At 43.2% G+C, this 72089-nt stretch overlaps 1 protein-coding gene, 9 non-coding genes and 2 pseudogenes across 12 annotated transcripts in view; 10 read left to right on the top strand and 2 right to left on the bottom strand.

Moving 5' to 3' along the window:
* Window positions 1-34764: 34764 nt before the first annotated feature.
* On the bottom strand, window positions 34765-34836 carry trnal-caa (transfer RNA leucine (anticodon CAA)). The gene has a single exon. It is a non-coding gene; the product is annotated as a tRNA-Leu (tRNA).
* Window positions 34837-39258: 4422 nt separating this feature from the next.
* LOC115539106 (5S ribosomal RNA) lies at window positions 39259-39377 on the top strand. The gene has a single exon (XR_003975681.1). It is a non-coding gene; the product is annotated as a 5S ribosomal RNA (ribosomal RNA).
* Window positions 39378-39797: 420 nt separating this feature from the next.
* On the top strand, window positions 39798-39916 carry LOC115539097 (uncharacterized; annotated as a pseudogene).
* Window positions 39917-40351: 435 nt separating this feature from the next.
* On the top strand, window positions 40352-40470 carry LOC115539095 (5S ribosomal RNA). Its single transcript, XR_003975676.1, has one exon. It is a non-coding gene; the product is annotated as a 5S ribosomal RNA (ribosomal RNA).
* Window positions 40471-40891: 421 nt separating this feature from the next.
* LOC115539093 (5S ribosomal RNA) lies at window positions 40892-41010 on the top strand. Its single transcript, XR_003975674.1, has one exon. It is a non-coding gene; the product is annotated as a 5S ribosomal RNA (ribosomal RNA).
* A 963-nt stretch (window positions 41011-41973) lies between these two features.
* On the top strand, window positions 41974-42092 carry LOC115539108 (5S ribosomal RNA). Its single transcript, XR_003975683.1, has one exon. It is a non-coding gene; the product is annotated as a 5S ribosomal RNA (ribosomal RNA).
* A 421-nt stretch (window positions 42093-42513) lies between these two features.
* On the top strand, window positions 42514-42632 carry LOC115539101 (5S ribosomal RNA). The gene has a single exon (XR_003975679.1). It is a non-coding gene; the product is annotated as a 5S ribosomal RNA (ribosomal RNA).
* Window positions 42633-43053: 421 nt separating this feature from the next.
* On the top strand, window positions 43054-43172 carry LOC115539094 (5S ribosomal RNA). Its single transcript, XR_003975675.1, has one exon. It is a non-coding gene; the product is annotated as a 5S ribosomal RNA (ribosomal RNA).
* Window positions 43173-43593: 421 nt separating this feature from the next.
* LOC115539098 (uncharacterized) lies at window positions 43594-43712 on the top strand (annotated as a pseudogene).
* An 8128-nt stretch (window positions 43713-51840) lies between these two features.
* LOC115539107 (5S ribosomal RNA) lies at window positions 51841-51959 on the top strand. The gene has a single exon (XR_003975682.1). It is a non-coding gene; the product is annotated as a 5S ribosomal RNA (ribosomal RNA).
* Window positions 51960-52380: 421 nt separating this feature from the next.
* Window positions 52381-52499, top strand: LOC115539096 (5S ribosomal RNA). Its single transcript, XR_003975677.1, has one exon. It is a non-coding gene; the product is annotated as a 5S ribosomal RNA (ribosomal RNA).
* Window positions 52500-71480: 18981 nt separating this feature from the next.
* Window positions 71481-72089, bottom strand: part of LOC115539084 (uncharacterized) — a 7818-nt gene continuing 7209 nt past the window's right edge. For all 3 annotated transcript variants that reach the window (XR_003975672.1, XM_030350284.1, XM_030350283.1), the window contains one exon: window positions 71481-71679. Coding sequence is in view for 2 of the 3 variants with exons in the window: in XM_030350284.1 (XP_030206144.1) it covers window positions 71569-71679 (111 nt within the window). In the remaining variant the exon portion in view is untranslated. The remainder of the gene's footprint in view (window positions 71680-72089) is intronic.

The following is a 72089-nucleotide window of genomic DNA, read 5'->3' as shown; positions in this document are numbered from 1 at the left end:
ATGTATTCGTCATTTATGTGTTTAACACTTTATATTTTGTGATCTTTGCTTATGGTTATGTCGTGACAGTCCTCTATGATTTTGTGACAGTACTCTTAAATTTATACCAATATGGACAGTGTAAAAGGTCTTAAAGGTCCCATGACATGAAAATCTCACTTTAGGAGGTTTTATAACATAAATATGAGTTCCCCTAGCCTGCCTATGGTCCCCCAATTGCTAAAACTTGCGTTTGGTGTAAAACGAGCACTAGCTGTTCTGCTCGCGATTTGGAATGTCTGTATTGTTGACGTCATCAGGAATCTCAGCTCCGCCCCTTACTCTGCCTGGCCCGCCCAGAGACGTTGGCCCGCCAATGAGACTCGACCGTGCGAGCGCCACATGTGTGTGTGTTTGTGTGAATACACACACTGTAACGCAAGTGTTTCTCGTCGGTTCTTTGACGTGTTTTGTATTTCCACAACGAGACTGTTGTGGGGGTTATCTGAGCCATGGTTGAGAAGGAATTGGGGGAAAGGAACTTTGGCTTTGACTGGCTGAAGTACATGAACTGCGACATGCCGCCGGTTGCCGCGAGGCACCATCGCCCGGCAGCCGGCAGCAGGCAGCGCCCGGTTCAGTCGACTTCAGGTTGATGTGAAAGTGGAAGAACCAGAGACGTCGCAGAACCCGACAAAGTCGTTTGTGATTCATTATATCGTCTGGAGGCGCACACCGCTTTTGGCCGTGATAATATGTATTAAATGATATAGATTTCTATATATGATATGATATTATTTAGATATAGAGCTCCAGGACTGTAACGCAAGTGTTGTACACTTCCTTGTTATTTGGATAACCGTTCTGTCGGACTCTCGTCTCTGGTATTTCTACAACGAGACTCGTATTGGGGGTTATCTCAGCCAAGGTTGAGAATGAATTGGGGGGAAGGAACTTTGGCTTTGACTCCCTCAAGAACATCAACCACGACATGGAGGAGAAAGGGATTGTTGGCGGCGAATGTCTGCAGCTTGAGACCCGCTGAGGGACCACCGCCAGAGGCGGAGGTGCCTAAGCGCTGCCCGGCAACGTTCCCTTTCTCCTCCTTGTCGTGGTTCAGTCTACTTCACATTGATGAGGACGTTGAAGAACCAGGAACGTCGGAGAACCCAACGCGGTCGTTTGAGATTCATAATATCGACTCACACATCTTTTGGCGGTTATAATATATATTATATGATATAGATATCTATGTAGGCTATATGATAATATTTTGATATAGAGCTCCAGGACTCCCGTGTGTCCTAGAATATTTACAGAACACGGCTAAAGGCTGTGTGCGCCTCGCCATTGATACATCCACTGTAAACAGAGCGAATGGTACCGTGGCTGCAAGCTGCTCAGGGCCACACCCCCACCCTCCTCCTTGACCCGCCTCGCTCCTCCTCATTTGCATTATAGCTACAGACACCAAAACAGCGCATTTGGGGGAAGCTCAATGTGCGACTGGCTCGGAGTGGCTGTAACTCTGCACCACGGCTGAATTTCGGGAACGTCTTTGAATACTGTGTTAGTTGCCCACTAATACCTATATTAAAGAATACATAAAATAGCATGTCATGGGACCTTTAAAATAATACACATAAATATCAGGAGCCTCAAACATAAAATTGATTTATTGAGGCCATGGGTTGAACAACACAAACCGAATATAATTACATTATCAGAAACCTGGCTCAATGACAAGATATCGAACAATGAAATCAAATGAACAAACTATGTCCTATACAGAGCAGATAGAGCTACAAGGGCCGGAGGCGTTATCACATATGTCTCATCCAATCTTGCCTCCGAGCTGGTTGTGCCCACAGTTGAGCCGGTCCACTTTGAAGGTATTTTTGTGAAAATCATCCTACATGAGAGCAAATACTTAACCATTGGAAACATTTATAGACCCCCTTCAGCTCCTGCTGAATCCTTCAAGTGTATTATATCTACTATTAACTCCATCAAGGACAAAAATTAGCTGACACTTCTTGGAGATTTTAATAAGAACTGGGCAGACAGATCTTCCTATACAGCTAAAAATACTATTAGGAATTTGAACCTAACACAGCTAATTAGTGAGCCCACTCGGGTCACACCTACAAGTCAATCTTTGCTTGACTGGATTCTGGTCTCACATCCGAACAGATACATTAAATCTGGGATAATGTCCGACTGCTTCAGTGACCATTGTACCATCTTTTGCATCTGGAAAATAAAGTTACCTAAGCTCCCTCCGAAGCTAATCCAAATTAGACAATACAAGAAAATCAATGTTGATGCATTCATTAACGATCTTATTTCAATTAACTGGGACCGGTACCAAATCATATCAAATGTTCACGATGCATGGGCATTCTTACACTCAGAATTCACAAAAATGATTGATAAACATGCCCCTTTCAAAATTATTAAAGTTAAGGGCAGCCATCTTCCGTGGATCTCAGCTGATCTCATTAGCACCTTCAAGCAGAGAGACAAAGCCTGGGCTGTGTATCGCAGCACAAGAGATCCTGCTGACTGGGAGAAATACAGATTGCTAAGAAATAAAATCAAAATCTTGACCAGAAACTCTAAATCAAATTATTACAATGAATCACTTACCAATGATTATAAAAATACTAACGCACCAGATAAAACCGCTCATCATACTCAGTTAAAAGTCAACGACACAATTTTACATAATCCTCTTCTTGTAGCTCAAGCTTTCAATCAACATTTCTCCTCAGTCTGTACTCCCACAGCTGATTCCTATGTCATTAACAATACACCACCATGCCACAGCACATTCTCCTTCAGGAGAATTACACCGGTTGAAGTCCTGAACACAATTAATAACCTCAAAGTATGCAGTGGTCCCGGCTTAGATGGCGTAGAAGCCAAATTTCTTAAACTTGCTCAACACATTCTCATGTACCCTGTTTGTGACCTTTTTAATTTATCACTATCAACCCATGACATCCCCTCCATATGGAAATGGTCACGAATCACTCCACTCGACAAAGCAGGTAATCAACTTGACCCCAATAACTACAGACCAATTTCAATCATTTGCTCAATAGCTAAAGTATTCGAAAAATTAGTATTTAACCAACTGTCTAATTATCTGTCCTGTCACCTGCTCAATCTGGTTTTCGTCCAAATCACTCCACAACTACCGCTTTACTGAAACTCACCTACACTGACAATGACAACAATGACATACACTCTGCATCTACTAATCGTAAACTGACCGGTGCAATCTTTATTGACCTTACCAGGGCTTTTGACCTTGTCGACCACTACCTTCTACTCGATAAATTATATTCCATTGGTATTTCACGAAACGCTTTACTCTGGTTTAATTCATATCTGCACAATAGAAAACATTGTGTTGTCATTCAGGGCACAACTTCTGACCTTGCATTTCAGGAACGTGGTGTGCCACAAGGCTCAACACTAGGACCACTTCTGTTTTCTATATTTATTAATGATCTTCCTTCCATTTTCTCTGGTTGCAACGTTCAACTCTATGCTGATGACACAGTCATATACACGTCACAAACTAACCTATTACAAACTCAGTCAACATTGCAATTTAACCTCAATTATCTCGAATCATGGCTCAGAGAAAATAAATTACTTATCAACAAAACAAAAACAAATACAATGCTCTTTGGGACCAATCAGAATGTCAAAGCACAAACTAACAGTCAATCCTTCAATATTTCTTGCCTCGATGGTACACTACTGCATAGAGTTGAACAAACAAAATATCTTGGTCTCTGGCTTGATTCAACTTTATCATTCAAATGCCATATAGATAACATAGCCCGGAAAATTAACTTCAGCACTGGTATTCTCTACCGAAATAGAAACTGTTTTACATTTACAGTACGAAAGAGACTAGTTCAACAACTCATACTACCAATACTTGATTATCCTCATCGTCCTCATCGTCATCCGCTTATCCGGGGTCGGGTCGCGGGGGGAGCAGCTCAAGCAGGGGGCCCCAGACTTCCCTTTCCCGGGCCACATTGACCAGCTCTGACGGGGGGGATCCCGAGGCGTTCCCAGGCCAGTGTTGAGATATAATCTCTCCACCTAGTCCTGGGTCTTCCCCGAGGTCTCCTCCCCACTGGACGTGCCTGAAACATCTCCCAAGGAAGGCGCCCAGTGGGCATCCTTACCAGATGCCCGAACCACCTCAACTGACTCCTTTCTAAGTAAAGGAGCAGCGGCTCTAATCCGAGTTCCTCACGGATGGCTGAGCTTCTCACCCTATCCCTAAGGGAGACGCATGCCACCCTTCTGAGAAAACTCATCTCGGCCGCTTGCACCCGCGATCTCGTCCTTTCGGTCATCACCCAGCCCTCATGACCATAGGTGAGGATAGGAACGAAGATCGACCGGTAGATCGAGAGCTTTGCCTTGCGGCTCAGCTCTCTTTTCGTTACAACGGTGCGGTAAAGCGAACTTGATTATGCAGATGTAATTTATCAGACCGCCCCTAAAACACACCTTCTTCCGCTCAATTCAGTTTACAATCAATTATGCAGATTTGTCCTCGACTGTCCATACATGACTCACCACTGCACCCTTTATGAAACTCTCAATTTACCATCTCCCACCTCAAGAAGACACCAGCACTGGCTACAATTCATATTCAAATGCATTTACTTCAATTATCCACAGTACTTAAAACAACTTTTGGTACCATACACATCATCACATCAACTCAGGCATTGTTCACAAATCTACTTCAGTACACCTACATCATCTGGCAAAAAAGCATTTATATCCAAAGCTCCCTGTGACTGGAACAATCTACCAATCCATATTCGCTCCATAACATCATTCAACCTGTTTAAAACTGCACTATCCTCCCATCTAGAGACCACCTGTTCATGTTTTTAATAACCATAATTTTAACAGATTTATGACACAATGATATATGTGCTATGTCCATGCGTTTTGTTTTGTTTTGTTTTGTTTTGTTTTGTTTGTCTTGTCTTGCTGAATTGTACGATAAAAAGTCCATATTGTAGTTTATAGGACCCCCTTGAAAACGAGATGATTCATCTCAAGGGATTGTTCCTAATAAAGAATTTCCAAGAAGGGTTTTAAGGTCAATCCGGTGTTGGACAGGGAGCCAGTGTAGTTGGACGAGAATGGAGGTGATGTGGTCGGGGGATTTAGTGCTGGTAATGATGATGTTTAACATTCTTTAACCTGAGACCCCCACTATTACCCTACATATCCGGATCAAACCATTTAACCTGATACCCCACAACAACCCTACATACTGGGTCAAACCATTTAACCCCAAAGAGGAAAGATTGTCTCCACATGGAAGTTTTAAATAAATAAATCTCACATTATGTAAATTTTTCTGAACAGAACCAATAATAATCTCCTACTGCTCTTCAAAATGTGTATTTCTTCTCTGTTTTCAAGATAAGAGTCTCTTACCACTCAACAGTGTGTCGGCCAGTTCCTCCTGGTTCATCTCCATCAGGCAGAGCTTTGTGATGTCCACCACTCCCTGCATGGCGCGCCTCCTCTGCTCCTCCTTCTTACCATCCACCTCCTTCTCCTCCACTCTCTGACCCTCTGAGCGTTGTGGGTAATCTGAGAAGAGATCCCTCCAGAGCTTCTTCAGCTCCTTGTCTAGGAAAGCGTGTGCATTCTCCTCAGCCCTCTGGAACAGAACAAACATCAAGGAGAACTTTCCTCTGAACTAACTGAGGACATCAGCTGCATCTTTCCTGGATTCACGTCCCGCAGGGCAAGATATTCTTTCTAATGTTCATGGAGAGCTGAAGTCAAACGTTTTGGTGGACATTTACACACCTTGATCAGCTCTGTTTGATGCTGCTGTACAGACTGAGTAACCTGGTAACTGGTAACCTTTGACCTCTTCTGGTGTCTGTGGGGAACACACACACACACACACACACACACACACACACACACACACACACACACACACACACACACACACACACACACACACGTACACACACACACACACACACAAGATATTTCCCCAGACTTATAGACAGTAGATCAGTAGAGTCTGATAACAACCAACTGGTCTGTTTTCAACGTCTGTTTGAAACTCTTACCTCTCCTCTCTGGAGGGATGTCCATCTTTAAAGCCCCATGGTATATCCATAGAGCGGTCACTCTTCATGGAAACACAGCTGGGTCCAGGGGAGTCTGCTCTCTGCTGCTTCTCTGGGCTTCAACACACACACAAACACACAAACAGCTTTTACTCAGACTAATGATGGAGTCATGATGCATCACTGCTGAGCTCTGAGATGGACAACAGTCACAGACAGAGAGATCTTCTTCTTACCTCTTAGCTTTGCTCCGGCGGCCATGTTCCCCAGACAGAGCGTTCTTAGAGGTAGGGCCCCTCTCCTCTATCTTCTCATCCATAGTAGACTGGAGACCTGGACACAAACACAACTCATCCATCACTTCAATTGCCTTTTAAACTTTAGCTGTTTATTGAGAGAGAAGATCATGTGACTGCGTCACACTAAAGCATTACGGACGTCAAAGACCATCAATATGAACCCCACAACATAACCACACTGCCCTCACTACAGTACAGATGTGTACAGCAGACGACAGATGAATAATTAAAGACCTTGGAGACTGAAACTGTGCTTCAACTACAACACAAAAAAGATATACAATACACTTAAAAAATGCATTGCGGTACAATTAAAAGTAAAGAACGTTAGAATAATTTCTCCACTGGAACAAAGTCTGAATTCACTTGTCACTTTACTGAACCACAGATTCCCTATAAATCTACTGGTGAAGCTCAACACATCGATAGTCAATACAAAAAAAATATTTAACTTTTTGGCAGCACATTCACATATCAGCACATTGAAAGGACTTCTGTCACGTCCTTATTTTATTTTGGAGTAGCATCAAGACAAACAAATCTCTTGAATATTGAACGCAGTGTTCAATTTACCACACGGCTCAGAAAAGCAGTGAAACATGAACTAATGTGGTATTCTCTACAGTAAACTCTGTCTTTAATTGATAAGCGATAGAAGTGTCTCCTCCATAACAAATACAGTTACATGCTTAATGATGCAATCATACACTTATCCACTCTCAACACCAGGAGCGTCGCTAGCAATTGAAAACATCCGGGGCTGAAGCCCAGAAGTTAGAGTCCTTTTAAAAGGGGGGTTTCGGGGTTTCTCCCCCGAGGAAATTGTCACGTTGTTTGAGAAATGTTAAGCTTGCTGGTAGTTCTACCAGGAGGACTCAAATCACGCGCGGCTGGCCGCCAATCACCAATCACCAGCTACCAATCACCTGCCTACACCTGCTCTATAAAGAGTAGTCTAACATATGTCTTTGCTGCTCAAGTCTTCGTTCGACGCATGCTGCTGCTTTACTGTGCTTCTGATTATCTCGCATATCTCGTCGCTTAGTTGCTACGTCGGTTAATACACACCAAGAGGTCATAACTTTGGATTCGTGCTGGTCGGCCTACTACTTCTGGTCCGGGCAAGTGAGCGCAGAAAGCCGTTAATTTCGGTCCCCGGTATCCTCAACAACACCACCAAGAAGTTCCCAACACGGACATCCGCCTGGTTCTACAAACCCTCGCCGAGTTGGTGCAAAGCATTTGGCGCCAGGATGGACGCCGTCGAAACACCATGCGGAACTCCCGGACGGGTCCAGGCCCCCAACCCGCTGTCGTCAGTCGCCACGGCGCCTTTCTACTTCCAGCAACCATCAGGCTCGGCTTCCTCCGCTTCACAGGCTACGCACCTGGCACGTGCCCTGCTACCATGGCTATTGCAGTCCCCGCGTTAGCCCCCGCAGCGTATTCTCTCTCACAGCTCTACCAGTCCAGCTTCAGGATGCGGCTCACTCGGTCGGGTTAGGGGGTTTCTTCCAAGGGCAATGGTTTGCTGAGATGGCCAGTCGAAGCTGGCACGTTTGCCCTCGGGTCGAGTCGTCTGCGCTGTTCGAGCTTTACCCTATCGTAGCAGCTAGCGTTCTGTGGGGCCAAGCATGGTGGTGTAAACGTATAACCATGTTTTGCGATAACAAAGCAGCGTAAAAACGGCTGGGAAGGTGGTCTTCCACAGCATACGGATTTTACATCCGGTTGAATTCGGTGAGTTCGTTGCACACGTCGGTGTGGTACAACACAGAACTCTACGTTCGCAATCAAAGGTTCATAATTATCTTTATACCGTGTACTAAAAAAATTTGTAAGTTTTCTCTTCATAACGCCACCTCAAGCGTTTTATTAGCCGTTTTCTGTTATTACTTTTTGCTGGAGAAGGAGGGGTGGGCAGCTGAAAGGAGTCGTAGCGAGACATGTTGTTTCGGCCTGGCATTCGAGAGGGCCTAGTGCACTGTTCGGTTAACTTCTTGTGTCTGAGGTTTTTCACTTTAACATGAATGAAGTTGATGGGTTTTAGGCACTGTGGTAACTGAATATCACTAAGGTTTTTATTGACGAAGGGACTTTTAGATTGGTTCAGCTGCTGCTCACTAACTCTCACGTTCCTCTGCTCGCGATGCGATTCACATATCGATCAATTTATTCAAAAGATCCAAAGACGAAGAACAGGTACATTATGGTATAATTTTATATTATTATTATTTATAGTCTTATTGTTAATAGCTTCAGTCGCGTTGGTATTTAATTTTTCATTTGCTCGTTTAGCTATGTATGACAGTTAACAATGTTGGTGTATTACAATTATTTACGCGTGTAGGCCACTCCAACTCTCGATATTTCAAATAGATTAGTGTGCTCTCTCAGAGCTGGGAGATTTCATCCTTATTTTAACATATTACTCGAGACGGTGTTTCTCACAGCGTTCTCGGGTTCATGCGTTCTCGGGTTCATGCGTTCATGCGTCCATGCATACATGTCTCCTACTCAGACTTTTCCCCTACACGGGGTATTTAATTTTTCATTTGCTTGTTTAGCTATGTATGACAGTTAACAATTTTGGTGTATTACAATTATTTATGTGTGTTGGCCACTCCAACTCACACTCGATATTTTGAATAGATTAGTGTGCTCTCTCAGAGCTGGGAGATTTCATCCTTATTTTAACATGTTACTCGAGACGGTGTTTCTCACAGCGTTCTACGGGTTCACGCGTTCTACGGGTTCACGCGTTCTACGGGTTCACGCGTTCTACGGGTTTACGCGTTCTACTTGTTTACGGGTTTATGCGTTCTTGCGTTCATGCGCAAATGCGTACACGTCTCCTACTCAGACTTTTTCCCCTACACGGGGCCTGACTTTCGCCGATGTCACCTTCTCTTTCTTGCAAGGCATTTTTCCATCTAAAAGCGATAGCCTAGGAGCAGCTGTTACTATTATCATTTCAAGAATCAACAACTCGCTGTCCTTACGCTTCCATGTTCCTTTATCTCAAGCTTCGGCAATGCACGTCCCCGAATCACCTGTTTATTTGCGGCCTGCCAATGCCTCAAGGGTGGTTCAGAGTCCATCTCGCGACGGAGGTAGAAGGGTGCGGCCTACTATCTCCCCTCTACACTCAGTGGCGCCACCATGGGGTGGCGAGGGGTGGCTACTGCCACCCCAAAATTATTCTTTGCCACCCCATTTGCCACCCCTTAGACAATTTTTATTATGCATATTTATTTAAAATATATAATGTAGTCTAGATTATATTATAATGTAGTCCCCCCCCCCCCCCCCCCCCCCGGCCAACAATCGCTGCCCGGGATGTTTATAGATTTGCTGTGGCCCCCATTGGCCACCCCTGGAATAATCTTCTGGAGGCGCCACTGTCTACACTGGCCACTCCTCCCGGATTGGAGCGGCAACCACAGCCGCTGAACAAGGGTTGCCGGTCGCGTCTATCAAACGGCTGGGAAGGCGGTCTTCCACAGCTTACGACTCCTACATCCGGTTGAATTCATGGTTCTTCCTCCAAGCGCACACGATGCTCTAACGTCGGTTAAGGCAGGTTTTTCACGTTTGCTACTACAGCTGTTTTTGGCGGCCTGTTTCCATTCTAGTTTTAGTCTTGGTGTCAAGGTGTCATTTTTGTTTTTATTAGTTTAGTCGCGTTCATACTCTTTCCAGTGATATCGAAATTCCGTTTAGGTATTATCAAAGATACAAGTGCGTAGATTTGTTAAATAAGGTAAACGGTCGAAAATTGATGTCGTTATGTCTCAACAGTCGAAGTTCCAGTTGGACAAAATAACGTATTACAGTTTATCGCCTAGTTTAGGTCAACGGAAATGGAGACATTTTAGCAGTCTTATTTTGTAAAACACTTTCAGTCTCGTTTGTATTCGCCAACAACATTGCACTACGTATTTAATTATAGTTATTGTCATATGACCAGCATTGTTCTCCTCACGCGATAAAGGTTCGTTTGACGACATTTAGTCATAATTTTCGGTGTCAAAAGCAACACTATTTGCAACTACTGGTGGTGGTGGTGGTGGTTATCAGGTACTAAACTCATAAAGCAAAATTTGGCTATATAACTCAAGGTTAACCTGCAGCAACCCCGGCAAGTTTGACCACGTCGGTGGATCATCTAGAAAACACTCTTGAGTTCGGTGTCACGTTGGTGGCATATCATGGAAAAAATAAAACTCAAGGTTCGCAGCGGCGACCCCGGTGAGTGCGTTGGCCAAAGCGCAGCGGTAACAACTCGGGCACTCGTAACTATGACCACGTCGGTGGCACGTTATCTATTACTCATGGTTGACTGCAGTAACCCCCGGTGAGTGCGTTGACCATGTCAACGCACAATTGGGGCACAACTCAGGCACTCGTGAGTTTGTTGCACACGTCGGTGCGGTACAACACAGTACTCAACGTCCTACATCCGGTCGAGTTCAAGGTTCTTTCTTCAAGCGCACACGATGCTCTCTAACGTCGGTTAAGACAGGTTTTACACGTTTGCAACCATAGCTGTTTTTGGCGGCCTGTTCCTTTCTAGTGTTAGTCTAGTCTTGTGTCAAGCTGTCATTTTAGTTTTTATTAGTTTTAGTTGCATTCATACTCTTTCCAGTGTTATCGTAATTCCATTTAGATATTATCGAAGTTACAAGTGCGTAGTTTTGTTAAATAAGGTAACCGGTTGAAAATTGATGTTATGTCTGGAACAGTTGAAGTTCCAGTTGAACAAAATAACGTTATAAGTCTTTATCGCCTAGTTTAGGTCAACGAAAATGAAGAGACATTTTAGCAGTCTTATTTTCGTAAAACACTTTTTAGTCTTGTTTTATTCGCCAACTATATTGTACTATGCTTTTAATCACAGCTATTGTCACACGCCCAGCATCCACGTTGCGTCCAGTCTCGTTTTTCTCACGCGATAAAGGCTTGTTGATGACGACTCTTAGTCATAATTTTCATTGCCAAAAGCAACACTCATCTGGCGGCCTGTTTCCATTCCAGGGTTATTCTAGTCTTAGTGTCTAGCTGTTATTTTAGTCTATTCGTTTTAGTTACGTCTATATTCTTTCTAGTGTTATCGAAATATATTGCACTATGTATTTAACTACAGTTATTGTCACACGCCCAGCATGCACGTTGCGTCCTGTTTGTTGTTTGTTTGTTGTTTGTTTGTTTGTTTGTTTGTTTTTCTTTCTCGCGCGATAAAGGTTCGTGATGACGATATTTTGTCATTATTTTCGTTGCTAAAAGCGACATTATTTGCAACTACTGGTGGTGGTGGTTATCAGGTACTAAATTCATAAAGCAAAATTCGGTTTCATAACTCAGGTTAACCTGCAGCAACCCCGGCGAGTGTGACCACGTCGGTGGATCATCTAGAAAACACTCTTGAGTTCGCTGTCACGTCAGTGGCGTAAAATAGGAAATAAAACTCAAGGTTGCAGCGGCAACCCCGGTGAGTGCGTGACCACGTCGGTGGCACATCAAGGGCACTCGTGAGTATGACCACGTCGGTGGCACGTTATCTAGTACTCATGGTTTGACTGCAGTAACCCCGGTGAGTGCGTTGCTCACGTCGGTGGGAACAACTCAAGCACTCGTGAGTTCGTTGCGCACGTCGGTGCGGTACAACACGGAACTCTACGTTCGTTGCAGCAAATCCGGTGAGTGCGTTGCCCACGTCGGTGGGAACAACTCAAGCACTCGTGAGTTCGTTGCGCACGTCGGTGCGGTACAACTCAGAACTCCACGTTCGCTGCAGCAACCCTGGTAGTGCGTTGACCACGTCGGTGGGCACTACTCAGGTACATGAAATTTAATTACCACGTCGGTGGCATAATATCAAAAGCTCAAGTGCAGGGCACTCGGAGTTCATTGACCACGTCAGTGTTTAACACGTAAGTTCACAATATTTGCTGCAGCAACACCGGTGAGTGCGTGACCACGTCGGTGGCACAGCAAGGGCACTCGTGATTTCGTTGACCACGTCGGTGTTCAACACGGAACTTCACAATATTTGCTGCAGCAACACCGGTGAGTGCGTGACCACGTCGGTGGCACATCAAGGGCACTCGTGAGTTCGTTGACCACATCGGTGGTTCAACGCGAAAGCACTCAGGTCACGCAGCGACCCCGGAGAGTGAATCGACCACGGCAGTTGGTACAGCACGAAAGCACTCGTGGCTCGCTGCGTAACAGCTGCAGAGTGCTCTAAATTTTAATTGATCTCGCTGAGGTATTTTAAGTCGATTGCTTTTACGTGATTCATCGATCTCGCTGACGGTTTTAAGCTTATCGTTTTACGTTATGTATGATTGACTCTTAATATGTTGTATATTGGGTATGCCTTTTATCTTCCAGAAGCAGTATAGATCCTTGTCCACTTCTTCTACGCGGGTATGTATGGTCTCATTACCCCCTTTCGCTATTCTATTTTTGGGGTCGGCTCCGCCCCTGCCAGTCCCGGCAGGACATGCCGAGTTCTCTCCTACTTCTGGCAAAGGCCTACGTCCTCTCTTTTGGGGAAGGCTCCGCCCCTGCTAGTCCTGGCAGGATACGCCGAGTCCGCACGTCACCCTGGATCAGTGACGAGGCTCATGCCAAAGATTTACCATGCAAAATATTCCCATGTCGTTAATTAAATAAATCCTGTTCATACTTATCGGTGATCGAGTCTTTATGGGAGAAATGTTAAGCTTGCTGGTAGTTCTACCAGGAGGACTCAAATCACGCGCGGCTGGCCGCCAATCACCAATCACCAGCTACCAATCACCTGCCTACACCTGCTCTATAAAGAGTAGTCTAACATATGTCTTTGCTGCTCAGGTCTTCGTTCGACGCACCTCCATCCACCCCACCACCACCAGGTCGGCCTCAGTCTACTTGTCCAGGGGAAGGCTCCGCCCCTGCTAGTCCTGGCAGGATACGCCGAGTCCGCACGTCACCCTGGATCAGTGACGAGGCTCATGCCAAAGATTTACCATGCAAAATATTCCCATGTCGTTAATTAAATAAATCCTGTTCATACTTATCGGTGATCGAGTCTTTATGGGAGAAGTAAAATAAAAAGACAAATTGTCATGTCTGACTCACGTCAGGGCAGGCCTACTGAATAGGTTAATGTTCACGTTAAGGGTAGGAAAGTGCACCATATACAGCAGCCATAATGAGACATTAGAAAAGCTTGTAGCCAAATAAACACTCATGCGCCTACCCGATGTCAAGTGGACCGGGTTGAATTCACTGCAGGTCTCCTGAATCTGTGCAAACTAGAGCAGCACTAAACAGCAATATCGACATGATGGGCTTTGCATATAGAATCAAATTTGATTTTCACTGGCTACAATATTGCATCTGTCAGTTGTCAAATTTGCTGAACAAAATGTTAAACTTCAATAATTGTTCATAGTCAACTTATATAGTGCATTTATTTAAGCTCTCAACAGCATAACCATACAGCTTCGCCACATTGGCGGGAAAACACGGCACACGCAAAGTACATCCATGGAATCAGCCGTTCAAAACCAGTCTGCAAGAATCGTATGACAACTGGATGGCAGGGGATGCAGACAAGGAATACACCGCAGGGGAGAACATGAGAGCCCCAGCTCGCCGCATAGTAGCCTGGGTGCGTTCAGCGTGGAACAAGCTGGATACGGAGTGGGTGAAAAATTATGTTTGTGTGTGTGTGTCGCAGGGACGTCCTTAGGGGGGGGTAAATTAGGATGATTCCAGGGGCGCAGCACTGACAGGGGCGCCCCAGAGGACACTGGTGGTATTATTAAAAGTATATGCAAAAAAAAAAAGAAAAAAGTTCTATTTTTCGGATTAAATCATCAAATTCAGGTGGTTTGTTTCCTTGTTTTGTTGTGGTTTGTTTCTCCATTTTTACGAAATCATTAGAAAGTCTTCACCCTATTATCACCCCTCTCATTTGTCATTATTTGGTACAGCCCAAGTCTTACGCTACTGCAGAGCAAAGTAGCAGCCAGGCAGATCGTTGTGAAGCAAGTGCAGACTGCTAGTGTCTTAAACTAGCAGTCTGAAGTCAGTTTGTGTGTATCCCGGTCGGTGAAATGAAGAAGTCAGGTTGTCAGGGGATGAAAGAGAGGAAAGAGCTCAAAGCGGTCGACAGTTCGTCATCCAGTCTTTTACCAAGAAAGGTATATTCCTTCCTCGACACTTTCCCAACAACCTGATAACAAGCCTAGCCTAGCAGCTAGCGCTACTGTAGCTAAAATAATTACAGCCTGCACTGGATGATAAAACTGAAAAGATTGTTTGCATTACCATTCACATGATATCCAATAGCCTACCTATCTACAAAAAGCCTACATTATTTTTACAAGTCGAGCGGACTATTTAATATCTCCCGTATGCAGGCGTTGCCAAGCAACGTGGCCTTCATAGGGTCAACGTCTTTCCTAGGTGTAAATTAACACTTTTTAACCTACACCCTCCAGCCAATCAGAATCGAGTATTCACCCAGACCATGGTATAAATGGAGATAATACGATGATTAACATTCCATACTGCTTGCCAGCATGATAATAACGTTTATGTAAACAGATTTTGAATATTTTGATTGGCTGCATTACAATATTAGCAGACATTAAACTAAGGATACTTACATTTTAGCTGACTTTTAGGCTTTAAGTCAGCTAAAATGACAACTAGTCTACCCTTAGATTAATAGCTGCTATTTATTGTAGGCTAATGTAGCAAATTAAAACATACAAATACATATTAGTCATGCCCAGCTCAATCCAATCAAATAGAATGTTGACAACATTGTTTAATATGTTCAGATGATTATGAGACACATTGTGAATTATATGATGTATCTTAGAGTCAGGGCCCTCTTCAAGCCATGATGATCCCACAGAAGAAACCAGTGAGGTTGAAATAGAAGAAGGGAAGAAGGAGGACAGTTTAAGTAGAAGCAGCACTGTCACAGTCTATTAGCTTATTTCTGTCTATTGTAACTACAACCCAGGTAAATGTGTAACTAAATACTAACTAACTATCTAGTATATAAAGTAGCCTAGGTAGGTAGGTTTATCATGTTGTTATACAGTTGTTATTCATTTTCTTCTGATGATAATGACTACCCAATTTTGACCCAGTACTACCCAATATTTAATGATTATAAAATGTGAATGAATATATAACAATGTAGGCTATATATATATATATTTTTTTTTTTTAAATATATATATTTTTTTTTTTCATAACTGCATTCTGTCAGAGGGCCCAGAATTCCTTGGGACGTCCCTGTGTGTGTGTGTGTGTGTGTGTTTGTGTGTCACTCTGTTCGAGCCTGCATGAGAGTTCAATGTTGTCATTAGCTGTAACGTCTTTCTGACCAATCGCAGTTCAAGGCCGATCTGGGCTTTACCACTTCGGGAGGGGGCGCTCAGTTAATCCCCTCTAGACAAAATCAAATTTGTTGCGACATTGACCCGGTGCCCCCCGAAACATTAACGGGCTACAGGGAATTCTCCCAACTTTCCCGATTACCACTCTGCGTGTGCGTGCGTGTGTGCCTGTGTGTGTGCAGGCATTATTCAATTGCCTGGTAAACATGTAGGCCTACGGTAATATTCCTGCTGGTTTAAATAATGCCTTTGATAGTATGCTATTTCCCATCGTTGCTGAGCAAGAGTTTTGTTCGAAAGTTCAGTGATAGAAAACAAATAATAGCCCGGGCTATTGACGTTTTACGGTACCACTGTCATGCACCTACCCGATGTCAAGTGGACCAGGTTGAATTCGCTGCGGGTATCTCTTCTTATATCCATCTTACCAAAGATATTTTTTTACTGTCCTTCTCAACACTCTCTGATCTCACTAAAAGGCTAGCAGCACGAAACAGCAATATCGACAAGATGCGGCATGCGTAGAGAAGAAAGAATACCGACGTTGAATTTGCAACATTTTGCAACAAATTATTCTAAATCTGCCCATACATGGACACGACTGAATTTTGCGGTTTTCACTGGCTACAATGTTGAATCTGTGGCTGCTGTTAATTCAATCACAAAGAAGTAAACTCTACGGGGCTATTTTCAGCATTATGTTTTTTCTTTTACGGCACAGCGATCCGGGGCTATTCCCAAAAGATCCGGGGCTATAGCCTTGAATACCCAGGTCTAACGATGCGCCTGTTCCTGTCTAAATAATGTTATTATAATACTGCACTACAGTGCTTAGGACATTCTGTCCTAAGCACCTTTAAAGTCACCCAAGGACACAAGGAGACACAAGAAGAAAAAGTCATCCATCATTCTACAGAGCAGGAATCTAAAAAATGATCAACCTACTGATAAGATTCAAAGTTATTCATATTTATGATCTATCACAGATAAGAGTGGACGACAGTATCTTAGTCTTCTTCCTACAGTGCAAAGTGAGCCACACTTAACTATCCGACTCATAACAAGGAAATGGTGAACCAACCAGTTGGACCAGTTTCCCTCCCTGTTCATACCTCATTCAGTCATGAATAGTAATCACTGTTTTAAATATGAAGAATGGACAGAGAGCTCTGTACACTCTGAGTACAGAATACTCAGAATGGACAGAGAGCTCTGTACACTCTGAGTACAGAATACTCAGAGTGTACAGAGTACTCAGAGCGTACAGAGAACTCAGAGTTCACACAAACGGTCTACTCTTCTGCAGTCTGTGATTCATTAAACTACAGCGGTAGTAAAGTGGATCATTCTGCTCGGTTCGTTTTGAAACCCTTGAAAAGGTGCACTGCAGCACCACCTGCTGGTGAGAGGATGTCAGTGGGATGGGCTGAGCTGAAGAACACGGACCAGTCGTCACCAGTGACTTCTGTGTTGAGGCGGTAGCGGCAGAGTTAATTCACCTCAAAGGTCATGTCCCTCTCCTACGAGTGATGCTCTCAGATATAGAGTAGGCCTTCACTACTGCAGAATGATGCAGGCCCACAGAGAACAAGACCCAGTACAAGATGACGTTTAGACACCTTCACTAACCAAGATGGCCACCTCACAGTCGAAATAATGAAATCATAAAACCGCTCTACAAATATAGCAACTGTCCTTTCTATCTTCAGTACCTTTAAAGTCCTAAAATAAACTGTCTGGGAGGGATGCGTTGTGTGTCTCTCTCACACACACACACACACACACACACACACACACACACACACACACACACACACACACACACACACACACACACACACACACACACACACAAACAGATGAAATAAATCATGTTAAATAAATATGTATAATATTAAATAAAGGGTTTAAAGAGAGAAGGAACAGGCGCCCATTGCAAGGTTTTAGTGAAACAATGCAGGTGCATGCAATAAAAATCCACACATGTTAGAAGGGAGCGTTAAAAACAACAGAGTAAGTAAGTGGATAGAAATAGGTAACAGGTACGAATAAATAAGAATATGAATAGTAAAATATGGACAGTAAACAGATAATTCATAAGTAAAATAAATAAATAGATAAAGTATCATAAACACACACATTGGACACCACAAAATAAAACTCCAACCAGAATAAAGACGTTAAGGACTTTAATAAAAATAATGCACATATGAGTAAACCTGAATCAGTGCTGGGGGGTAAGAAATAGGAAACGTGCAACACAATAAAACCCATTGTGGAGCTGTGGCCATGCAGGGAAACCCCAAGGGGGGAGGGGGCACGGCCTCCCCCCTCCCCTCTGCTGCCCCCCTCTAGTCTAACCCTGCGTTCACACCAAAAGATGCATTTGCTGCCCGAACGCGTTGCCGCCGAAGTTTTGCGGCAAAGGTTTTGCGGCGCGGCAAAGGTTTTGCTGCACCGCAAAAGTTTTGCTGCGCCGCAGTTTTGTTGCGCGGCGCTTCTGAATTCATTCACAACCATGGCCGACATTACGAGCATTGCATGTCTTTACCTGTTTTGGAAGAGGAAGAGACGTCGGAATGCCCGTCGTTTATGGGTTCATGAGACCATTCGGAGCCGTACAGAGCTCGGTGAATTTCACCGTCTTCTGCAGGAGCTCCGTCTGGATGACGAAAGCTTCCAGCGCTATTTGAGGTTGACTCCGGCCCAGTTTGATGACCTGCTAGCTAGGATCGGTGCTAGGATCTCTCGGTTGGACATTTATACTTATATATATATATGTATTGGACACTTATAACTGGCCACGGTGGTGTTGAAGATCACCGGGTATGCGGAGACTGCAATTATTATCTTCTCCTCCATTTAAGTAACACTGATTGGCTGTTACGGCATGTCACTCAGTGGCAACGCCTCAGTGGCAACGCTGTTGAACGCTGATTGGCTGTCATCATGCGTTTGCTGCCGAAAAGTTGAAACATTTCAACTCGAGCAGCATTTGACGCGCCGCAAAATACGTGAACGCGCCCGCCGCCCGTGCCCGGCAGCGGGCACGGGCATGCCGCGCTGCAAATCAGATTTTGACGCGCCGCAAATCAAATTTTGCTGCCCGTTTTCTCGGCAGCAAATGCTGCGGCAGCAAAGCAGCAACGCGTCTCTACATTCACTTTGAATGGGATCGTGACGCGCGTCAACTTTTTGCATCTTTTGGTGTGAACGCAGGGTAAAGAGGGGACTCTGGGGGGGAGGGGGGCTTCCCATCAGGGTGGAGAGGGGGGGGTTATGGGGAGACCTGGTGGTGGATGAGGTTATGGTGGGGGTCAGGGTGAGGGTTGGGGTTATGGGGAGACCTGGTGGTGGATGAGGTTATGGTGGGGGTCAGGGTGAGGGTTGGGGTTATGGGGAGACCTGGTGGTGGATGAGGTTATCGTGGGGGTCAGGGTGAGGGTTGGGGTTATGGAGAGACCTGGTGGTGGATGAGGTTATGGTGGGGGTCAGGGTGAGGGTTGGGGTTATGGGGAGACCTGGTGTTGGATGAGGTTATGGTGGGGGTCAGGGTGAGGGTTGGGGTTATGGGGAGACCTGGTGGTGGATGAGGTTATGGTGGGGGTCAGGGTGAGGGTTGGGGTTATGGGGAGACGGTCTGGATAGGTGGCGGGAGAAGTGGATGTCTGGGTCATAGATGGTGTCTTGGGGATAGCGCTCTGAGGCCTTACTGCAGAGTGCATGGAGCTGGCCCGCTGCCCTCCCCCCCCTAGGCTCCCTGTGGTTAAGGCCCACAGAGAGCTCCACCATTTGAGTGTCCGGGTTAACGGGGCTTTGATCTAAAGGCTAACCCAGACCCTAGCCTCTGCAGAAGTTGGATTACAACGGAACGTCAGGCCTTTTTAGAAAAAAAACTCCCCCCCTATTATTTATTCTTCTATTCATTTTAACCTGTTCTTACTAAGGCCCAGCTCTTTATGCCACATGGTTTTTATCAGTTTCATTTTCTTTCATTTATTTATTTTAGGTGACCATCCTGGTTCATATTTTGAGCTGAATAGCACTTTTTTATTCCTTTAATTCCTTTTGATTCCCTTTTCCCCTTAAACATAGTAGATCTATTACTGTAGTGTGGAGCGTCAGTGCGCTGCTCTTAAAGGCTAAACCCCAGAGACCAGAGCCTGTAACGATACTTTAATGTGATGGATTCATTGCGTCCACAGTAAACAAGGTACACAACAGGTACTGGAACATGACCCGTGTGTCCGTCGCCTCGTCTCGGGACTCATTTACTTTGGCTTCGGAGAGCACAAGGCGCGTGAGGCGCTCGACCAGCGCATCAGACGCTTCAGCCTCCAGCCTCTGGATTCCTCCTCACTCAATTCAATTTATATTACACTTTATTATAGCCTTTAATCACCAGTCTCAAAGGGGCTAACAGGCCAAATGTTTATGACTCCCCCCTTTACCCAAGCCCCCACGAAGGCAAGAAAAAACTCCCTTAAATCAGCAAGGAAGAAATCTAGAGAAAAAATGCATAGTAGGGGATCCCTTCTTCCAGGGATGGTCAAGAGTGCCATGGGGGCCATAATTTACGTACAGGTTAATACATGCTAAACCTATTAAATTGATGATGGGGTTCCGGCCGGTTAACCATGAGGAGAGTCCAGGCATCCGGTCCAGTCAGCGCAACACGCTAGAACAGACAGAACAGTGAATCAGAAGGGAAGGGGATCCTTCACCTCCGAGTCCGCACCATGGCTGTGCTCAGCTTCAGCGGCTGTAGACCTGGCTGCAGCCCCTATGGACCCCCGGTGGGGGGCTAACCCCTAGCGGATACTCTAACCCCCAGCGGCGCGCTAACCCCCAGCGGCGCGCTAACCCCCAGCGGCGCGCTAACCCCCAGCGGCGCGCTAACCCCCAGCGGCGCGCTAACCCCCAGCGGTCCCCTAACCCCCAGCGGTGAGCTAATCCCCCATGGCGCGCTAACCACCAGCGACGCGCTAACCCCCAACGGCGCGCTAACCCCTAGCGGGGCTTATATATAAGCACCATACACACAGGTGCATAAGGTGCGTGTCTGCGTATAATGTGTGTGTGTGTGTGTGTGTGTGTGCATGTGTTTCTATTATGTATGTCTGTATAATTTGTGTGTGTGTGTGTTCATGTGTGTGTGTATAATGTGTGTGTGTATAATGTGTGTGTGTGTGTGTGTGTGTTTGTATTATGTGTGTGTATAATGTGTGTGTGTGTGTGTGTGTTTCATGTGTGTGTGTATAATGTGTGTGTGTGTGTGTGTGTGTGTTTGTGTGTGTGTAGTGTACCACATGAAGGCGGACGGCTGTGTGAAGGTGTGTAAGGAGGACGTCTCAGAGCTGATCCACAGATACAGGAAGGACATGTTCTGACCTCTGACCTCCCACCTGGAGCCCCATGTGACCCGGCCAGAGGATCGGCTCTGACCTCTGACCTCCCACCTGGAGCCCCATGTGACCCGCCCAGACGAAGGGCTCTGACCTCTGACCTCCCACCTGGAGCCCCATGTGACCCGGCCAGAGGACGGGCTCTGACCTCTGACCTCCCACCTGGAGCCCCATGTGACCCGGCCATGGGACGGGCCCTGACCTCTGACCTCCCACCTGGAGCCCCATGTGACCCGGCCAGAGGACGGGCTCTGACCTCTGACCTCCCACCTGGAGCCCCATATGACCCGGCCAGAGGACGGGCTCCTGATCAACTCTCATCATCACATCACTCATGATCACCGAGCGTCGTGTCCAGGAATGTTTTAATAAAGCGCTGAGAGCAGAAAGCTGGGATTCCTGTGAGCTCATAACACCAAACATACACAACGCCTTTAGCTTCATGTTAGCTTTAGTGATAGCCACCTCGGAATAGAGCGCCATCTAGAACGACCTCACACTCTAGCCTCAACGTCGATGAGACCAACTGGAAATACAAGCCGGTATTAAATTAAACTGCTTAACTGGGATTCAGTAAATCCAAATTTTAATTTTGATGAACACTATTACAATATTACTATCACTGATGAATACTGTTATAATATTACTATCACTAATGTATACTGTTATAATATTACTATTGTCAAGTCCCTTCCTTTTTTGTGCATTCTCCACTTGAACGAGAATGGTACATCCACTCAGAGTTTCTTCTGGGTTTCACTCAATAAACAAACTGTTTCCTCTTTATCTTCTTTTATTCAAGTCTCAATTGATGGTCAGTTGTAAGTAATTCAGTTGTTAGCAAGGTGAAAAAACATCAGGAAACAAAAAAAAGTCTGTTTTACAATGTGATTTTTTCTTTTTCAATGATTGCCTTATTTCTCTCAAATGAATCAAAGTGTCATATAAATTCTCAGACTGTTTATCATTCTTAATGTTATTCAGGTTTTTTTTACTTAAACTTAGTTCTAATTATAAATATATAATATTTACTTCTAATTTAAATTATTACATCCCACCATAATCCTTTTAAACATGAGCCCACTAGACAATCATGTACCATAATTCAATCCGTTTAACTTCTACAATCATATTGTGGCGAGCAGCGGGTGAAGGACGAGACGGGAGCCCAGAGCCCTGTTTCAGCTGGTTTTGAGGCAACCCCGAGTTTGTTCGCTCTGAGTTAGTGGAAACTCTGGGTTTTCCGTTTCAGGTAGCAGGTTCAGCGCAACCGAGAGTTAGTTGCTGCGGCAACATACGCCGTGGACCTAACCTGCTCGGGAGGTGGTTAGACCTACTCTGAGTTTGTTGTCTATAAGGCTGAAGGCAGCTCTCCGACAGAAGGAAGTGTTAGAAATGGCATGTCCTTTTCTACGACAGCCTGTGGACGTAGAGGCTGCGATCCTCAGAAGGAATCTCCGTTAGGAACGATTACTAAGACCCCGGTTGGATATACTTTATTTTCCTGATAATTTTCTTCACGAGCGCTATCGTTTTTCAGCGCAATCTATCATTTATTTAGACCACCTTCTCAGCCCCCATGTTAACTGTCAAACACACCGGGGGCATGCTTTAAGTTTATTTTTATTTTTTTTATCGCAATTAACGCATGTGCAGAATGATCCGCCCCGTGCATCCCACCCGCTCTGTACTACAGTCACTTCAACGTTGTGGCTTTCCCATGATCAGAGTAGCTGACTAACCACGGACCTATAACTGCTGCAAGTCAAGAAACTCATTTTAAGAATGCAAGGCAGAAAAGACCCTGCAGATGCTGTTCTTCTCTACATGCACATGCTCAGCATAATCGTCTGCATTGTTCACTGAAGTAAAACCCTTTGAGTAAACTGTTCAACAAAATAACTTGTCCCACCACAGCCCGTGTTCTAATAAAGACAATCTACTTATTATGAGGATTTTTTGATTTCCTGAAAGCACAAAAAAAAAAATGTTTTTTAGAGCAGGGAACAGTATCCCAGTTTGCACCTCACCCACTTATAACTTATGTACCAAAATTTGGATCTCCAAAGCATCCTTTTGTATCTTTTGAATTGTTACAATTGCATGGAGGTTGGTGAGGGCATCTGGTTCAAGTAGGGTGATGACGCCATCAGTAACTGGAAGAAGATGATTAGACAGTGCAATTATTACTTGAGCCAGAATATTGCCCCATCTAATTTGCAACGCGCTGGGTTGCGTGTACATATTTAATTATTTTGAATAACCAACCTCTTATACTGTAAAGGCACTTCTATCCTGGGGGGTGGGGGGGATCAGAGGAGCTCCCCCCAGGGATGCCCTCAGCCACAGGACGCATACTCTGTTGGCTGAGGGCCATCTCCTCAGCCTCTGTGAGGGCTGCAGAGGTGGACCCCCTCCAGTCTGCCGGGCCTCTGCATTTTTTCGATATGCTAACATGGAGGAAAATGTTTCCCTTATATTCAATAAGCGCTATTTCGAAGACACATATATATTTATAATGCATTTTGCCTAGGTGTAGCCTTCTAATATATCTAAAGCCTATTAAATATTGGCAGTGTTGGGGTGGCTGGGAAATGTACTACTTACATTTACTGCTTAAATATAGTATACAAATATATAATACATGTTGAACATAGCTGTTAAATTAGGTAGAGCAGGCAAAACAGCACAATTGACTATGATTTCAATTAAACATTAGTTTACCTTTTTAAACTATATTTTGGTAGCCTAGGCCTACTTCATTTGCTGCCAAGTCCTCGTGGGGCAACTCGGGGTTGCGTAAATTGACACGCACACACACACACACACAATTTACATATTGAATAAGTGGAAGATATTAAACTTTCCTCTTATTTTATTTTATTTTACTAATTTATTTGACTCACGCATTGACTTATTCAGCTATTTCCTGCCGAGCTCTCTCGCGCTCTCGCTGCCGTGGCGGTATTGCTTTTTTTTGTTAAAATAGGTAACTGCTCGGCATACACGTTCATTAGAATTTCCAATTCCGTGGGGGAAAAGTTAGTGGATCTACGCTTTTGGTCCATGTTTGATCATGTTATCAGAAATCCATTGATGATGGCTCTTCATAGTCAACAGGCACGCCCTCAACCCAAAGTGAACATACTCAGAGTTGATTAACCCAACGCTGATCACCTGTTCTGAAACCGAAAACCCAGAGTTGCTTTTCAACCCTGAACTCTGAGTCAACCAACTCAGAGCGCAGGATTAAACTCAGAGTATGTTAAAACAGCTACCTGAAACAGGCCTCTGATGTGGGCAATACGTGTTGGGTAGTCCACACGTACTGCAGCACAGGATTCTTAATTCTGATTTTAAATGTGATTCATTGTAAGACTGAATCAGTGAATAGTTCTGATTATAGCAGAGGATGGTTTCGAACCATCGACCTCCGTGTTATGGCCCCAGCACGCTTCCGCTGCGCCACTCTGCTTCAAATAAACCCAGACGGGACACTAAACCACAAAACCAGGTTTAGGAGGTAGGGGCTTTATCCATTAGAACACTGGGGCACACGCGTATTTACAACATGAGATTAGACCAAAGAAATGAACGACCAACCAAGCACTAGCAAGGACTGAAATACAAAAGAATAAGGTAGGTATACTCGTTCTTAATTTTTCAATCAACCCCAGTCTCGCTACCAATCCCACGCTCAATCATCTTCGTAACGGATATTTGTTTTAAAATGCTTGCTATTTATCTCTAATATTGTGAGTAGAACACTTCATGCTATCTATTGAGGCTAGGCTAAAAATTGAATTGCAACTCATTTCATTGATTGATGGATGCTACATTAAGTAATCCTGCTAGCAGAGGATGGTTTAGATCCATCGACCTCTGGGTTATGGGCCCAGCACGCTTCCGCTGCTCCACTCTGCTTAATAAATACACAATATCGAGTCAACATCTGAACCCTGGATCTTTGCGCATTGTTATCTTTTGTGGTAAACATCTTTAAATTACCATCACAGCTTCTGCAGTGGGCAATATGTATGGGGTAGTCCACACGTACTGCAGCACAGGATTCTTGTTTATGAATGCTATTCATTTTACGACTGCAAATTTGATACGGTCTGATTATAGCAGAGAATGGTTTCGATCCATCGACCATCGATTAATCGAGATTTAAAACACTTTGACTAATTTAAGAGAGAGTGTAAAAGAAATCGAGGGGTCAACAGATTCGAGCCTCTTCTTAAACACACAAAAGCACAGTCCTCAGCAGTTTCTTGTTTTTCTAGGTGTCCACACATAATAAAACACAAATACTTCTAAACAGATGGTCACCGAGATAGTCTAGGACCCAGGAAGTGGAGTCAGCATGCATTGTCTCAGTAGACAACTGCTCCTGGGGGGTTGCGCCCCAACCCCTGCTCTGACTCAAGACTCCCAGGCCTCGTGACCAGCCCTGGATCAAAATCCAAGAGGCTTTACATGTTTTCTACCATTAGATATACAGGCCTAATAATAATCATAGTTTACCATAGAATATAATCATTAATTTCTACCACACATCCCCCCTTTTTTGGTTCTGATAAGATCATAACAAAAATAAACAGTCATTTAGGTCATATTCTACACTACATTTGATCATCGTTAAAAAACCTTTAAGCATGTTCAGGAATCTCAACCTGGCTTAGGCAAAAATGATCGATCAAATGTTTAACATGTCTAACTAGAATTCACACATAACATAGTATTTTCAGCATGCATTGAAAATTAGCATTTCAAAAATATGTGACACCATATTATACATTTAAAATTGACATAACATACATTCAAGAATGTGAAACATAATAAAAATTAAAAAATAAGATTGTCAACAAGCTTGCATAGATTTGAATAGCTCTGATTATCGTCATGTGCCGGTATACTATATAACGTGGGGGGTTTGGGCATCGTAATTGCTGCTGTTCGCAGCCACCATGCCCTGGAACCCATTAGTCCAATGTCCATTTGTTCACACTGTCTGAAATGGTTGTGGTTCACATGGAGAGGTCACCAGTTAAGAAAATAGGACCTCCTTCTGATGTCCGATTCTCACATTCCGGTCTCCTTTCTAGTGTCACTCCAATCTATCTCCCCTAATAGAGCATCCTCCCCCAGTCACCCGACTCCTCTATGCCAGACACCATTTCATTGAATTAAATTGGATATGTAATTCACACCGATCTTTCCTATGCACATGTTCATGATTCTGGCGGAAGGTTAATGCACATAACGGTTGGTTATCCGACATAACAGTAAACACAAATTCATTAACTTGGTCTCGCGGTGGTATCTGAGCATATAAGACTATTTTCCCTTTCTTGTTGACTATTCCTGAGTGAGTTGGGGCCGGATTGTCCTGTGTTTCTCTTAGGCTTCCTTCAGTACCAGCCCCTGATTCCTGGCTCTTCCAGGTCTGAGTTGTCTCCATGGTTTCATTCTTCCTCGGGGTCTGACCTTGTGCCAGCGGAATCTGGCACAACCCGTAAAGGATCAGGAACAGGCTCCCCGTTTTCAGCATCATCATGTTGCTGTATCTCTAGGCTCGACTGGATCTGGTCCTGGGGCAGCTGGTCAGCCCCACGTGTGTCTGCGTCCGGCTCCTCCTCCTCACGCTCATCCCTGGCTTTGGGTTGAGCGGCTTTTGTGCAGTGGTTGAGATGATACCACGTGGCACTTCCTTCCACTTGGATGGCTGTTGGTGTTGCGTTGGTGACTTTGTATGGTCCTTCTCTCCTGGGCTCGTTTCACTTTCTCCTGAACACTCTGAGATACACGTGGTCACCTGGCTCCACCCCCCTTGGTGGCTCCTTCTCCTACTCTGGAACTCTGTCTTTCTCCTGTTGAAAAATAAGCCTGTGTATGCCAGTTAGTTGTCCCATATAGCGTCTTAATTCAGTTTCCAATTGTTCCAATGGAGGTCCTTTGTGAGGCCCTCGAATGACAGGTGAAGGCATGGGTCGACCCGTAACCATTTCATGCGGGGTTAGATGCGTCGTTCTGTTAGTTTTCATGCGATAACTCATTAGTGTCAGTCGTAGTGCATTAGTCCTTTAATTTAGTACTCTAATTTAATTTTGTTAATCTTTGTCTTAAGCGTCCGATTCCTCTCTCCACCATACCTTGTGGTTTGAGGAATGTAGACACAGCCTAATCTTTGTTTGACATGCAGATGTTAAATCACTTGTTTGAGTGTTTTCTGAATAGACACAGCCCTATTGCCTGAGCTAATTTGTGACGGAATTCCAAACCTTGCCATGACTTCTCTAGTCAGAACCTTGATTACCGTAGCCGCACTTTGGTCTTCTGATGGGACTGCTTCTACCCATCTGTTGAACACTGTTTTTTCAAATATTTCACACTCATTTAGCTGGATGTTAATCATTGTTTGCAAGTATGGTGAAGAAAAACCTTGTTTTCAAAAAATTTCCTAATTCTCCTCAATACCTCCCCCCTTGCGCAATGGTCAAAACCATGCGCATTAAATGATAAACAAATCTAATAACGCCGTTGGTGCACCCAACGTCGAAAGTCTAACCTTAAGCATCAGCAAACTGAAACCAATCTTTTGGGAAGGGAAATCGAAACCAGTATGTCCAAATCCAAACCCCAATATGGGTGGGTTTACCATCAGCCGCCCGAAACCACGCTGTTCCGAAGTCATGCACTAAACCGAAAAAACGTACATGCGTTAGTGGCCTTCTATACCACAAAGGTAAAATAAAATGAAATAAAACGCGACATGCCCCGTTTCAAGACGACCTCTGCTGCCAGAGCTGACATATCTGACTCCTGTTCCCCCTCCACCTTTCATCAGCCGGCTTTCCCTTGCAGTCCGTCACTCCATGATCAAGTGAGCCAGTGCTCACAGTGCCCTGCCAAGTAATCGTGACTGTTCCTGTTTTAGGTTGTCCCGGGCTTCAAGGTGGGATCTTACCCGTCGTTGGCTAACCAGCCTTCCATACTGGCTTATTGCAGGATGCCGTACCTGGGATACGATCAATCCCCACCTATATGGTGGTATAGATCGCAAAGTGGAGGGATGGAGACAGAGTCTTCAGCCGCATCTGCCTTATGCAGCCATATGTGTGCGTCATGAATACACATCAGGGCGACTATAAAACAAAACATAATTTATCAGAGTTAAAATTATTAAAGTGTTGCAGCAGCATTAGTGGCATTTGAAGGCAAACCCACTACTTCCGAATCCAATTTGACAACATAGTATGTATGACTCCTTCCCAGCAGATGTGGCGTCAACCCACCTATTGTCCTTAACTAGGGAGATGTGAAAGAAAACAAAAATCACAATATTAAAACTTGCATTTTCAATATTGGGCGACTCACTTTTGTCTTAACCGTTACTCAAAATCACAATTCTCTAAATAATCCTACCCGATTGCCCTTCACTATCTATTTAAATTGGACGACCTAATTAAACCTTGTATTCTACCTATTGCTTGCATTTAGTGTTTTCCATATTTTGATTCACTACTATACCAAACCCAAACCCTCTATGTTGATCTTATCTAGTTTATTCAACACTGGATTGATACATTGTTTCCATTTACTAATTAACCATGTTGTTTTATCTGAAGTATGCTTGTGTATCCCCTTGTGTATCCCATCACTCTGAGTAGGAGAGGATTCTCCCCTACCTTGGCAGCCCCGACACACACACGAGAACAGGCTCACACACACATCCTTTCTTATTTTATTTTACTTATTTATTTTAAATGACATTTTGTCATTGTGGATAACCTAAATTAGAAATTTGGATAACGTTTTATCATACTTATTTGGTCTAATTTTTAAGTATTGCCAATTGTTTTTTTCTAAATTATAAGATCACTCTTAATAAATTGTCTATTACTTATCATAATCTCTAAGGAAATATTTTATTTGTGTTGTTATCTTGGCACCTAGACCTCGTCAGGTCCAAGCACCAAAATAACATCCACCTATCCACGCAGAGTCCATGGGTTGGGTCCGCTCCTCTTTTGATGAGTCACTTTACCCTGGCGCCATTGAACCCATTGACTCCTGTGGAGTGTGGTGTGCAGACAATTTTTAACGCTAATTGCTCATGTTTTGGAGTCTAGATAATTATTCCTAAATCCTGTGATCACCATGTAACTTGCTCAGGGACACATCAACACTCAGCTAGGAGGAGATGGGGATCGAACTAGCAACCTTTCGGTTACAAGACACCCTCTACTTCCTGAGCTAAACCGACCCCCAGCCACCTCTCCGCTGATTTATTACCTCCGGGTCGGTCCGTGTCCGCCCTTTTTGCTGTCATTACATTCCTCTCCCTTCTCCAAACACCTTCTCCCTCTGATCCAACCCGTTGTCTCACCAGTGCTCTGTGTACCAAGATGTAATGATCTATACCACATGGTGTTCCGACGCGTTGGAGAGTCTCCAAGAACCACAGAATCACCCATCCCAGTGGTGGTTCTATGTTTTTTCTAAAACAGTGGACATGGGTTACATTCAGGAACCAATTACAGAGTACATCCAAACGCACAAATAATCTATTAGGCACAATGCAAATTCAATCTCCTTCTCTCTGTTGTCTCTCTGTCCAGCCCCCACCGGCGGGTTTTCCTTACTTACGTTCCTTCTCTCTAACTTTCTTTACCTCTCTTTACCTACTTCCTTTGCTTTCACAAATCTCCATAACCATTTTCACTTTTAGTAATCCTTTCCTTTCCTTTCTGGTTTATTCGTTGTTTGGACACTCTCCAAAACTGGATTTTTAATTTTAAAAGGCCATCGAAAAATATGAATGTCCCCAAAGAAAATTCTAACCGGAAAGCCTTCTCCAATCTCATCGCCACTTCTCGTTGCCAAATCCACACACTCTTCCTCTTCTCTGTCTCACTTTTCACAAATCACTTCATCTGTCCCCTCTAACTCAACTCAATGCTAACTCTTTCTCACTCACTCACTCACTCACTCACTCACTCACTCACTCACTCACTCACTCACTCACTCACTCACTCACTCACTCACTCACTCCTCACTCATTCGCTCACATATACAACTTAAAATAAGAATTCACCGATTGTCATCCTTGGAGCTGTCATAGGTATTAACTGCGTGTGTTCCGAGAATCCTAAAGTTTTGGTGAATTTACCTGCCATGGGGAGGTGAGAGGCATAATTTGGACCTACGCAAGTGTAGGTGGCTCCAGTGTGGGACATCATTGGCATGCCTCTATAATTTATCAGAACCTGCAGTATTGGTTCCTGATCAGCTTGTTTTGTGATTGCTACAAGCTGACCCTCCCCCTGTGGATTCCCTTGGCACCCCTAGTATCTCTGTCCCATAAAGGGACCTGCCTGGTAGCTACCTCCTTGTTCCTGCCTTCCCTGATAGCTGTTACCCTGTCCTTGCTGTGGTGGATAAGGGTTAGCTAAACAATTCCTCCTAATATGTCCTTCCTTGTTGCACCCATAGCATATTAAAGGACCTCTGCGTTGTCCTTGGGATCCTTGTTGTTGATTGTTTCTAAACTGACCTTGGGCCCTTTGTACAGATTCTGTCTATTTTTATTTGTGGGGTTCCCATAATTATGGATGTGTACATGTGTAACAGGTGGAGTAGGTGACAGTTGGCTCTGAGGCTGTTGTACTGGGAGGGAAAATGCCAATCGTGGATATTGGTTTTGAAGTGCGCCCTGCTGGGCGGCTTGCAAATTTACAGCAGCTGGTTCTAAAACACCTGCCTGTCTCTTCTTATCTCTTTCCTTCCTTGTGAGATCTTCCAGCAGAAGCGGATATAGCTTCCTCTGGACCTCTTTGCTTTGTTCCTGTATTCTTTGTTTATTCTGACGATATTCATCCACTGCATGAACTAAATGGTCATTAAAATCTCTATGAGATCCTGATGTAGACAGTCCAACCACATCCTCTAGCTTGGCTTTGATTTGGCTGGGAAGTGTCTCTATCACAGAGTTTCTAAACATGACAGAGAACACCGGATGGATCTCAGGATCCTCATCCGTCTCCATGCGCCATCTGTCTACTTGGGCCTGCAGGTAGGATCCAGGGTTCTCTGTGTCACCAATGGGGAGAACTCTCATGTCGTTAGGATCCATGCGGACCGGGAACTCCCTCCTGAGTGTGGCCCACAACGCCCCTCTGTAATGATCAAGTGTAGTCTCATCATACTTTCCATCCAGTATATTCAACCCTCCATTCCTCAGTACAAACTCCATCTTGGATAACCCCAATACTCTTGCCAACAGAGCTTTCAGGTCTCCCACTCCAATTAGCTTTCCCACTGTGAGCTCCTCAAATGTTCTAATCCATTTAGACGCCCCGTTAATTATGTTAGGGAGTCTAGAAATGACTCCCTCTAAGTCCTGTGAACCCCACGGTTGAAAATGTACCTGTTGTCCTTTGACTAGAATAGGATAATTTCCCGGGAGGGTGTCGGGTGCCTTTTTTCCCCTTCGTGCTCTCGTTAGTTTCCCCCGTGACTGGAGTACTAGGGGGCTTTGTATTGATGTACTGCAGCCAGACACCTCTGTGCCTGGGTCCCCACTGACCCTCCCTTGTGTGTTACATTCATTATCTCCTTCATCTGGTGTGACTTCCCTTTTAGATTCTACGTTGTCTTTTAGCAATGGGTACAATGGTACTAGTTTGTGCAGCGGTGACTCAACCGTCAGAGGCAATGGTTGAGCCTTGTTGTTATTAGCTATTATCTCTCCCGCCACTCCCTGTAATGTTCGCCACCTCTCTCCTTCCTCGAAGAACAAAGCTAGTACTAACTTTTCCCTGTCCCTCTTTGCTGAGGCCGTTTTTCCACTTCTGTTGTCTATGTAATTCCTTATTACTACCTCCATGTCCCGATACATTATTGGATCAAAAGTCCCTCCCATGGGCCATATAGTACCTGCTCCTTCTGTCCTTTCTTCCCAATTCTCAGAGATCTTTTTCATCTCACCTTTGAGCAATAGACGGTCTCTACTCATAATCTCTACCGCTGTTGGTGCCATTTTTAATTATTACTTTATTACTTTATTTATCTATTCTGAAGTACACTATTTATTAATAAAATTTATTTGAGTTTATATACTTTACTATCTCTAAGCTACAAATGTGAACTCTTCCCAAGCGCTCGTCTCCCTCCCGAAGGTTGGAATGTGGCCCCCACCCTTCACTGTTATCTTTAACCCCGGCCTGCAGGCTCCTGCTCGTCCCCTGTGTGTTTGCTCGTGCATGTGCAGTTAGAGTCAGCGAGATGATGTTTAAGTCAAAGAAGATTTACACATTTATTCAGTACTTCAACAAATTAACTATTCTCTATCCGTCTAATTTATTTATGATTATCAACTACTTTAAGCAAATTAACTATTCTCTGTCCGCCTAATTTATTTATGACAGAATCAACAACAAAAAAATTAACCGGGTCGTAAAAACCTCAGAGGTAACTTAATCCTAACACGACTTAAATACAGACAATAAGCCGGTTCATACAATTTCTTTATCTTATATTGAAAAATGTCCGAATTGTTTGTAATTAATTACAAATAAAAGGTTGACCGAGTGTAGAAACTGGCCTTTTGGTTAACACATGAACAGTCGGATGAATAATGAATCAACCAGAATTTCAAACAACAACCATTGCCACAAAGCACCAAGATCAGAATCAAAGATGGGCCACCTCCAGATCCAATATCTGCAGCTCAATTGAATCACGTTTAGGGCATTAAACTCATACAAACGATGCTTCGCACAACTAGTCTATTCCTTCAAAATAATGGCTAATCACATACACACTCGACCAGATCACGAACAAACAAGAAACTCCTCAAAATACCAACTCATGCGGTACTCCAACCAAGAAACTTATCTATTCAAAAGTGCGAGAAGCCCGTTTTCTCAAGATACCAAGACCGGAATTAGAAATCCCCCCTTTTCTGCAGTCCAACTGGTCCAAGCAAAGAATCTAAAATTCACCCGTCGGTATCCCACGGAAGCCCTTCTCAAATAAAAATAAATTCATCAACGGCAATGAATTCCAACCCAGCTTTCTGGGATACTCTCAGTCATCCAACAGGTAGGCCTACTTCAACCGACCTGCGGACCTGCACTGTCCTTCCTTCTTCCAGAAGACAGCCACAGGACTTTACAGAAGGCCTATTTAAACAAAACACTGCACTGTCCTTCCTTCCTTCAGAAGACAGCCACAGGACTTTACAGAAGGCCTATTTAAACAAAACACCAAAACACCAATAACAACAACTCGTGTCAAAATAGGGATCTCTCCCGGAGCCCCCGTATCTCTCACTCGCTCATTTATCTATAATTTTGGTTCGTTTGATCGAAGAGACACTTTACCTGCTGCTCGGCGTTCAGACGGGGCAAGAACATTTCAAACGACTCTATCCTATATATGGCAATACAACTTACCCTTGAGCTCTGGTCGTATGATCCGTTCGCGTCCCGTCCTCTGGCTCGGCAGCTGACGAGTCCCTATTTCATCCTGTTTGTGACGCCAATTATGTCGAAGATTAATCGAGATTTAAAACACTTAGACTAATTTAAGAGAGAGTGTAAAAGAAATCGAGGGGTGAACAGATTCGAGCCTCTTCTTAAACACACAAAAGCACAGTCCTCAGCAGTTTCTTGTTTTTCTAGGTGTCCACACATAATAAAACACAAATACTCCTAAACAGATGGTCACCGAGATAGTCTAGGACCCAGGAAGTGGAGTCAGCATGCATTGTCTCAGTAGACAACTGCTCCTGGGGGGTTGCGCCCCAACCCCTGCTCTGACCCAAGACTCCCAGGCCTCGTGACCAGCCCTGCATCAAAATCCAAGACACTTCACATGTTTTCTATCATTAGATATACAGGCCTAATAATAATCATAGTTTACCATAGAATATAATCATTAATTTCTACCACACCATCACGGCGTCTGATGTGGGCAATACATGTTGGGTAGTCCACACGTACTGCAGCACAGGATTCTTGATTCTGATTTTAAATGCTATTCATTTTAAGACTAAATCATTGAATAGTTCTGATTATAGCAGAGTATGGTTTCGATCCATCGACCTCTGGGTTATGGGCCCAGCACGCTTCCGCTGCGCCACTCTGCTTCAAATCATCCCAGACGGGACACAAACCCACAAATCCAGGTTTAGGAGGTAGGTGCTTTATCCCATTAGAACACTGGGGCACACGCGTATTTACAACATGAGATTAGACCAAAGAAATGAACGACCAACCAAGCACTAGCAAGGACTGAAATACAAAAGAATAAGGTAGGTATACTCGTTCTTAATTTTTCAATCAACCCCAGTCTCGCTACCAATCCCACGCTCAATCATCTTCGTAACGGATATTTGTTTTAAAATGCTTGCTATTTATCTCTAATATTGTGAGTAGAACACTTCATGCTATCTATTGAGGCTAGACAAATAATTGAATTGCAATTCATTTAATTGATTATCTGATCCTAGCCGAGGATGGTTTCGAACCATCGACCTCTGGTTTTTGGGCCCAGCACGCTACCGCTGCGCCACTCAGCTTCAAAAAACCCCAGACGGGACTCGAAGCTCCAAATCCAGGCTTAGGAGGGAAGTGCTTTATCCATTAGGCCATTGGGGCACACGTGTATTTAAAACATGAGATTAGACCAAAGAAATGAACGACCAACCAAGCACGAGCAAGGACTGAAATACTCGCTATTTATCTCTAATATTGTGAGTAGAACATGCTATCTATTGAGGCTAGACTAAAAATGTTATTTCATTTCAATGATTGATTGATGCTATATTAGGTAATCGTGCTAGCAGAGGATGGTTTCGATCCATCGACCTCTGCGTTATGGGCCCAGCACGATTCCGCTGTGCCACTCTGCTTAACAGCTACAAAATATAGATGCAACATCTAAACCCTGGCTCAATGCACATTGTTATTTTTTATGGTAAACATCTTTAAATTGCCATCAAGGCAATACGTGTTGGGTAGTCCACACGAACTGCAGAACAGGATTCTTGATTCTGATTTTAACTGCTATTCATTTTAAGACTGAATCAATGATTAGTTCTGATTATAGCAGAGGATGGTATCGATCCATCGACCTCTGGGTTATGGGCCCAGCACGCTACCGCTGCGCCACTCAGCTTCAAAAAACCCCAGACGGGACTCGAAGCTCCAAATCCAGGCTTAGGAGGGAAGTGCTTTATCCATTAGGCCATTGGGGCACACGTGTATTTAAAACATGAGATTAGACCAAAGAAATGAACGACCAACCAAGCACGAGCAAGGACTGAAATACTCGCTATTTATCTCTAATATTGTGAGTAGAACATGCTATCTATTGAGGCTAGACTAAAAATGTTATTGCATTTCAATGATTGATTGATGCTATATTAGGTAATCGTGCTAGCAGAGGATGGTTTCGATCCATCGACCTCTGCGTTATGGGCCCAGCACGCTTCCGCTGTGCCACTCTGCTTAATTTTAATGAAACATAGAGTCAACATCTAAACCCTTGATCTTTGAGCGTTGTTATTTTTTGTGGTAAACATCTTTAAATTGCCATCACGGCTTCTGATGTGGGCAATACGTGTCGGGTAGTCCACACGTACTGCAGCAAGGGATTCTTGATTCTGAATTTAAATGCTATTCATTTTAAGACTGAAACATTGATAAGATCTGAATATAGCAGAGGATGGTTTCGATCCATCTACCTCTAGATTATGGGCCAAGCGCGCTTCCGCTGCGCCACTCTGCTTAAATATTAAAAAATATAGAGTCAACATCTAAACCCTGGCTCTTTGCGCATTGTTATTTTTTGTGGTAAACATCTTTAAATTGCCATCACGGCCTCTGGGGCCGTATTCACAAAGGATCTTAGGGCTAAAAGTAGGTCCTAACTGGCGAATTTAGGAGTAACTCCTAAAAATAATGGGCGTGTCACTCTTAAATTTAGGACTCCTAACTTTTTTCACTAAGAGCAATTCACAAAGTATTTTAGGCCTAAAAGTAGCACCTAAGTCTTGGAGAGCTTAAAAGTCCTCAAGAGGACTCCTAACTCAGTAAGACCTATTCACAAAGAATCGTAAAATGCCTGCGAGATGAAATGTTAGGGTATTAAACTTGTTGTGGAGTAGTGTGCGATGCATTAACATCCCCGACTAACAGGAATAATCAGATTAGTCCCGAAATAAAATGTTTGGCCACACTACGTTATTTAGCAACAGGGGAAATGCAACTTTGCAATGCCGACGATTTAAAAATATCGCAACCATCAGTCAGCCGTGCCATAAACTTTCCTTTGGACATTCAACAATTACACAGGATCAAAGCCAACTTTGGCACTTGCAGGTATGCCCGGTGTGGTCGGTGCTATTGACGGGACGCACATAAAAATAATTGCGCCATCAAAAGACGAGGACGTGTTCGTCAATAGGAAGAAAGTGCATTCCATCAACACGCAGGTTGTTTTTGATGCAAATTTTAACATAGCCTACTGGATGTTGATGCAAAGTGGCCTGGAGCTTCAGCTACCCATGATTCGCGCATTTTAATGGTGTGCGGTCTGAGGCAGCTTTTTGAGATGTACCAGGTGTCACTTGCTGGGTGACAGTGACTATCCATGCAAGACGTGGCTCTAGACACCGTGGCTCTAGACACCCTACCTCAATCCACAACCGGTCGTGTATGTTTGTGTGCTCTAGCATATATGGAAGAAATCAGTAAACAATAATAATAGCCAATACGATGTGTTTTACGCATAGGACTAAGCGTAATCTGCGTAATCACTTACATGTTATACTTTAATGTTGTGGAGAGAGGAATTGGGCAGATGAAACGTCGGTTTCATGTCCTCCACTGCGAAATACGCCTCACCCCAGAGAGGGCAAGCACAGTAATCACTGTATGTGCCATTCTACACAACCTCTGCAAGCGGAGGAACATTCCACAGCCAGACGATGATGATGATGATGATGATGATGGCGATCAACATGACAAGGAATTTGGCCGTGTGGTACCGAGTGGACAGGCATTTAGGGATCACTTTGAAAACACATTTTAGGTAAACACCTTGGCACAAATCAGTCAACACTTAGGTAGTTCATAACATTTATTTTCTTTTAAATTGTACGTATTTTTATTGTTTGCTTTCTCTCTCTCTTGAACGTGCAGGCTACAACGTCATTATCGTGGTCTGCACAAAATTGTCATCATGCGTGTATTCTGCTAACTGCACTATAACTACTTAAAGGCCCACTATGCAACTTCGGGCATTTCTTCGCTGTTTTCTTGGTTTTGGCACGCACTTTTCTCTACACAGCGCCCCCTACAGCTTCGTAGTAGATATTTTACAACACTGTCGTAACAACTCGTTGACGACCCTTCCCCATGCACTTCTACGCGAGCCATGTGCATTTGTTTTCAAAGAAGCCGGCGAATACGTGGAGGCATGTCCGAAGTAGATGTTCATAAAGTGTAGGCAAGGTTATACATTTTTTAAATGGTGTATTTGTATTGCAATAAACATAAATACATCCTTTTTTACAGTTGACGGGGAGAATTGATATCCTAGATTATAATTGTTTTATCTTAGGTTGAACAGAACAATCAGTGTAAGAGTGTATACAACATAATAATCTAAATAAACAAGAACCTGGATTCGGGGATTCAGTCTATAGCTGGGGGACGAGACAGACGAACAGCAAAACACCCATGGAAACAAAGGTGTTTATATGGTTGCAACCAAGCAAGCTAGAAACATACAGGGCTCACAACAAAACGGTCGAGAAAACAATTTTTACAGGGCTCACAACAAAATGGTTGAGCAAACACATTTGTACAGAGACTATCAACATCAAGAATACCACGAAGACAAAGTTCACCCAAGGGTACTTTCAATTTCAAAAGCAACACGGCCGAGTCGGCGTCTGATTTGCAGTCTTCTTTTTCTTTCAGTTCACGCTATTCCTGAAAAGCTTGCCCAACGTTTACTCGTGTCTGGCCTCTCTGTCGGTCAGTCTCCCTTTTCTCTTCTTCTGTTCATCCGACATTGGGTTTCTCTGTCTCTTTTTAGTCGGCTGATCCATGATGAATGTAACAATCCCTTAGTTACTTGTGTTTATATCGAGCCGGTTCCGTGTTTGGGGGTCTGTGCCGTAAAGCAATTCGTTACTTCGCGAGACCCGAGACTCCCGCGAGAGTGGGCGGCGGGTCGCCGGCAGAAACATATTCATTTTCTCCGCCAAGATGCGCAAGGGGGAGTCGAAACAACGACAACAATCGAACAAAAATGTATAATAGAACCATCGCAATGACTCTTAGCCTGTTATATTAAGGTAAATCAAGCCAAAAGAGTTGCATAGTTCCCCTTTCACTCGTGTCTGATCTCTTTTCTGGTCCATTCTTCTTTTGTTCCACCGACAGTCTCCTCTTGGGTCCCTTACCAGTCGATTGATCCATGACGAATGCAACAATTGCCTCGCAACTGGCTGTTTATATCTAGCCGGTGCCATGTTTGGGTGTGTGCTGTGCCGTAAAGCATTTTCGAAACTACAATCTGACTACATTTTCGAGGATACTTCCGCTGCGTCACATCCGGATTGGCTCGGTCCGAACACATCAAGTTGCATATGCGCTTTTTCACTGGAGAGGCGACATGGGTAAATGACACACCCACCAATCGACCCAGAAATGGATGCAGAACCATCAGCATAACTCTCAACTTGCATACTTAATGTAATTTTGGCAAAAAAAGTTGCATAGTAAGCAGGGCCTTTAAGCAGGGTCGGGTCTGGTTAGTACTTGGATGTGTGACCGCCTGGGAGTAACGTATTCTGGAATAATGTATTCATTCATTCATTATGGATCTAATCATTGTTTCTGTACCAGTCCCGTCTCTGGCCACGGCAGCGCTCTCACTCCTTACTTCCTCCTCCTGTATAAAAGCTAATATGGTCAAGTCTATAATTGCTTACGGCCATATCACCTTAGGCACACCCGATCGTGTCTGATCTCGGAAGCTAAGCAGGGTCGGGCCGGGTTAGTACTTGGATGGGTGACCGCCTGGGAATACCAGGTGCTGTAAGCATTATACTTTTTCAACTCGACTCATTGGATGCAATGGCCTACCGTGCGTTGATCTTTAGCGCCCACTGTTTTGGAGAATTTAAGCAACATACAGACTCTGACGACGTCTCCTCAAACTCTCTTTGTGAAACATGTGGACAGTGTAGTGACGTAGCAGAGAGCTGCAATGACGGCGGTCCACCTTAGTCCATCCCAGGTTTTGCAACGCTACGTTTCTTCAAAAGATCACGCAAACGATGACGCCAAAGCAGTGTAATGCATTGCGTTCAAATATGTAACTCTGAGTCTGGAATAACGTATTCATTCATTCATTATGGATCTAATCATTGTTTCTGTACAAGTCCCGTCTCCGGCCACGGCAGCGCTCTCACTCCTTACGTCCTCCCCCTGTATAAAAGCTAATATGGTCAAGTCTATAAATGCTTACGGCCATACCACGTTAGGCACGGCCGATCTCGTCTGATCTCGGAAGCTAAGAAGGGTCGGGCCTGGTTAGTACTTGGATGGGTGACCGCCTGGGAATACTAGGTGCTGTGAGCATTATACTTTTTCAACTCGAGCTCATTGGATGCAATGGCCTACCGTGCGCTGATCTTTAGCGCCCACTGTTTTGGAGAATTTAAGCAACATACAGACTCTGACGACGTCTCCTCAAACTCTATTTCTGAAACATGTGGACAGTGTAGTGACGCTGCTAGCAGGGAGCAGCAGAGAGCTGCAATGACGGCGGTCCACCTTAGTCCATCCCAGGATTTGCAACGCTACGTTTCTTCAAAAGATCACGCAAACGATGACGCCCAAGCAGTGTAATGCATTGCGTTCAAATATGTAACTCTGAGTCTGGAATAACGTATTCATTCATTCATTATGGATCTAATCATTGTTTTTGTACAAGTCCCGTCTCTGGCCACGGCAGCGCTCTCACTCCTTACGTCCTCCTCCTGTATAAAAGCTAATATGGTCAAGTCAATAAATGCTTACGGCCATTCCACCTTAGGCACGCCCAATCTCGTCTGATCTCGGAAGCTAAGCAGGGTCGGGCCTGGTTAGTACTTGGATGGGTGACTGCCTGGGAATACCAGGTGCTGTAAGCATTATACTTTTTCAACTCGAGCTCATTGGATGCAATGGCCTACCGTGCGCTGATCTTTAGCGCCCACTGTTTTGGAGAATTTAAGCAACATACAGACTCTGACGACGTCTCCTCAAACTCTATTTGTGAAACATGTGGACAGTGTAGTGACGTAGCAGAGAGCTGCAATGACGGCGGTCCACCTTAGTCCATCCCAGGTTTTGCAACGCTACGTTTCTTCAAAAGATCACGCAAACGATGACGCCCAAGCAGTGTAATGCATTGCGTTCAAATATGTAACTCTGAGTCTGGAATAACGTATTCATTCATTCATTATGGATCTAATCATTGTTTCTGTACAAGTCCCGTCTCTGGCCACGGCAGCACTCTTACTCCTTACGTCCTCCCCCTGTATAAAAGCTAATATGGTCAATTCTACACATGCTTACGGCCATACCACCTTAGGCACGCCCGATCTTGTCTGATCTCGGAAGCTAAGCAGGGTCGGGCCTGGTTAGTACTTGGATGGGTGACCGCCTGGGAATACCAGGTGCTGTAAGCATTATACTTTTTCAACTCGAGCTCATTGGATGCAATGGCCTACCGTGCGCTGATCTTTAGCGCCCACTGTTTTGGAGAATTTAAGCAACATACAGACTCTGACGACGTCTCCTCAAACTCTATTTGTGAAACATGAGGACAGTGTAGTGACGCTGCTAGCAGGGAGCAGCAGAGAGCTGCAATGACGGCGGTCCACCTTAGTCCATCCCAGGTTTTGCAACGCTACGTTTCTTCAAAAGATCACACAAACGATGACGCCCAAGCAGTGTAATGCATTGCGTTCAAATATGCAACTCTGAGTCTGGAAAAACGTATTCATTCATTCATTATGGATCTAATCATTGTTTCTGTACAAGTCCCGTCTCTGGCCACGGCAGCGCTCTCACTCCTTACGTCCTCCTCCTGTATAAAAGCTAATGTGGTCAAGTCTATAAATGTTTACGGCCATACCACCTTAGGCACGGCCGATCTTGTCTGATCTCGGAAGCTAAGCTGGTTAGTACTTGGATGGGTGACCGCCTGGGAATACCAGGTGCTGTAAGCTTTATACTATTTCAACTCGAGCTCATTGGATGCAATGGCCTACCGTGCGCTGATCTTTAGCGCCCACTGTTTTGGAGAATTTAAGCAACATACAGACTCTGACGACGTCTCCTCAAACTCTATTTGTGAAACATGTGGACAGTGTAGTGACGTAGCAGAGAGCTGCAATGACGGCGGTCCACCTTAGTCCATCCCAGGTTTTGCAACGCTACGTTTCTTCAAAAGATCACACAAACGATGACGCCAAAGCAGTGTAATGCATTGCGTTCAAATATGTAACTCTGAGTCTGGATAACGTATTCATTCATTCATTATGGATCTAATCATTGTTTCTGTACAAGTCCCGTCTCTGGCCACGGCAGCGCTTTCATTCCTTACGTCCTCCCCCTGTATAAAAGCTAATATGGTCAAGTCTATAATTGCTTACGGCCATACCACCTTCGGCACGCCCGATCTCGTCTGATCTCGGAAGCTAAGCAGGGTCGTGCCTGGTTAGTACTTGGATGGGTGACCGTCTGGGAATACCAGGTGCTGTAAGCATTATACTTTTTCAACTCGAGCTCATTGGATGCAATGGCCTACCGTGCGCTGATCTTTAGCGCCCACTGTTTTGGAGAATTTAAGCAACATACAGACTCTGACGACGTCTCCTCAAACTCTATTTGTGAAACATGTGGACAGTGTAGTGACGTAGCAGAGAGCTGCAATGACGGCGGTCCACCTTAGTCCATCCCAGGTTTTGCAACGCTACGTTTCTTCAAAAGATCACGCAAACGATGACGCCAAAGCAGTGCAATGCATTGCGTTCAAATATGTAACTCTGAGTCTGGAATAACGTATTCATTCATTCATTATGGATCTAATCATTGTTTCTGTACAAGTCCCGTCTCTGGCCACGGCAGCGCTCTCACTCCTTACGTCCTCCCCCTGTATAAAAGCTAATATGGTCAAGTCTATAAATGCTTACGGCCATACCACCTTAGGCACGCCCGATCTCGTCTGATCTCGGAAGCTAAGCAGGGTCAGGCCTGGTTAGTACTTGGATGGGTGACCGCCTGGGAATACCAGGTGCTGTAAGCATTATACTATTTCAACTCGAGCTCATTGGATGCAATGGCCTACCGTGCGCTGATCTTTAGCGCCCACTGTTTTGGAGAATTTAAGCAACATACAGACTCTGACGACGTCTCCTCAAACTCTATTTGTGAAACATGTGGACAGTGTAGTGACGTAGCAGAGAGCTGCAATGACGGCGGTCCACCTTAGTCCATCCCAGGTTATGCAACGCTACGTTTCTTCAAAAGATCACGCAAACGATGACGCCAAAGCAGTGTAATGCATTGCGTTCAAATATGTAACTCTGAGTCTGGAATAACGTATTCATTCATTCATTATGGATCTAATCATTGTTTCTGTACAAGTCCCGTCTCTGGCCACGGCAGCACTCTCACTCCTTACGTCCTCCCCCTGTATAAAAGCTAATATGGTCAAGTCTATAAATGCTTACGGCCATACCACCTTAGGCAGGCCCGATCTCGTCTGATCTTGGAAGCTAAGCAGGGTCGGGCCTGGTTAGTACTTGGATGGGTGACCGCCTGGGAATACCAGGTGCTGTAAGCATTAAACTATTTCAACTCGAGCTCATTGGATGCAATGGCCTACCGTGCGCTGATCTTTAGCGCCCACTGTTTTGGAGAATTTAAGCAACATACAGACTCTGACGACGTCTCCTCAAACTCTATTTGTGAAACATATGGACAGTGTAGTGACGTAGCAGAGAGCTGCAATGACGGCGGTCCACCTTAATCCATCCCAGGTTTTGCAACGCTACGTTTCTTCAAAAGATCACGCAAACGATGACGCCAAAGCAGTGTAATGCATTGCGTTCAAATATGTAACTCTGAGTCTGGAATAACGTATTCATTCATTCATTATGGATCTAATCATTGTTTCTGTACAAGTCCCGTCTCTGGCCACGGCAGCGCTCTCACTCCTTACGTCCTCCTCCTGTATAAAAGCTAATATGGTCTAGTCTATAAATGCTTCCGGCCATACCACCTTAGGCACGCCCGATCTTGTCTGATCTCGGAAGCTAAGCAGGGTCGGGCCTGGTTAGTACTTGGATGGGTGACAGCCTGGGAATACCAGGTGCTGTAAGCATTATACTATTTCAACTCGAGCTCATTGGATGCAATGGCCTACCGTGCGCTGATCTTTAGCACCCACTGTTTTGGAGTATTTAAGCAACATACAGACTCTGACGACGTCTCCTCAAACTCTATTTGTGAAACATGTGGACAGTGTAGTGACGTAGCAGAGAGCTGCAATGACGGCGGTCCACCTTAGTCCCTCCCAGGTTTTGCAACGCTACGTTTCTTCAAAAGATCACGCAAACGATGACGCCAAAGCAGTGTAATGCATTGCGTTCAAATATGTAACTCTGAGTCTGGAATAACGTATTCATTCATTCATTATGGATCTAATCATTGTTTCTGTACAAGTCCCGTCTCTTGCCACGGCAGCGCTCTCACTCCTTACGTCCTCCTCCTGTATAAAAGCTAATATGGTCAAGTCTATAAATACTTACGGCCATGCCACCTTAGGCACGCCCGATCTCGTCTGATCTCGTTCAGGTGTGCATTCAGGAGTTGGTGCAGCAAAGACAGCAGGTAGAGAGAGCAAGCAGTGAGCAATTGTTTGCTCAGTGTTTCTTCTTGTGGTGTTATTGTTTGTTTCCCCCAACAGCTTTTGCTGTTGGGGGGAGTTCTTTTTTCATTAGTTTCTTGTGTCTAAATTAAGGTGAATGTTGAGGACGGATATAATGCCGACAGAAATTGAGACGGAGATTACGACAATGATCATGGACAAAGGAATAGAGAGACCTATCGAGACGGACAGACAAACAGTGAATGAAAAAGGAACAAATAACGACGACGGCAAAGCACACACACGCGATGAGAGTAGAGGGAGCGGTGAGTCACGAGGTGTTGTGAGGGAAATGTATGGGGAGGAATTGATGGTGGATGTGGAGGTGGAGGGAAAGGAAGTCATATCAATGATGGATGTACTGAGGGAGGTGAAGAAAGTTTGTGGAGGAGTCATGGGATGCAGAGTGAAAGGGGACCGGAGGTTCGAAATCTCGATGAGAGATGAGATTGGGATATCCAGATTAATGGACGGTATAAGAGTGAAAGGAGCAGTGGTGCACGCCAGGGACATCATGAATAATGAATTGGTTGTCTCCTTTATCAACCTGCCAGTGTATTTGAAGGACAGAATAATTGTGGAGAAGCTGGAGGAGTGGGGAGTGAAGCCGATGTCGGCAATAAAAAGGCGTATGTAGCCGGGAACGGACATTGCTGACGGCACAAGATACTTAAAAGTTAGGTTTAACGAGGAAGTCCGGTCATTGCCGTACTCAGTGAGGTTTGAAACTTTGAGTGGGGCCGAATATTTTCGAGTCATCCACGACAGGCAAGTCAGAGTGTGCAGGCTGTGCATTAAGCCGGGGCATATTTTTAGAGAGTGCCCAGAATTCAAGTGCTTTAAATGTAATAAGACTGGGCACTACGCGCGTGAGTGTGGGGGGAGGAGAGAGGCGGAGCGGGAGGACGTGAGTGGGCGGAGAGAGACGGAGCCAGAGGATGTGGGCGGGCGGAGAGAGACGGAGCCAGAGGATGTGGGCAGACGGGAGGAAGGCGAGGAGAGTGACGGCCAGCGGACGGAGAGGGGCGGCGGCGTGGTGGACAGGAGATCGGACGGAGAAGGAGACGGAGACAGGGAGAGCGTCCCAGGAGTGATTGCGGAGGAGATGGAACGGGTGGGAGGAGTCGAGTAGCGGAGGGAGATGGACGACGATTGTGGAGTGGAGAGGGAAGGAGTGAAAGAGACGGAGTTGGTGAAGGAGGCGCGGAGGTCGGCTGACAGCACGCGAGCGGGGAGTGGTGCGGATTGTGGAGCGAAGGAGCTGCGTCTACCGAGCAGAGAGGCGAGGAGGCAGGAGGAGAGTGAAGAGGACATGGACATATCGACTGTCAAGCGTTGGCAAAACAAACGAAAGGCTGCCAAGGAAAGAGTCCGTGCAGAGGGGATTAAAGGGCCGCGGGCTGGTATGTGATTTAATTTCTAAATGTTTGGTTCTATTTTCCTTTGGGTTGCTCTCATGACCACTGTAACTTCTGTAAATGTCAACGGGCTGAGGGATGGTAAAAAGTTAAAGGAGTTGCTGTTTGTGTATAGGAGTGACATACTATGTATTCAGGAAACAAATTGGGATGAGGAAAAAGTGAAGGAGGTGAGAGAGGGATGGAAGGGGGACCTTTTTTATAATAATGGGGCAAGGGATGCAAGGGGGGTAGCAATCATGATTAAGAAGGATAAAGTAGAAGATGTCAGGGAGGTATATAAGGATAGGACAGGGAGGATATTAGTTATAGAGTATGGTAAATCCAATTTTAGGTTGATTAATATATATGTGCCGAATATAGAAAAGGATAAGAGGAGCATATTGGAGGAGTTGGCCGGTTTAATAGTAGGGAGGTGTCTGATAGTAGGGGACTTTAATATCAAATGTAGTAGATTAGATGTAGGGAAGGGGGTAGAATTTAGGTGGGAAAAGTCGAGGGGGATGTTGATGGAAATAATGAGGGACAAGGGATTATTAGATGTGTGGAGGTATGAGAATCCAGAGAAGAGAGAGTTCACGAGGAGGCAGATGAGGGAGGGGGTATTGAAACAGAGTAGAATAGATTTAGTGTTAGTACAAGAGGAAATTATTAAATATATAGATAGTATGAGACACCAGGTTAACAGTTTCAGTGATCATGATGGGGTTCGGTTTAGAATTATGGTAGGAAAAAAGGAGGTAGGGGGAGGAATGTGGATTTTGAATGCTGGGTATATTGAGGAGGAAGAGTATAAGCAACAGATTAAGGAGGTATTAGATGGGGAGAATGAGAGGATTGAGGAGGAGGCAGAGAATGATAGGGTTGACTATAGTATAGGGGAGAGATGGGAGGTGATGAAAAATAGAATTAAATCAATTAGTATTAGGTATAGTAAGAAAAGGAAGGAAAGGATAATGAAGGAAGAGAATGGCTTGAGGGAAAGATTGAGGGTAGAGTTAGGCAGGGCAGAGGATGAAGAGGGATACAGTGCGGAGAATTATATAGAGGTAAAGATGGAGTTGGAGAGGTATGAGAGGGAGAAATGTAGAGGGGCAATTTTGAGGGCTAAGGCAAAATATGTGTTGGAGGGGGAGAAATGTACAGGGTATTTTTTAGGGCTGGAGAAAAGAAAACAGTGTAGGACTTACATACATGAAATAAAAAAGAGGGAGGGGGTGGTAACAGAAGACTACGTAGAGATATTGGAGAGGGTGCAGGAGTTTTATGAGGAGTTATATACGAGGGGGGGTGTGGATGAAGGTAAAATAGAGGAGGTGCTGGATAGTGTAGTGTGTGGGTTGAGTGAGGCTGATAGGAGTTTTTGTGATAGGGAAATCAATGAGAAGGAGGTAATGGAAGCGATAGAGGGGTTAAATAGTGGAAAGAGTCCGGGGAGTGATGGGATAGGGATAGAATGGTACAAAGTATATAAACACGATGTATCACCCATTTTGGTGGAGGTATTTAGGGAGATGGAGAGAACAGGGTTGGTGCAGGATAGAATGGTAGAAGGGGTGATAACCATATTGTATAAGAAGGGAAGTAAGTTAGATTTAGAGAACTATAGGCCAATCAGTTTATTGAATGTAGATTATAAGATTCTAACCAGGATATTAGCCAATAGAATGAAGAGAGTGATAGGAGAGGTAGTGCAACCAACTCAGTGTTATAGCATACCAGGTAGGGATATAGCGGACACGATAGGGACGATCAGGGACGTAATAGAACATATGAAGAGGGATAGGATAGGAGGTGTAGTAGTGGGGATAGACTGGAATAAAGCATTTGATAGAGTAGAGCATGAATTTTTGTTTAGGGTATTAGAGAAGTTTGGGTTTGGGGTGAAGATGGTGGGATGGGTGAGGAGGTTATATGGGAGCGCACGGAGTTGTGTAAAGGTGAATGGGGTTTTAACAGATTTCTTTGAAGTGGAGAGGTCAGTGAGGCAGGGATGTCCTCTGTCTGCGTTATTGTACGCTTTATCTGTAGAGCCACTGGCCACACTTATCAAGAGGGACAAGGGGGTGGAAGGGATAAAGTTACCATATGGGGGAAGGTGTGTGATAAATCACTATGCGGATGACACAACGATCACGGTGAGGGATGGAGGTAGTGTCAGGAGGGTGATGGAGATAGTGGAAGACTATGGGAGAGCGTCAGGAGCGAAGATAAACAAAGAAAAGTCAGAAATAATGTATATAGGAAAGGTTGAGAGAATAGAGGTAGGTTTGAGGGTAGAAGAGAAGTATATAAAGGTATTGGGTGTGCACCTGGGGGTGGATAGTAAGGAGGCAAGGGATGTGACATGGACCGGGGTGATCAATAAAATTAGAACGGTGTGCACGGCATGGAGGGGGAGGAAGTTAAGATTGAAAGGGAAAGTAGTGGTAGTGAATGGTCTTATGTTGTCAGTATGTGTGTACGTGATGAGGGTGGTTGAGATGCCAGGCTGGGTGATGAATGATTTAAACAAAATTGTGTGTGATTTTATTTGGGAAGGAAAGGGGGTGAAAATCGCACAGAAAACACTGGTTGGAATGAGGCGGAAGGGTGGTTTGAAATTGATAGATCTGGAAACCAAAAAAGTTGCAATAACAATAAAGACTGTGCAAAAGTACATGGTGGGAAAGTGGCATTATGGATGGAAAGATCTTTTAAAGAAATACATTGATGAAGTGGGGGGAATAGGTGATTATGGCTGGTACATGGGTTTTAAGCAAACAATGACGGTTGGGATACCTGAGATATACAGGGAGGTGTTAGAGGCGTGGAGGAGGTTTCTGCCAAAAGTGCAATATGATTGCGATGGGTTGAATATGTTTGTCAATTTGCCCCTGTTTTTAAATGAAAAATTCAAACATAACGAGAAAACATTATACAAACCCAAATTTATAGAAGGAGGCATTCGGCAAGTTAAAGATCTTATTTATGAGGTCATCCAAGGTTTCCTCAGGGATAACTGCATTTTTGATTCAGTGTGTGAGATAGATGGCATGGAGGATAGAGACAAGGTGAAGAAAATTCATGATAGAATTAAAAGCAGTATACCAGGGGAATGGGCTGGACTGATTGAAAGTGAATGTGTGAGTAGGCAAGAAGTACGTATTCCTGAATTGTATGTGAAGGTGGAGGGAGGGAAGTGTGGTATGGAGAGAATGAGTGTGAAGAAAGTGTACGATTGGTTGATAGGGGATGTGTTCAAAGAGCCAGCAGCAGTGAAAGTATGGAAGAGGGTGTTTGTGAACTGGGAGGTGGAAGATATATGGGCAAATTGTAACATTAAATACAACAGTATTGAGTGTGAGAATAATGATTTTCTTATTAAACATAATAGAATCTACACAAATGTAGTATTGAATAAAATAAATAATGAGGTTAATGTGATTTGTGATGTCTGTAACAGTGGTCATGAGAGTTTTTCACACTATTTTTTGGATTGTGGGGAATTGGTTGATTTCTTTGTATTTCTAAAAGCACTGATTAGGGAAAGTTGGAGTGAGGAGTATGATTTGGAGGGCGAGTGGAGGATGTTGTTTTTGTTTGGTGTATGTGGGAAAGGGGTGCACTTTAATTTGTGCAATTTTGTTTTAAGCAGAGCCGGACAGTAACGGAGTACATTTACTTGAGTACAGTACTTAAGTACAATTTTGAGGGATCTGTACTTCACTCAAGTATCATTTTTTGGGAGTACTCATGACTTTACTCAAGTACATTTGAGAGGCAAATATTGTACTCTTTACTCCGTTACATTTCTATCCATAACCGTGAGTACCCGTTACTCCTTCTGAAAAATAAAAAATAAAAGGAGAAAAGAAAAATCACGGAAACCCTCAATTTGTTGTTTCCCTCTCAAACGTGATTCCCTCTCAAACTGATTAGGACAGCCTTCAGCCTATCAGCAATCACCTTCGCTTTCCGCCAAAGCCAACTCCATGGTCAGAATTAGATGAGAGACGATTGTTGATTTGATTGATAAAAAAACGGAGAAACTCACACATACATAGAATTGTTAGCTGAATTTTCTTTTCTGATATTGCATATTTATTAGAGCTGTCAAGCGATTAAAATATTTAATCGTGATTAATCGCATTAATGTCATAGTTAACTCTAATTAATCGCGATTAATCGCAAATTATTTTTCTATGCTAAATATCCCTTGATTTTTTTGTCCCATAATTCTTCTCATTTGAATTCTCTTATCAACATGGTGAAGTGCATCGGCTTGCCTTGTGCAAATGATTTTTTATTGATAACAACATTGGCATATACACTGATCAAAACAGGACGATACAAAAAAAGAGCCTTTAGTGCAATTAAACGACTGCTTTGAACAAATGTCATTTGAACATATCAGTCAGGCTACTGCTTCTTTGTTTTGAGCCAAAGAAAAAAAAAAATTTTTTTTTTTTTTATAAAATAATTGCGTTAATCGCGCGATAAAAAATTTAACGCCGTTAAATTTGGTTTGGGTTAACGCCGTTAATAACGCGTTTAACTGACAGCTCTAATATTTATGTAAGCTGACCAATTGTTTTTATGTCCTTGAGTATACTGTTATACTGTATACTATTGTGCTATTGCCATGGTAAAAAGATGAAAATTACTTGATTTTACTTTCAATTCCTTTTACATTCTCCAAGGTGTTAACATTTTTCATAACTCCATGCAGGACGTTTCTATACATAAATGTAAGCACTGTGGCAGTAGTAATGCAATATTTAGAAAACATACTCTTGTACTCTTGATACTCAAGTACTTTTAAAAACAAGTACTTCAGTACTTTTACTTAAGTAGACATCTGACTGTAGTACTTTTACTTGTACTTGAGTAAAATTTAGCAAGGGGTATCTGTACTTTTACTCAAGTAAGGAAGCTGTGTACTCTGCCCGCCTCTGGTTTTAAGTCATGCCAGACTCGCGGTCCTGTTGAGAAGGAACTATGCGCACTTTGAGGGACGGAAGGTGAATGTCATACAACTGTTCAAATCCATTATGAAGCGGGATGTGGATCTGATGTGCACGTATGGAGGGGAGGGTGTGAAAGAGCACTTTATCAGTGGGACCTCTTTTATTCATGAGAGGGAGGGGGGAGGGATTTTGTTTAATTGGTAAGGAATTGTTTTTCAATCTAAAGGAGTGAACTGGTGTGTTGTTGTGCTCTCTCTCCTGCAGTTGGGTCGGGTCCTGCTCCCCGGGCGGGGTGGATGGCCGCGGGGTCTTTCGGGTGCGGCAGTGGCGTGTATGTGTGTCGGTGTGCTCGGTCCGTGGGGGTGCCCGCCCTCCGCGGGTCGGGTGCGCATATGTGCCCGCATGTTGCTGTCGCGCTTGGGGGGGCCTTTCGGTAGTTTGCTCCGGTTGGGGTGCGGGGACTGGCCTCCCTGTGGGGGTGGGGGGGGGCGCGGCAGCACATAGAATTTTGAGTCCTGTTTTGCGTGATTGAGCTCTCCCTTGGGGATGAATTAGGTTCATTTGTATGTATTATTTGTATTGATGTCTTGCTTTTGAACTCTGGAGTAGGAGACGTTATCATTTGTAAATGTAGTATTTATGATTTCTGTAAAATTGTAAATTGAAAACATTAAATAGATTAAAAAAAAAAAAAAAGGCACGCCCGATCTCGTCTGATCTCGGAAGCTAAACAGGGTCGGGCCTGGTTAGTACATGGATGGGTGACCGCCTGGGAATACCAGGTGCTGTAAGCAATATACTTTTTCAACTCGAGCTCATTGGATGCAATGGCCTACCGTGCGCTGATCTTTAGCGCCCACTGTTTTGGAGAATTTAAGCAACATACAGACTCTGACGACGTCTCCTCAAACTCTATTTGTGAAACATGTGGACAGTGTAGTGACGTAGCAGAGAGCTGCAATGACGGCGGTCCACCTTAGTCTATCCCAGGTTTTGCAACGCTACGTTTCTTCAAAAGATCACGCAAACGATGACGCCAAAGCAGTGTAATGCATTGCGTTCAAATATGTAACTCTGAGTCTGGAATAACGTATTCATTCATTCATTATGGATCTAATCATTGTTTCTGTACAAGTCCCGTCTCTGGCCACGGCAGCGCTCTCACTCCTTACGTCCTCCTCCTGTATAAAAGCTAATATGGTCAAGTCTATAAATGCTTACGGCCATACCACATTAGGCACGCCCGATCTCGTCTGATCTCGGAAGCTAAGCAGGGTCGGGCCTGGTTAGTACTTGGATGGGTGATCGCCTGGGAATACCAGGTGCTGTAAGCATTATACTTTTTCAACTCGAGCTCATTGGATGCAATGGCCTACCGTGCGCTGATCTTTAGCGCCCACTGTTTTGGAGAATTTAAGCAACATACAGACTCTGACGACGTCTTCTCAAACTCTATTTGTGAAACATGTAGACAGTGTAGTGACGTAACAGAGAGCTGCAATGACGGCGGTCCACCTTAGTCCATCCCAGGTTTTGCAACGCTACGTTTCTTGAAAAGATCACGCAAACGATGGAGCCCAAGCAGTGTAATGCATTGTGTTCAAGTATGTAACTCTGAGTCTGGAATAACGTATTCATTCATTCATTATGGATCTAATCATTGTTTCTGTATCAGTCCCGTCTCTGGCCACGGCAGCGCTCTCACTCCTTACGTCCTCCTCCTGTATAAAGGCTAATATGGTCAAGTCTATAATTACTTACGGCCATACCACCTTAGGGACGCCCGAACTCGTCTGATCTCGGAAGCTAAGCAGGGTCGGGCATGGTTAGTACTTGGATGGGTGACCGCCTGGGAATACCAGGTGCTGTAAGCATTATACTTTTTCAAATCGAGCTCATTGGATGCAATGGCCTACCGTGCGCTGATCTTTAGCGCCCACTGTTTTGGAGAATTTAAGCAACATACAGACTCTGACGAAGTCTCCTCAAACTCTATTTGTGAAACATGTGTACAGTGTAGTGACGCTGCTAGCAGGGAGCAGCAGAGAGCTGCAATGACGGCGGTCCACTTTAGTCCATCCCAGGTTTCGCAACGCTACGTTTCTTCAAAAGATCACGCAAACGATGACGCCCAAGCAGGGTAATGCATTGCGTTCAAATATGTAACTCTGAGTCTGGAATAACGTATTCATTCAATCATTATGGATCTAATCATTGTTTCTGTACAAGTCCCGTCTCTGGCCACGGCAGCGCTCTCATTCCTTACGTCCTCCTCCTGTATAAAAGCTAATATGGTCAATTCTATAATTACTTACGGCCATACCACCTTAAAAAACTTTAATTTGACAATTTTGAAAGTCATGGATGTCATTGCACCTTACAAGGTTAAAACGATTTCTGGAAAGCAAAAGGCACCCTGGAGAAAAGCTGCTTATGTAACAGCACAGAAAAAAGAATGCAGGAAGGTTGAACGCATCTGGCGTAAAACAAAACTTCATATTCACCATGATATCTACAAAGAGAGCCTCCGTGCCTACAATTCAGACTTAAAAAGTGCTAGAGAAACATTTTTCTCCAATATCATTAAATCCAATAATAATAATGAAAAAACCCTATTTGCAACTGTTGACAGACTGACCAACCCCCCAACACAAATTCCACCTGATCTCCATTCCACGCAGAAATGCAATGAGTTTGCAGCTTTTTATACTGATAAAATTGAAGGCATCAGACACACCATCAATATCTCCACTTCAAACAAAAATGTTGGACTACCACCCTGTTCAGGAAAAGTAACGTGGCAGGGATGGCATGCTTTAATGTTATTGACTCTAAAACTCTTGTGGAAACTGTTACACAACTAAAGCCATCCACCTGTTGCCTTGATTCTTTACCTACCAACCTCTTTAAGAATGTTTTTGACTGCCTAGCAATATACATATTGCAGATAGTTAACAACTCTCTCCAGTCATGCAACTTCCCAAAAGCCCTGAAAATTGCAGTTATTAAACCCCTTTTAAAAAAGCGGAGCCTAGATACCTCTATTATTAACAACTACATACCAATATCAAATCTGCCCTTCATAAGTAAAATCATTGAGAAAGTTGTCCTCCAGCAACTTAATCACTTCCTGGCATCAACTGGTTGTTATGACACCTTCCAATCAGGATTTCGACCCCTGCACAGCACTGAGACCGCCCACATTAAAGTTGTAAATGACATCCGTCTTAACACAGACTCTGGCAAAACCTCAATATTAATGCTACTAGACCTCAGTGCTGCATTCAACACTGTAGACCATACAATACTTTTGGACAGGTTAGAAAACTGGGTGGGGCTTTCAGACACAGTCTTAAATTGGTTCAGATCCTACCTACAAAGTAGGAACTACTTTGTTTCCATCGGCGACTTTGTATCAGAATCAACCAACGTGATGTGTGGAGTCCCACAAGGTTCGATCTTAGGACCCTCTTTATTCAACATCTACATGCTCCCACTAGGGCAAATCATGCATAATAACAATATTGACCATCAATGCTATGCTGATGACACGCAAATCTATGTATCGCTATCACCAAATGACTATCGGCCCATAGATCTGCTGTGCCAGTGCATTGAGCAAGTGAAGGACTGGATGTGCCGAAATTTCCTTCGGCTAAATGAGGATAAAACAGAGATAATTGTATTTGGTGCTAAAACGGAAAGGCTTAAAGTAACCCAACACCTTCACTCTCTGTCCCTGAAAACCTCAATCAAAGCCAGAAACCTAGGGGTTATCATGGATTCTGATTTACATTTCGAAAGTCACATCAAATCAGTTACAAAATCTGCATATTATCACCTTAAAAATGTAGCAAGACTTAGAGGGCTCATGTCCACCGAAGACTTACAAAAACTTGTACATGCCTTTATCACTAGTAAGCTTGATTACTGCAATGGTCTCCTTACAGGTCTCCCAAAACAAACTCTAAGGAAGCTTCAGCTTGTTCAGAATGCTGCTGCTAGAGTTTTAACAAAGACCAAAAAATTTGAACATATTACACCAATTCTTAAATTGTTACATTGGCTTCCTGTAGGTCAGAGAATTGATTTTAAAATCATGTTGCTAACCTATAAATCCCTACATGGTTTAGGCCCAAAATATTTAACTGATATGCTTCCACTACATAAGCCTTCTAGAACACTAAGATCTTCTGAGACCAATCTGTTAATTATCCCCAGAGTAAACACGAAACATGGGAAAGCAGGATTTAGTTACTATGCAACAAATAGCTGGAATAAACTCCCTGAGGATTTAAGACTTGCCCCAACTCTGAGCACCTTCAAAACAAGATTGAAGACTTTTATGTTTGCTTTAGCTTTCTGCTAAATCTTAAATACTTTACCTTTATTTTACTAAAATGCCTTTTTAACTTTCCCTTTATTTTCTATTTTTACCAGAAAAATACATGACATTTGCTGAGTAATGAAGTTGTGTCATTAAGAGCTTGACGAAGTGAAAACCTGTATTAGTGATTAAGTGCTTAATCACTGAATATACGCCATATGAAACTCTTTTGAATTTGTTTGTTGTTTGTTGTTTGCCTTTGGTTCTGGGCTAGAGTCCTAGAATAATCACTGAATATTTGTTTGTTGTTTGTTGTTTGCCTTTGGTTCTGGGCTAGAGTCCTAGAATATTGTAATAGATTGTCCTTAAGGTCGGGTTGTGGTCCCGACTTGGGTTCCAGAGAGTCTGTTGATCTGATCTTAAATAACTTTCAATTTAATTTTCTCACTTTCTTAAATACATTGCACTTTCAATTTTACTTACTAAAAAGCCTTTTTAACTTTCTATTTTACTCATTTCTTTGCATATGTTTTCTTTTACTTATAGATTATTTTATTTTATTGTATAACAATGTTTATATGTGAAGCACTTTGAGTCTGCCTTGTGTATGAAAAGTGCTATATAAATAAAGTTGCCTTGCCTTGCCTATACTGTGTCTACGGCTGAACCCTTTTTTGTCTCAGTAATACTCAGGACTACTATCAGTAAGGGGGCGGGGGTGGGGCGCCATCCTCCTGGGTGTTAGCTGCCTGCGGCCATGACGTGGCGATGCTATCATTGACACAGATGCAAGTTTGATGCCAGCATATTCTAGTTTCTTAAATTCGGCTGGAAAATCGCAAAGGGAGACATCGGAGCTGGAGTTGTTGTTGTGGCTATGGGAGAGATGAGGCTGGAGGTCATCGTCGATGGGGGAGTGCAGAGGAGGGGGGTGGCCGTTCCTCGCCAAGCCAGCATCAGCGATGGGGGAGGGAACAGTGTTGATGGCGTCGGGCGGGCTGTTGTCTCTCTTCAAGGTCTGTGGGCTGTCTGCTATCTGTGTGTCAGATAGTGGCAGAGTAGTTGTGTGGGGGAGGCTGTAGTCTCGCTTCTTCTCAACCTGTGCTCTGATTGTGGCCTGTGCGTCAGACCATGGCAAGATTGTGGCCGTGCGTAAAGCGAGAAGAGAAGATTGTCCCTCAACAGTTTTGAGCCTAACCTGTTTGGGTGTAGGCCATCTGCTCTGAAAAGATATTTGCGCCCCCAGAATAAGTTGAAATTGTCAATAAAGTCCCTTCCTCTTTCATTGCAGACTCTGGAAAGCCATGTATTCAGTGCAAGTAGACGACTGAATCTGTTTATTCCCCTGTCAACTGTTGGTATGGGTCCACTGACGGAAGACTTGATGTGTATTTTGTCCAGTGTATCCAATAGATCAGTGTAATCCCTCTCGAAGTTCTGACTGTTCTCTTTGAATATCATTAAATCCTGCATGCACAATACTCTGTGAGATTTTGGGGTTTTCCAATATGATTTTGGCTAGTTTATGGTTGATGTTGGGAAAAATAACCTGCTGAGTACATCACATGTACATTACAAATATAGCTAACTCCTACCCTAGCCTGATGAGCACATCACATGGCAGACACATTACAATATAGTCAACTCTTGCTCTAACCCAACGAACACATAACACAAACATGATAATATAGTCAGTTCAAGGCCGGAGCCGAAGGCCCCATTTCTCCTCCAGGCAAATGGTAGACACTCAGACAATGCACCAGTCATCCTCAAGAACGGGACAGCCACATTAATTTATCACACAGGAGACATTTTGAGAGCTCTCCCCCGTTAGGAGGAACCAAGAGATACACCTGCCCATACCAGGGCCTGAGAACCACATTAAATTATCACACAGGAGACACTTCGGGGGGGCGCTCCCCCGTTTTAATTTATCACACAGGAGACACTTCGAAGCTCTCCCCCGTTAGGAGGAACACAAAAAGATACACATGCATATACTAGGGCCTGAGAGCCAAGGTCAAGCAAAAACACACAGAACCACGCACACCTCAAACGCACACACCTCATCGAGAGGAGGATACAGCATAAGACTGTATCACACAGGGACTCAGGATCTTCTTCTGAAGCAGACCTTCCACGGAGGCGAAGCTCTGGACGAACCATCAGCGCTGATTAGGGACCTAGACATATTCGATCTCTCACGCTTTATGACTCTGTATAACCATTGCCACTTTACTTAATAAATCCAAGGTCCTCGTGCCGACAGACTTTATTACCTCTCCGTCTCATTTCATCTGGTCCAGTAACTAGACAGACCGTTTTTCCCCTCATTGATATCACTAACCATTCCATATGGGAAGATGCATGTTTTGATCTTCTTACCGGTTATATCCTTGATAGTTGAGTCTCCTGTAATCAGAGTGTCTGGTTCATCTGCTTTCTCTGAGATGGGCCCTTGTTGGACGGTGGCAGACACATGCGCAGCCCGCCTCCGTGGCGACTTCTTGTTCCGTCTCTGTCCGCACTGTCCGTCCGGACGCATCTCGGGGCTCAGGGGTGCATCGGTGGCAGGCGCGTTCGTGGACTCTTGAAGTGGCAGGAACCGGTTCTTCAGTGGCAGGGTTGATTTGAGTGACGGGCTAATCCGGCTGATACATGTAACTTTAGCTTTGGGTAGCTTAGCATTTGGTGTTGAGTGAACTTGTTGATTCACTTTGGTATGTTGCTTTGGCTTAGCGCCGACTCTGTTCCAGTGAGACGCAGCTGGAACTGTCTCTCTCTTGTCCAGCTTAGGTTAAAAGTTCTCCTCAAAATATCCAGGTTTTTTTTAAGAGCCATAAATGTATAAAAATGGGAATTACATAAAAACGAAAATCTTAAGCAGCTGGTTTTTCTTGTAAATGTATTTACATTCATTCTGGAAACAGAACTTCTCTCACAAATTGACATTAATACATATACCTAAAATTTGAGACAAGTATTTTAGCATTAATATACTTCAAAACCATGAAATATAACTGTAGCGCCCCCATGCCATGGCTAAGGACATGATCTTCTAATTAACCCAAAAGTTAACTGGGACGCTCCCAAGTTCACATTAAACTGACCACACCCTATATGTGGTAATCTACCCGATTTTATGTTTAGTTGTATTGTAGTGTCTCGTAGAGTATTGTAGAACTAAACCCCTAATGAACAGGAATCACTGGCCTGGTAATTACAATAAAAACACACATAATTTACTATGAAAGATAGGTTTCAGTAAAATAACTTTAGTCAAATCTTTAGTCAATAATGATACTGCAATGTTAGTGAATACATTTATGTTTCTAAGGGCTATGGGTTATTTCTGATTCCTGGATTAATTAATACCAGTTTGTTGACCATATCACATACACACCTTTGCTTCTCACGTGTGTAACATAATTCACACATTCATACCAACAGGCCACATATGTCCTTGGCGACTAGAGAGGTCTCGTTCCCATCCTAGGGAGGGATCCGGCTCCTAGGGAGGCGTCCGGCCCGTACAAGAAGCCATTCATTCATGTATCAATTCTACAGATACGAGCGGCCCAGGTGTTCGACGAACTCAGAAGTTCAGGGCCACGAAAGAAGTTGCAATGCCAACACATAGCCACAAGGGAGCAGCATAGAGACACATACAACATCCAGAGAGGCGGGAGTTCAGCGCCAATTAGCCAAAACATAACCAAGTCCACGCCTGCCCAGTATTAAAGTTACAACCCATAACTCAGAGGGCTAGAACGCTCCAGGTAAAGCATCCTTTGGAATGCCCTACTAAGTGTATCTCCACATGTGCATGTACAATTCCCCTCCTTTTGCTTCTATTGCAGCATTCTTCGAAGAAAATAGTCCAATCCCGGGTTGCTTTTAACTGACTATATTTGTTAAAGTAGGCATGTTTCGGTATGGTAACTATGAAGCTTAAGGGAGGGAATTGTATCTAACGCGTGTAGAGGAAAATACCGTGATCTACTTCAAGCCCCCGGTGGCTCTCCGCCGTCTACCTATTGATCTCTGTCCTATTCACTTCAAATCACCCGCTAGAGACCGTCAAGTGGGCGTGGCCTATGTCGTGGGCGTGGCCGGGGTTACGTAATTGCTCCGCCCCTGTCTAAAGGTGCTGCCATCTGTGGCTAAAGTAGTTATTGCAGCTTAAGTGTTCGATTCTGCTTGCTAGTGGCTATGTGAGGGTAATGCAGCTTGTGTGTTCGATCCTGCTTCCTAATGGCTATGTGGGAGCAGCTTATGTACTTAAAATACGTAACAATCCCTCCTTGGTCATCTCAGATGACATACAAGATTTTAAGTCATAAACACCATTTACCACACCGAAAACATAGTCAAAGTATAATAAATCATCAACACCACCGACCGAAGTGGAAAAAACTCCATATTGGAGATAAACCACAACGCGTCCCCATAATACTGAAACGGCATTTGCATTGGTGGGTCTCATAGGTAATACAAGTCATTGTTAATAATACAACAATGAACACATATCCTGGTTATCATACAATCATATGGTTAAAGGGCACATAAACAAAAGTATCCATAGAAATCCAAGCTAATACTTTTGGTTATATGTAACAAGGTCATAACATTTTCGGCATGTGCAAAAGTAAAGTACAAAATTAGTAGTCATATTAGGAATTAAAAAAATTCAAGATTATTGATAGGCTAGCATGGATTTGGGTGGTTCAGGTGATCTTTGTGTATTGGTGTGCTGTTGCATGTGGGTGGTATTGGACATTGTTGTAATCGCAGCCATTGTTTCTTCTGTCGCCATCGGGACCTGTAATTCATGAACCCAAGGCTCGTCCCTACTTGTCAAGGGCTCAGCTCACAGAGAGGTTACTTTCACATCATGGGAGCCTCCTTCAGGTGTTCCATCGTCATCGTGTCAGCAACAGGAAACCTGTAAACAATGAATCATGCCTTTCCACCTCCCAAACATATTCTCCATCCATCCTGTGAAAGGGTCATTAATGCCGGAGTTCTCTGCCAATTCAAACCTGAGGGATTGTAATCATGCCAGCGCCCTGGCCACCAACCCATCCGGAGCTGTGTTATTGGGGATAAAAGTACAACATGTTGTGCCTATCATTGCATACACCCCTCCTTGCTCTGTCAATAACATATCCATATCTATATATTTACATTTACATTTAGGGCATTTAGCAGACGCTTTTATCCAAAGCGACTTGCATTAAGTACATTTGTCATAAGAAGTGCATCAATATATCGCTGTCGGTACAGAAAGGATGTTCATAGAACCAAGTGCAAGTACCACAATCGCTGGGCTAATCAATTCCCCGTATTACAGACATGATAGCAGCTGCTGCAGTTGCTACACAGTTAAGTGCTACGATTTAATACAGTACAATACTATTAAGTGCTACAATACAATACAACATATATTCCTTTAACCTTATTCGTGGAAAACTGTACGAACTGTTGCTGATCATGACATATGTAATTTATCCAAACAATATTTTTTCTAATGGTGGACAACCAAAACAGAACCGATTCAAATCCTGCCGTTATTTGATTTCCTCATGTGACCGTTACTCCTTGCTCGGCAGACGTAGTTTGTAGGCTCCGGGTGTGTCTGCATCTGGTTCTGGAACTTTTTGTTTCTATTGTAGAAATACAAACTCATGTACAGCAGTTAGTTGTTCAAAAGCATATTTCCTTTCATTCTAATTGTTTTTACAGTATCTACTTTGATTTAATTTCACACTACATCCCTCCTTGCGCATTGCTTCAGCCATGCGCATTGAATGACAACCAAACCTAACAACGCCGTAGTGCAACCAAGTTGAAGTTCCTTTCCTTAATCATCTGTATATAAACCAATCTATTGTGAAGAGACATGAAAACCAGTATACAAAACCAAAGGTCGATATTGGTGGGTCTATGCAGCCGTCTTGACCACACTGTTCTCAAATGCACTAAACCGTAAACGATACATGAGTCAGTATACCTATGTGTCGCAACTTATCAGAATAAAAAAAATATCATACTATGAAACGCTGACGTCGTATCAAAGCGTTACAGCAGCAGCAGTGGCATTTGAAAGGTGAGCCCACTACTTCTGAATCTAAATTGAGAACCCTAGCATTTAGGTTCCCTTCCCAGCAGATGTATCGCTAATCCATTTCTTATCTATAACCAAAAAGATGTAAAAGGGAAATAACAATGTTAAAATTTGCATGTTCAATATCACTTCTGTGTTAACCGTATCTCATGATAACAGTTACCTTCATCATGCTACCCGATTGTTCTACACTAACTATGTATATTGGATGACCTAATCTTCATTTATTCTACCTATTGCTCGCATTTGATGTTGTCCACACTTTGATTCACTCCTATGTACATCGCATACCACATCAAACGTGCATAAGCCTTATTCTCTGCACAACATCCTATTGCGCTACCTTTTGCATACCACATCAAACGTGCATATGTCTTAGCAAAGTGAAGTAAAGTAAAACCCAGTTTTATCTTTACTTATTTTATAGCTATACGTCCCGGACACGTCCATTACTATTTCCAAAAGTTTTTTTTAGCTATGCAGGTCCCAGACCTAACTATACCATTACTTGAACAGTATTTATTATTATAATTATCTAGTTTTTGTTGGTCAACATCAAATCGATACATTAATTCAACCTTGTATTCCTGACTTACTTGATTTCTCCCCGTGTGAGCCCGTGATTGCCAACTCTCCCGGAGCCTCCCCATGAGCTCCACCGTCACCACTCCCTGTGTGAGCCCGTGATTGCCAACTCTCCCGGAGCCTCCCTATGAGCTCCACCGTCACCACTCCAGAACCCGCAGGAACGATTAGTCGGTTGACGCATGGCTCGGAGGCTCCCAAGGAGTGCCACAATCCTACGTCTGACACCTGGTGCAGTTGACGTGTGGCTCGGGGGCTCCCAAGGAGTGCCACAATCCTACGTCTGACACCTGGTGAATTTTGAGCTAGGTCAATCAAAACCGTCTAAACTAGGTAGAATAAAGAGTCATCCAAACTTACTGCAATTATGCACATCTGGGTATTAAATATATGGTGATATTCTATAAACAAAACAAAAACTGAACCTAAAAGAAAAATTCAGAAGTTATCGGTTGAAACTAATGTTATTGTAATTGAACTACAGCAGTTGAGCTAACTCCCCCCTTGTGCCACGGTTAAAACCATGTGCATCATTTATTAATTCAACATATTATTTTAGCAGTTGAACCCCGTGTCTATTTGAACCATCCTGGTTCTCTAATATCAATGTGCATGACACAACCAATGTCTATTGCACTCCTGTTTTGATACACAAAACTCATGAAAACAGACAGAAGGGCCCAGCAACCTTGAAAAACATTATGTCTGTGAGTGTTAGGCATTCGTTACTGCACATACTGCCATTTCCTGAAGAGAGAGAGAGAGAATATTAAAGGTTGGGTAGGTGATTTGCGAAACGCCAGCAGATTTTGAAAATACACAACTCAAATGGTCCTACCCCCTCTCCTTCAACGCTGACTCTGACTCCACCCATTCCAAGTACCTGGACGCGCAATCATGCACGAGCGCGAACAGAGATGCGCGAGAGCGAGCCAGGCTAGCGTAGGTTTTCGTTTAACAACATGGCACTACATTCAGCTGTAAGTTGCACCCAGTACCGCGGGAAGTAGGAGTGCTGGGGGTGCTGCAACACCCCCTGTCCGAGGCCCTGTCTTATCACAGAAAACGATCATTTCTAAAAACTCCGGCCAAAGTGGAGATTTCTGAAAACGCCGGTTATGTGTTGTCGTGTCAACGGGGAGAAACGGGATTTTAGGTTCTGAAGCGTCACATTATGCACCAGGAAATGCTTAACGTCATGTGAGCGCCCGCTGTACCGTATTGGTCCGAATATAAACACAAACCCCATTGTAAGACGACCTATATTTGGAAAAAAGATTTGAAGACCAGATCCGTTTTTTATGAATAAATAAATTGTATTCATTGAAATAATATACGAAAATAAAAAGGCATCGAATAAAACACTGCATTGCCACTAAACAGTAGTGCAAATAGGCCGTACTGATGTGTACACCAAAGACTATTCCTGACACTCCTCTGCCCCGCTGTGTTCGCTCTGGCTGTGGTCGCTCCGAACTGTTTCGGCCCGTGGCAAAGCGAGTCATCCTCGCTGCTGTCCAAGGCATTTTGAGACGCAGCATTTATTTAATGCTCATATGACCTAGTGCTGAAAAAAGGTTCTATGAAAAAGTGTGAGGGTAGCGGTGGTGCGCTAAACTTGTTCTGTGAGCAGCTGGATGTGAACGATCGATTTTCAACTGTCCGCGCATGCACTGGTGTAATTGAGCTGCGCTGCTATACATCTTTTTTTATCAATGTAACGAGTTGCGAGTCTAGTGCAGGCTGAGTTTTTTTTTTTTCCCTGCACCCCCTGCTGAGAATACGTTCTCGCTGCAATGGTTGGACCAGATGTTATAAACATTAAACGGTCACATAAATCATTACTATTTTTAGAAAATGTATGTTTGTTTCATATAATTGTATTGGAAGTCCTGGTTTTCACTAGGGTTGCCGCGGTGTGGACATTTTCACACCGAGTAATACACTCGTCTCCACACCGGTATTACCGAGTATAAACGGTATAAACTTTGAAACTAGGTCAACCGCCACACAAGCATCGGTTTTTAGACCCTTCTCGTCCTTCAGTTGCCGCCAACGTTCGAAAGCAGCGCCTAGGATTATTCTTGATTTCAGTTTTTCTCTTTCAGCGTTTTTATTATCAATTACTCTCTGAAAAAGAGTTTTCCTTCTCTTTGCTGGTGGTGGTGGTGGTGGTGGGGATGGTGGCGTCTTGTCTGCCATGGAAATTGTCTTCTACTGCTAGGTCCAAATGTGGATTAACTAGTTCCAGTAGCTACCGCAGGATAACAACAAACAGGAGCTTGCTCTGGGTCACGAGCTCTGGGTCACGAGTACTGCACGAAGGGGTCGCGCGCGGGGGAGGGGGAGTGCAGTACGACCGTTTGATTGACGTACTTACTGTCCAATGCAACTCGGTGGCAATGGAAATGATTGGCTGGAGTTTTTCGAGCCCTGCCCGTTCCACAGATGATTGACTTGTTTAATTTTCATGTCAGTACTTCTAACTCAGTGGCTGTAAGCGGGTTATGATAAGGATTTCAAGTAATTTTGCAAAAATGGCCAAAAAAGCAAATCACCTATACAACCTTTAAGATCAATGCACAGAAGTAAAATGATGAGTGTTGGGCAACCTGCAGTGCTTGTGTTTCCACTTCCTGAAGAGAAAGAAGAAATTTAGTACAAATGTAAACATTTACAGATCGTTTAAACTATTAATGTTGGTGAATCAAAAAACAGTGATTACAACCTACACAAATACTTGCGTGTTCTGCCGATATTAACAAGGGACTGGCTCCCCGTATTTCAGCACCTAGACACACACAGACCCTCAAATATACTAAATTTACATTCTGGTCCCAACACGTGACCAGGTGTTTGGGGTGGGAGGGAGCAAGGGGAAGAAAGAACAATAAGAAAAGAACTTCAATTTAACTAACAATAGAAAGGCGAGTGGCCTTCTTCTTTCAGCAATATGAATAAGGAAGTGAGGGGAAGAGAGTGTTTGAAAGTAGATTCACGAAGGGGGTGCGGAGGGAGGGGAGGGGGGTGATGGACGGGATCTCAAGAGGGAGATGAAAGGGGTTCAAGGGGAGGGAGGCATTAGAGGGGTAGATTACGACCGTGGTGAAGTTGGTTTGAAGTTGGATATTCGACAGATATTCGGCCATTCATTTCCTATGGGAAATTGCTTTTTGCTCAATAGCTTCCGAGTTATAGGACCCAGAGGCCCCAGACCAATGTTTACCTGTTCTACTATGTGGTACTAACAACACACACCTCACTAAAAATTAATATTTTGCTCCTCCTATTTTATTTAAATATTTTAAGAATCCCATTAGTTTCCTATGGGAAATTGCTTTTTGCTCAATAGCTTCCGAGTTATAGGAGCCAGTGGCCCCAGACCAATGTTGACCTGTCCTACTATGTGGTACTAACAACACACACCTCACTAAAAATTAATATTTTGCTCCTCCTATTTTATTTAAATATTTTAAGAATCCCATTAGTTTCCTATGGGAAATTGCTTTTTGCTCAATAGCTTCCGAGTTATAGGACCCAGAGGCCCCAGACCAATGTTTACCTGTTCTACTATGTGGTACTAACAACACACACCTCACTAAAAATAAATATTTTGCTCCTCCTATTTTATTTAAATATTTTAAGAATCCCATTCATTTCCTATGGAAAACGGCTTTTTGCTCAATAGCTTCCGAGTTATGGGACCCAGAGGTCCCAGACCAATGTGGACCTGTCCTACAATGTGGTAATAACAACACACACTTCACTAAAAATAAATATTTTGCACCTCCTATTTTATTGAAATATTTTAAGAATCCCATTCATTTCCTATGGAAAACGGCTTTTTGCTCAATAGCTTCCGAGTTATGGGACCCAGAGGCCCCAGACCAATGTTGACCTGTCCTACTATGTGGTACTAACAACACACACCTCACTAAAAATTAATATTTTGCTCCTCCTATTTTATTTAAATATTTTAAGAATCCCATTCGTTTCCTATGGAAAACGGCTTTTTGCTCAATAGCTTCCGAGTTATAGGACCCAGAGGCCCCAGACCAATGTTGACCTGTCCTACTATGTGGTACTAACAACACACACCTCACTAAAAATTAATATTTTGCTCCTCCTATTTTATTTAAATATTTTAAGAATCCCATTCATTTCCTATGGAAAACGGCTTTTTGCTCAATAGCTTCCGAGTTATAGGACCCAGAGGCCCCAGACCAATGTTTACCTGTTCTACTATGTGGTACTAACAACACACACCTCACTAAAAATTAATATTTTGCTCCTCCTATTTTATTTAAATATTTTAAGAATCCCATTCGTTTCCTATGGGAAATTGCTTTTTGCTCAATAGCTTCCGAGTTATAGGAGCCAGTGGCCCCAGACCAATGTTGACCTGTCCTACTATGTGGTACTAACAACACACACCTCACTAAAAAATAATATTTTGCTCCTCCTATTTTATTTAAATATTTTAAGAATCCCATTCATTTCCTATGGGAAATTGCTTTTTGCTCAATAGCTTCCGAGTTATAGGACCCAGAGGCCCCAGACCAATGTTTACCTGTTCTACTATGTGGTACTAACAACACACACCTCACTAAAAATAAATATTTTGCTCCTCCTATTTTATTTAAATATTTTAAGAATCCCATTCGTTTCCTATGGGAAATTGCTTTTTGCTCAATAGCTTCCGAGTTATAGGAGCCAGTGGCCCCAGACCAATGTTGACCTGTCCTACTATGTGGTACTAACAACACACACCTCACTAAAAAATAATATTTTGCTCCTCCTATTTTATTTAAATATTTTAAGAATCCCATTCATTTCCTATGGGAAATTGCTTTTTGCTCAATAGCTTCCGAGTTATAGGACCCAGAGGCCCCAGACCAATGTTTACCTGTTCTACTATGTGGTACTAACAACACACACCTCACTAAAAATTAATATTTTGCTCCTCCTATTTTATTTAAATATTTTAAGAATCCCATTAGTTTCCTATGGGAAATTGCTTTTTGCTCAATAGCTTCCGAGTTATAGGAGCCAGTGGCCCCAGACCAATGTTGACCTGTCCTACTATGTGGTACTAACAACACACACCTCACTAAAAATTAATATTTTGCTCCTCCTATTTTATTTAAATATTTTAAGAATCCCATTCATTTCCTATGGAAAACGGCTTTTTGCTCAATAGCTTCCGAGTTATGGGACCCAGAGGTCCCAGACCAATGTGGACCTGTCCTACAATGTGGTAATAACAACACACACCTCACTAAAAATAAATATTTTGCACCTCCTATTTTATTGAAATATTTTAAGAATCCCATTCATTTCCTATGGAAAACGGCTTTTTGCTCAATAGCTTCCGAGTTATGGGACCCAGAGGCCCCAGACCAATGTTGACCTGTCCTACTATGTGGTACTAACAACACACACCTCACTAAAAATTAATATTTTGCTCCTCCTATTTTATTTAAATATTTTAAGAATCCCATTCGTTTCCTATGGAAAACGGCTTTTTGCTCAATAGCTTCCGAGTTATAGGACCCAGAGGCCCCAGACCAATGTTGACCTGTCCTACTATGTGGTACTAACAACACACACCTCACTAAAAATTAATATTTTGCTCCTCCTATTTTATTTAAATATTTTAAGAATCCCATTCATTTCCTATGGAAAACGGCTTTTTGCTCAATAGCTTCCGAGTTATAGGACCCAGAGGCCCCAGACCAATGTTTACCTGTTCTACTATGTGGTACTAACAACACACACCTCACTAAAAATAAATATTTTGCTCCTCCTATTTTATTTAAATATTTTAAGAATCCCATTCGTTTCCTATGGGAAATTGCTTTTTGCTCAATAGCTTCCGAGTTATAGGACCCAGAGGCCCCAGACCAATGTTGACCTGTCCTACTATGTGGTACTAACAACACACACCTCACTAAAAATAAATATTTTGCTCCTCCTATTTTATTTAAATATTTTAAGAATCCCATTCGTTTCCTATGGGAAATTGCTTTTTGCTCAATAGCTTCCGAGTTATAGGAGCCAGTGGCCCCAGACCAATGTTGACCTGTCCTACTATGTGGTACTAACAACACACACCTCACTAAAAAATAATATTTTGCTCCTCCTATTTTATTTAAATATTTTAAGAATCCCATTCATTTCCTATGGGAAATTGCTTTTTGCTCAATAGCTTCCGAGTTATAGGACCCAGAGGCCCCAGACCAATGTTTACCTGTTCTACTATGTGGTACTAACAACACACACCTCACTAAAAATTAATATTTTGCTCCTCCTATTTTATTTAAATATTTTAAGAATCCCATTCGTTTCCTATGGGAAATTGCTTTTTGCTCAATAGCTTCCGAGTTATAGGAGCCAGTGGCCCCAGACCAATGTTGACCTGTCCTACTATGTGGTACTAACAACACACACCTCACTAAAAAATAATATTTTGCTCCTCCTATTTTATTTAAATATTTTAAGAATCCCATTCATTTCCTATGGGAAATTGCTTTTTGCTCAATAGCTTCCGAGTTATAGGACCCAGAGGCCCCAGACCAATGTTTACCTGTTCTACTATGTGGTACTAACAACACACACCTCACTAAAAATTAATATTTTGCTCCTCCTATTTTATTTAAATATTTTAAGAATCCCATTAGTTTCCTATGGGAAATTGCTTTTTGCTCAATAGCTTCCGAGTTATAGGAGCCAGTGGCCCCAGACCAATGTTGACCTGTCCTACTATGTGGTACTAACAACACACACCTCACTAAAAATTTATATTTTGCTCCTCCTATTTTATTTAAATATTTTAAGAATCCCATTCATTTCCTATGGAAAACGGCTTTTTGCTCAATAGCTTCCGAGTTATGGGACCCAGAGGTCCCAGACCAATGTGGACCTGTCCTACAATGTGGTAATAACAACACACACCTCACTAAAAATAAATATTTTGCACCTCCTATTTTATTGAAATATTTTAAGAATCCCATTCATTTCCTATGGAAAACGGCTTTTTGCTCAATAGCTTCCGAGTTATGGGACCCAGAGGCCCCAGACCAATGTTGACCTGTCCTACTATGTGGTACTAACAACACACACCTCACTAAAAATTAATATTTTGCTCCTCCTATTTTATTTAAATATTTTAAGAATCCCATTCGTTTCCTATGGAAAACGGCTTTTTGCTCAATAGCTTCCGAGTTATAGGACCCAGAGGCCCCAGACCAATGTTGACCTGTCCTACTATGTGGTACTAACAACACACACCTCACTAAAAATTAATATTTTGCTCCCCCTATTTTATTTAAATATTTTAAGAATCCCATTCATTTCCTATGGAAAACGGCTTTTTGCTCAATAGCTTCCGAGTTATAGGACCCAGAGGCCCCAGACCAATGTTGACCTGTCCTACTATGTGGTACTAACAACACACACCTCACTAAAAATAAATATTTTGCTCCTCCTATTTTATTTAAATATTTTAAGAATCCCATTCGTTTCCTATGGGAAATTGCTTTTTGCTCAATAGCTTCCGAGTTATAGGACCCAGAGGCCCCAGACCAATGTTGACCTGTCCTACTATGTGGTACTAACAACACACACCTCACTAAAAATAAATATTTTGCTCCTCCTATTTTATTTAAATATTTTAAGAATCCCATTCGTTTCCTATGGGAAATTGCTTTTTGCTCAATAGCTTCCGAGTTATAGGAGCCAGTGGCCCCAGACCAATGTTGACCTGTCCTACTATGTGGTACTAACAACACACACCTCACTAAAAAATAATATTTTGCTCCTCCTATTTTATTTAAATATTTTAAGAATCCCATTCATTTCCTATGGGAAATTGCTTTTTGCTCAATAGCTTCCGAGTTATAGGACCCAGAGGCCCCAGACCAATGTTTACCTGTTCTACTATGTGGTACTAACAACACACACCTCACTAAAAATTAATATTTTGCTCCTCCTATTTTATTTAAATATTTTAAGAATCCCATTAGTTTCCTATGGGAAATTGCTTTTTGCTCAATAGCTTCCGAGTTATAGGAGCCAGTGGCCCCAGACCAATGTTGACCTGTCCTACTATGTGGTACTAACAACACACACCTCACTAAAAATTAATATTTTGCTCCTCCTATTTTATTTAAATATTTTAAGAATCCCATTCATTTCCTATGGAAAATGGCTTTTTGCTCAATAGCTTCCGAGTTATGGGACCCAGAGGTCCCAGACCAATGTGGACCTGTCCTACAATGTGGTAATAACAACACACACCTCACTAAAAATAAATATTTTGCACCTCCTATTTTATTGAAATATTTTAAGAATCCCATTCATTTCCTATGGAAAACGGCTTTTTGCTCAATAGCTTCCGAGTTATGGGACCCAGAGGCCCCAAACCAACGTGGACCTGTCCTACAATGTGGTAATAACAACACACACCTCACTAAAAATTAATATTTTGCTCCTCCTATTTTATTTAAATATTTTAAGAATCCCATTCATTTCCAATGGGAAATTGCTTTTTGCTCAATAGCTTCCGAGTTATGGGACCCAGAGGCCCCAGACCAATTTAGACCTGTTCTACTATGTGGTAATAACAACACACACCTCACTAAAAATTTATATTTTGCTCCTCCTATTTTGTTTAAATATTTTAAGAATCCCATTCATTTCCTATGGGAAATTGCTTTTTGCTCAATAGCTTCCGAGTTATAGGACTCAGAGGCCCCAGACCAATGTTGACCTGTCCTACTATGTGGTACTTACAACACACACCTCACTAAAAATTAATATTTTGCACCTCCAATTTTATTTGAATTTTTTAAAAATCCCATTCATTTCCTATGGAAAACGGCTTTTTGCTCAATAGCTTCCGAGTTATAGGAGCCAGTGGCCCCAGACCAATGTTGACCTGTCCTACTATGTGGTACTAACAACACACACCTCACTAAAAATTAATATTTTGCTCCTCCTATTTTATTTAACTATTTTAAGAATCCCATTCATTTCCTATGGAAAACGGCTTTTTGCTCAATAGCTTCCGAGTTATGGGACCCAGAGGCCCCAGACCAATGTGGACCTGTCCTACAATATGGTAATAACAACACACACCTCACTAAAAATTAATATTTTGCACCTCCAATTTTATTTGAATATTTTAAGAATCCCATTAGTTTCCTATGGGAAATTGCTTTTTGCTCAATAGCTTCCGAGTTATGGGACCCAGAGGCCCCAGACCAATGTGGACCTGTCCTACAATATGGTAATAACAACACACACCTCCTTAAAAATTAATATTTTGCACCTCCAATTTTCTTTAAATATTTTAAGAATTCCATTCATGATATACTAATCAAACACACCTTCATTTGTTTTCCCACTTCATTATGTGAACTTGCAAATTATATTTTAACTTCAGACCTTTCTGTAATATTTCCTTCTTGCAATCCATGGCAATGAATCAGACTATGCACAGTATTGGTGTAAAGCGTTTCTCAATCAACGCAGCTGTTGTGTTTTATACACTGACTCAACAGAATCTTTTGGTAATCAGGCATTGATCTTCAGTCCTTACGGTATAGCCTAGGGTTAAAGTAAGTGGAAGGGATCCAATATCAAAGTGTATATGGCTGTAACCAGAGAGAATAGATGAAATGGAAATGTGTGTGTGTGTGTGTGTGTGTGTGTGTGTGTGTGTGTGTGTGTGTGTGTGTGTGTGTGTGTGTGTGTGTGTGTGTGTGTGTGTGTGTGTGTGTGTCTCCCCTCCCCATTCATGCTTTCCACATCTTCTGATGTTAACACGCCTTTTACGTTTTTTTTAATCACATTTCTAAACAAAACCTGGCACTTGGACGAGGCACAATTTTCCTCAACCTTGTCATCGGCATAAAACACACAGCCATTGCCTTTTCTTGAGTTCCTTTAACTTATTTTGGTCCATGTTCAAGCAAAGGTTATGGAACCACCGGTCACAATTATCACACTGGATCTGTTGAATTGAAAAAACAATTAATGATTCATTCATGTACATGACTTTGTCACTTGGTAGGACACTTAGGCTTAAGTGGTATGTCACCAGCATTGGGGAAGTTACTTCATTACGTTACTTGTGTGGAGTAATGCCTTATGTCACTTGTTACTTTTGCGTTACCTGACCCTCCAGGTGAATTTAATTGAGCTGAAATGTCCTTACGGGGCAATTTGGTTTCAAAACAGGTAAATAATAATAATAGTGATAATAATAATTTCCATTTATATAGCTCCCTTCTCAAACCCAAGGTCACTTCACATAGTGGAAATGAAAATACAACCACAAACAAACAACAATACAAAAAAAGAGAAAAACTAAACTAAACAAAGGGAGCCTCTAGTCTAGAGGATAGAGCTATGTGTTTGGAG

The sequence above is a fragment of the Gadus morhua genome, unplaced genomic scaffold (genome assembly GCF_902167405.1).
Source record: "Gadus morhua unplaced genomic scaffold, gadMor3.0, whole genome shotgun sequence".
In the NCBI taxonomy this organism is placed as follows: domain Eukaryota; kingdom Metazoa; phylum Chordata; class Actinopteri; order Gadiformes; family Gadidae; genus Gadus; species Gadus morhua.
Note: the sequence above shows the minus strand (reverse complement) of the source record. Positions and strands in the feature narration are given on the sequence as shown.